Below are 72,089 nucleotides of genomic sequence, written 5' to 3'. Positions count from 1 at the left end.
ATCTACATGTGCATATATCAACTAATAAATAATTATTAAACTTTAATGATTAATTGATACATAATTTAATATAAACATTAGGAGAAATCTTGGAGTAAAATTAACATTATTTGATTTACATCATGCTCACTGGCTTACTTTTATCCATCTGAAATCTCTTGATCACATTACTGATATAATCCCTCTGAGTCAGCCATATCTTCTTGTGATGTCTGTCTCTGATAATTTCCATCCCAAGAATCTTCTTAGCATTCCCAAGATCTTTCATCTCAAACTCAGATTTCACTAGCTCCACATCTTCCTTATGCTTAGCAGAAATCAACATATCATCTACATACAATAATAGATATGCCACAGCAACTCCACCTCTTCTCTTGATGAATACACAGTGATCATACAAAGATTTCTCAAACCCAATTTTCTGCATGAATTCATTAAATCTGAGATACTACTGCCTTGAACTTTGTTTCAGCCCATACAAGCTTCTCTTCAATAGACATACTTTTGCCTCATCCCCTGGTTGAATGAAGCCAGGTGGTTGTTCCATGTAGATCTTTTCTTCAAGCTCTCCATGAAGAAAGGCTGTTTTAACATCAAGTTGCTCTAATTCCCAATCTCTTTGTGCAACAATTGCAAGCAAAATTCTGATGGAGCTGTGTTTAACCACTGGTGAAAAAATCTCATTGTAGTCCACCCCCTCTTTCTGTGTGAATCCCTTAGCCACCAATCTAGCTTTGAACTTGATTTGATTGTTGTTGAAAACCTCGATTTTCTTCTTGAAAATCCATTTACATCCAACTGTTTGCTGATCAGTTGGCCTTAACACCAAAATCCATGTGTGATTCTTGTACAAGCTATCAATTTCCTCTTGCATAGCTAATAGCCACTGATCCTTTTCTGGGCTTCTTATTGCTTCCTTGTAAGTTGAAGGCTCATGATAGTCCATCTCCTCAGCTATAGCCAATGCATAGTGCATCATATCAAACTCCTGAAATCTGGAGGGAAGCTTGATTCTTCTTCTGGGTCTGTTTGTGGCAATCAGTCTCTGTGGAGTCCTGCTGTTACTTTCATGTTCAGAGGATCCACCAACATTGGTTTCTGGTGAACATCCCATAGCATCTGATGTAGATTCCCTCTGACCCTCCACCTCAAACTCAACAGTCTGAACTTGCTTCTTGAGGAAAGGCATTTCAGATTCCCTGAAAATAACATCCCTACTAATCACCACTTTCTTATTTCCCTCCTCACAGCACCATAATCTGTAACCTTTAACTCCAACCTGATAGCCTATCATTACACATCTGAGAGCCATTGGCTCCAACTTTCCTTGTTTGATATGAGCATATGCTCTACACCCAAATGGCCTCAATCTGGAATAGTCTCCACAAGATCCATACCATCTACTATCCGGAGTCTTATTCTCAATAGCAGCAGAGGGACATTTGTTGATTAAAACAACAGCAGTGGAGGCTGCTTCTCCCCAAAATGGCTTTGACATTCCAGATGCTATCAACATGCATCTTACCCTTTCAAGAATGGTTCTATTTATCCTCTCAGCAACCCCATTCTGTTGTGGGTTGTGAGGGACCGTTCTATGCCTTTTAATCCCCTTTCTCTTACAAAATTCATCAAACTCATGGGACAAGAATTCCAGCCCATTGTCAGTCCTAAAACACCTCAAATGCTTTCCTTTCTCTAACTCAACTGCAATACACCATTCTTGAAATCTCTGGAATGTCTCTGATTTTTCTTTCATGATCATTATCCAAACCTTTCTTGAAAAATCATCAACAAAGGATAAGAAATACCTGTCTCCTCCAATGCTATTTACTGGTGCAGGACCCTAAATGTCACTGTGAACATATTGGAGAGGCTCTGTTGAATTATGTTTGCCTACTCCATATGGCAGCTTCTTGCTCTTTCCTAGAATGCACTCTTCACATGATCCAATGGCTCTTTGTATCTCTGACTCAGCCATCTGAATAATGCCTTGCTTTACCAGCTGCATCAGCCCAGTGTCTCCCACATGGCCCAGCCTAGCATGCCAATTGATGGTCTGTTGAGTGGAGTTAGCCGATCCAGCTACTGCCTCAGCTTGTAGATAATAGAGTACATTTTTTCTGACAGCCTTCATGATCACCTGGCCATCCTTTGTGACAATCATCTCTCCACCAAAAAGAGTCAATCTATAGCCATTCTTCTCAAGAAGACCCAAGGATATCAGATTCCTTTTAATGGATGGAATGTATCTTACATCAGTGAGAGTTCTCAAGGATCCATCATCCATCCTCAAGGATATCTTCCCCACACCCTTAACATCACAAACGTGATCATCTCCAAGCAACACCGAGCCATCTGACTCCTTCAAATCCATGAACCACTCAAGATTTGAGGACATGTGGAAACTGCAGCCAGAGTCCATGATCCATAACTTGGATATGGGACTGCTCTGGACCACATTCAGAGCTCTAGCTTCTTCAATTTCTTCAGTGATAGCTGCAGTTCCTTCTTCCTTATGATTTTCAGCTTGCTTTTTCTTCCAAGCAAAGCAATTTTGTTTGATGTGTCCTGGTTTCTTACACCAAAAACAGCTTCTAGTTTCCTTTTGGTCCCCATCTTTTGTGGATTTTGGCTTCCATTTATCAGATGATGGTTTCTTGAACTTGAACGGTTTCTTTGAGGCTGCTTTCACATTCAGACTCTCAGCTGCATGATCAATCGGTTTGCTGATGGATTTCTGCATTCCTTTCAATTTAAGTGCAGAATACACTTCCTCCAAAGTCACCTTGGAATCTCTCCCCAGAAGTATGGAGTCTCTGAATTGTTCAAAATTCTGAGGCAGAGCATTCGGCAACATCAATGCCTTATCTTCATCCTTCATAGGATCATCAACACCCTCAAGATCATCCATACACTTTCGAAAATCTTCGAGCTGATCGGCCAGATTCTTGGAGTCAGTAAATCTAAAGTTGAACAATCTTTGCTTGAGATGTAACCTATTGGAGATCGACTTCTCCATATAGATTTTCTCCAATTTCTCCCATACTCCTGCGGCATCATCATCTTTCTGGACTTTCCTCAAAACCCTATCACTGAGGCATAAGACGATCGAGCTATACGCCTTATATTCCAGCTCCTGCGCTTTCGTCGCATCCACCCCCTCAAGTTCCTTCTTGTCCGTCTTGGATTTCACATAATCCCAGACTCCTTGCTGCATCAAAACAACTCTCATTTTCAATCTCCACAGGCCGAAATCATTTTCGCCGGTGAACCGCTTAACATCAAATTTCGCGGTAGACATTGTCGAATGCGTCGTCTTCTCTCGTTCCCACAGACGGCGCCAATTTGCAATCGCTATCTTAATGCAATCAAAACCAGACCTCGAGCACAGCCAAGATCAAACTCGGAACGAACAAGAATACAATACACAATTGATTGAAATGATTAAGTCAAGAAAACACTCTGAACTCGGATGAAAAATGGTGGAGAACTTTTATTCAATGTATGGAAGAACTCTAACTAACACAAGATGAAAAACTCTTTCTCTCTTTTGCTAGTTACAGCTCGGCTCCAGAAGTGAAGAATCTAACTAACTCCCTCTCCTTTCATACTCAAATAATTGTGAGGAAAATACAAACGAAAAATACAAGAATTTGCATATTAGTCCCCGAACTACTGCATATCAGTCCTTGAACTTTCTAAGTTGTTCACAACCCATAGAATGATAGCTTGAAACTCATAGAATGATAGTTTCCAACTACAAGAATGATAGTTCGGTTTTGCCCCAAATTCCATAACAAAAATTGTTAAGTTAACAAAATTAACTGGTATTTCAAATTGTTTGTTAATCCTAATTAATAAGCGGAAAAGCCAAATATGCACGTACATACAAACAGGTCAGGCCATGTTCCAATTAAACAAGGAATCACTTTTGTGAAAAAATCCAAACTTCTTAACTTAATAATTTGCATACGAAAAAAGATTAACCAACCAATTCCAATGTAGCAATATTACACAAAATCGAAATTGAATTCAAATGAAGCAATATCAATAAAAATTAACCAATTCTATCACAAAAAGGGTTTGATAAATAATGATTCTCTCAATTACAAGTTGTTTAGTCCACTTCATGTCACCGCTGTACTCGTCGTCTTTCCTTCGTAATTCCATCGCCGCCACTTTCTTCCAATCATAAGCTGATTCTGACAGCTTTTGGGAATCGAAGTCCAACCTGCGAGCCATGTTGTGAATGCTCTTGATATATTCCATGCCACGCTAGGCGCCCATGATCATGTATTGTGTTATCTGTTTGAGTTTCTTGACTTCAGTCTCACCCCTCTTCAGAACTGATTCCCGCCGTTTCCCGAGTTCAGTAAAAAGAATGGAGAACGCCGCAGCTGCCCCCGCTATTCCTGCCCTTTCCCATGACCTATTGTGAAAGCCATTCACCGCTACAATTGGAGTCAGTGGTGAAGAAAACAGAGTACCTCTGCTTGGAGACAGCGACGGAAGAGAGCTTCTTGTCGAAGCTCTCTTCAGCATCTTCTCCATCGCGGAGTGGTCTTTATAAATACAGGATAACTCACGGTAGAAATTGTGAAGTATGAAAGGATCATTTACGGGTTGTTGATGAGTAAGACGTCGTTGAAGAGCTGAGCAGAACTCGGGGGCGTTGAGGCTGCTGTTCACGTAGTGGCTGTGGACACAATCCATCAATTTCCTATTATTTGCGGGATTCTTCAAACGCCAAAACAAATTCTTGAACCATTACGTCAGCATTGGCCGTCGTCCGAAATTTCAGCCGCATTGCTCATCACTGATCACAATGGCTTTGAGAAGAATAGAGGTGGAGGAAATCTGGATAGGTGGTTGCTTTGGATAGATACTCCATATATAAGAGGAGAGGTGGTAGCAATGCACGAATCACACTCTATAAATACTGCATACTCATTTTGGAGAAAGTGGGTATCTTGCTAGGCAGTTAAGAAATTTTGTCCACTTAGTCATTGACAGTTAAGTAAAATAAAACATATAAATATCCTTGAAAAATGCAATACTAATTAAAAGTCAAATTAAGTAACCCTTAATATGTGATCCAATTTTGGCCAAATGCGGGTTTTAAAAAATAATGAGTTGAAAAAATCAATAGAAATGATCTTACTTTTATATACTACTCCCTTTATCTCACAAAAGATATCACACGTGTGCAACGACACTAGATTTTAGGAGAGTTTATTTTGTGTGTTAAATGAAGAAAGAAAATATAATTTTTATATTAATGTGAGAATTTTTTTCTTAAAATAGAAATGTGACATCTTTTGTGGGACAAACTAAAAATGAAAGTGTGACATCTATTATAGGATGAGGGCGTATTAGTTTTGTAAAATGTGAGTAAGAATGAGTTAGGTAAGATCCACTACTAAAAGAGATAAAAATGAAGTGGGACAATTAACATGGGACACACTAAAATTAAAAATAAAAAACTATGACACATAATAGGGACGGTGGGAGTACTTTAAATATAAAAAACAGTACTACTTAGTATAAAAAAATATCAATAAATTAAATTAAAAACTGAATTTTTTTAAAAGAAGTTTTGGTGTGAAAATGAGTGTACAAGTTTTGGTGTGAAAATGGATATTTATAGATAAAAATGAGGTATTTAAAATAGTGTCGGATTCCAATTGGACTTGTTTTTCAAACTGAGCACAGACTCACTAAAAAATTGTTGCAACAAAGGGCAATTGCAACAGATGTAAATGATTAATGAAAGAAATTTTTTTTAGAAAATGCGTAATAAAAACTAGAAATATATGCCGGTTGTCAATAGAAAATAAGACGAAAGTAAATTAGAAAATAAGATTAAAAGTTGGATATATGTAAATAAAATACTAACTGACCCATTTCTGTCCCTATATGTTGTTTGTTTCGTCAGATTTCGTTTCTTTAAAGCCCGAGTTTTTGGCCCAGGCCCGGCGAAAAGTGCTCATTTCTTGAGTTGCCCAATCTTCCCTTCTTACCTCATTTAGCGTTCCCTTCCATTTGAGTAATGGCATATTGATTGGAAATTTCCCCATCTAACCCCAAGCTTGCCTATTTTCCCTTCAATTCACGACTATGACATTTTCGTTCTTCTCTTCCTTCTTCGCGTCGGAGAAGACATACACGGTGACCCAAGGAGAAAGCTCACTAAATCCGGCAAGGGCGGCCATTTTCAGTCGACGAGGTTAGGTTTTTCTGAATTTTGGGGGAAATGCACCCAAAATTGAATTATGAGATTCAGCAATGGATTGTTTCACATAATCCATACAACGCGCATCGAAAATTGGAATTAATTCCCTTGTTACATGAATTTGCTGAAATTATTGGCATCAATTATTTTGATCTGTTGAACTTTTTGTGAAATTTTGGTGAACTCTAGTTACATGAATTTGCACTGTGTTCTTTGTCCAACTCTGTGTGAATGTGTATTTTTCCAATTTTGTTTTTTCATAGTTTATGTGGGCAATATGATGAAGATGGATTCAATGTTAAACAAATTAAATTGATTGAAATTTTCATTCTTTTGTGCGAATTTTCGTGAATAAAGGAGTATCAGATTATTGAAATCTTGAATCATTCCAGGATAAAATTGTAAATACAAAAAAAATATGGGCAAAAATGTCTTTTTCATATTTCACTTTTGTTACGAGCCTTCGTCGCGCTCGACCTATCTTAGCTCAGCTTCGCCAAACTCCGCGATAAAACGCAAATCAACACGTGAATGATCAATGAATGGGATTGCATTAACAACGATAAGGTTCCACAAGCGAGAATAGAACAAAGAGGAGCTCACGATCCACGATCGAAAGCTTAACAACAATTCAACTAACAATATCAACGCTAACTAACTAAGGAAATGACCTCTCCTTTTATACTCTGCTCTTAGCTCGCACTTCCACGTAAGCACACTTTCCACGTGACTACCTTGTCATAATAGCCACGTGGCTTTATTTGATAGGCTACTTACATGCTAGCTCCAACGGTCAACGGTCCAATGCTAGCTCCAATGGCTGCATATGGTTGCATGCATGTATGTAGTACTCTCGAATAGCCATGCATGCAACAATACCCCCCTCTAAGGTTCCTTGTCCGCAAGGAACCAAGGAAACCTTGCCTTGATCACGTCCGCGAACTCCCACGAAGAGTCTGCTGGGGATCTTCCCTCCCAATGGATAAGCCACTTCGTTGCTGCCTGGTTTTGCCGTTTCACCATTTTCCTGTCCAACACAGCTTGAGGAATAGCATCATTTAGGTGAGATATACCTGGTAATTCAACAATAGGACCAGTTGGTGGCGAAGCCGGCTTCAACAAGGATACATGAAACACATCATGTATGGTTGCTGATAAAGGCAATTTCAACTTATAAGCAACTGCTCCAATCTTGTCCAGAATTTGATAAGGTCCAAAATATTTTGGCTCGAATTTATGGTGTTTTCCTCGGATTGAATTCTGTCGATATTCCCTCAACTTCAACCATACCCACTCACCTATTTCAAACTCCTTATCACTTCGATGCCTATCAGCTTGTTTCTTCATTTTATCCCCTGCTTTTTGGACATTCCTTTTGAGTATAGCTATCATTTCCTCCCTGTCTCGTAAGGCCATGTCGACTGCTTCTACATTAGAATCACCCGGTAAGTAAGGAATATGTAGAGGAGGTTCAAACCCGTACAAGGCTTCAAAAGGAGTCATTCGAATGCTTGAATGATAAGTTGTGTTGTACCAATATTCAGCTAATCCCAGCCAATGAAACCAAGTATGTGGCTTCTCACCCATTGCACACCGTAGGTAGCATTGCAAGCTTCTGTTAACCACCTCCGTTTGGCCATCAGTTTCTGGATGGTAAGCTGTAGAATACAACAATTCTACTCCCAGTAATGTCATGAACTCCTTCCAGAATTTCCCCACAAAGATAGCCCCCCTATCACTCACAATTTTGACTGGCATTCCATGGAGCTTGAAGACTGAATTCAAAAAGACTTCAGCTACTTTCTTGGCTGAAAAAGGATGTGAAAGCGCCATGAAATGAGCATATTTACTCAATCTATCCACCACTACGAATATTGTGTCATAACCTTGTGAGCTAGGTAAGGATTCAATAAAATCCATAGATAAATCTGTAAAGATTGCAGCAGGAGTAGGAAGCGGTTGTAACAATCCTGCTGGAGAGGTATTACTTGGTTTATATCTCTGACATGTCACACATAACCTCACAAACTCCTTAACATCCTTCCTCAGCTTTGGCCAATATAATAAAGCAGCTATTCTCTTGTAGGTTCCCAAAACCCCAGAATGACCTGCTAAGGCAGATTCATGAAATGTAGATAAAATCTGAGCTCTCAATAACAAATCATTTCCCACAACTAGCCTTCCTTTCCTCCTCAACTCCCCTTTACTCCAGCTGAATTTGGAATGGGAATCTGCATTTAATTGTTTCTCTTTCAGCAACTGTTGCAGCAGAGGGTCTTGTTTCCAAGATTCCTTAATTTTTGTAATTAACTCCAAGGGAATTACAAAGGAAGTTAATGCATAAATCATCATCTCCGGCACTCTAGATAAGGCATCAGCCACTGAGTTTTCAATGCCTTTCTTGTATCTTATTTCATAGTCAAAATGCATTAGCTTAGTCATCCAAGCTTGTTGAGTAGGAGTAGTCAACTTCTGTTCCAGTAAGTATTTTAAGCTCTGATGATCAGTTAAAATAATAAACTTCTTGCTTTGTAAGTAATGGTACCACTTCTTCACTGCCATCAAGATAGCTAGCAATTCTTTCTCATAAACTGACAGAGCTTGGTATCTAGGAGACAAGGACTTACTGATAAAGGCCAAGGGGTGCTTATCTTGCATCAACACAGCTCCAATACCCACTCCTGAAGCATCAGTTTCCACAACAAACTCCTTGGAGAAGTCTGGTAAAGCTAATACAGGAGCTGTGATCATAGCTTTTTTGAGTTTCTCAAAAGCTTCTTGTGCTTCCTCTGTCCATTTGAACACATTTCCTTTAATCACTTCTACTAAGGGTCTTGATATCACTCCATAATTGTGTACAAATCTTCTATAATAACCAGTTAAACCCAAGAAACTCCTTACATGTTTAACTGTTTTAGGCTGGGGCCAATTCTTAACTGCTTCTATTTTTCCTTCATCAGTAGAAACTCCTTCTTCAGATATGACATGGCCAAGGTATTCCACCTTTTTACACCCAAAAGTACACTTACTCCTTTTAGCTAACAAGCTGTGTTTCCCCATCAATTCCATCACTATCCTCAAATGTTGCTCATGTGCTGTCTGGCTGCTGCTATATATGAGGATATCATCAAAGAACACTAATATGAACTTCCTCAAATAGTCTCTGAATACTGTGTTCATCAGATTCTGGAATGTAGCAGGTGCATTTGTTAAGCCAAAGGGCATAACTAAAAATTCATAGTGTCCTGAATGAGTCTTAAAGGCAGTCTTGTAAATATCCTCAGGTCTCATCCTCACTTGCCAATATCCAGATCTCAGATCTATTTTTGAAAACCAGGCTGCCTTTCCCAATTCATCCAATAGCTCTTCTATCACAGGAATGGGGTATTTATCCTTAACAGTTACTGCATTCAAAGCTCTATAATCAACACACATTCTCCAAGTAGAATCTTTTTTCTTGACTAACACAATAGAGCTTGCAAAGGAGCTCTCACTGTGCCTTATAACTCCAGCCTTCAACATATCTCCAATCATGGTTTCAATTATGTCTTTTTGATGAGCAGCATACTTATAAGGCCTCATATTAACTGCATCAGCTCCTTCTTTCAATATTATTTTGTGATCCTGATCTCTCTGTGGAGGCAGTGCCTTAGGTTTCTCAAATATTGCAACATACTCTTCAAGAATCGAATTAATAGCTGGCCAGATATCCTCCATAACAAGTTCATAGCAATACTCTGTATCAAATTCGACTGAAGGCATCCACTGACTCCCCTTCCTATCATCCATATCTCTCTCTTCTGGATTGAGTATGTGCAAACAATTCAATTGCTCAGTTTTAGGTAACCATCTCTCACCTTGTAATCTCACCTCTTCACCATTCAGTTTAAAAACCATACTGAGGTTATTGAAATTCCATTTAATCTCACCCAAAGTAGACAGCCATTCACCACCAAGTATTAAATCATAAGTCTCAAGAGTGATAAGATAAACTTCCCCACAGAATTTAGATCCTTGCATCTCCCATTCCAATCTTTTACATTTGTGAATGCATTGTAGAATTTGACCATTAGCTACTTCCACAGCCTTTGAGTTAACAGGAAGTAGCTCACAATTGATTTTTTTAGCTACCTTAGCACTTAAAAAATTATGAGTGCTACCGGTATCTATCAAAATTCTTAAGAATTTTTTCTGACATTTTCCTCTAATCCTCATTACTTGAGGTCCATCCTTTCCCCACACAGCATGCAAAGAAAGCTGTAAATCAGATTCTTCCTCCTCTTCATCACCTTCATTCACCTCCTGTACCTCACTGCTATCCACTTCTCCTACCTCAAGCAACTGCACAACATAAGATCTTCTTTTGCTGCACTGATGATTGGGAGTAAATTTCTCAGTGCACCAAAAACATTCTTTCCTTGCTCTCCTTTCATCTAACTCTTTAGGAGTCAAATTTGTACTAGCTCTCACTCCACCAAACTTATTATTCTCCTTATTACCTCCATTCCAGCCACTCAAAGCTCCAGTCTTACTAGTAGCAGTTACAGTCATTGGCTTACTGTTTGAATAATAGCTATTGTTCGATTGCACATTATTTTGAGTAACTTTTGTTTTAACTCCTAAGGCTCTAACAGTGAGCTCCTGTAATTTGGCTAAGGAATAAGCCTCTGCTAGCGTTTTAGGTCGAAACATACGAACAGGCATTTGTAATTCATCAATCAATCCGGACAAAAAGAAACTTAAAGCTTGATCTTCTCTAATGCCGGCTCTAGGATATAATTCATCAAAAGTATCCATATAGTCTTGTAGCGTACCTTTTTGTTTGAGGTTCCGGAGATCAGCCAACGGATCTTCGTACGCATGAGCACCAAAACGAGCTGCTAGAGATGAGCTATAGCACGGCCAATCAGTATAGGTCATATCTCCATGTAGGCTCTCAAAGCCTCTATGCCACTGCAATGCTTTCCCTTCTAGATGAATTGCAGCTACTCTAACCTTCTCCTCATCCGGTACCTTAGCCACTTGGAAAAAATACTCAGCTCTCATCATCCATCCTTCAAAACCGTCACCATCAAACTTAGGAAATTCATACCGCGTTGATCTTCCGCAATCGAATCCATTTCTATACCAATTTCCTCTGTTACTGCCCTCACCGGTTTCCATTTCCTTATTCTTCTGATTTTGCAGGTTAATTCCCGCAATTGATTGCATCAACTCTCTAATATCACTTTTATGTTCCTCTCGCATCTCCTGCATTTTCTGCTCCATCATTTCTAACATTTTCTTTTCCATTTCCGCACCTCGAGTCACCGTTCCAACGTCCGGAGATCGATTGCTCTGATACCAATTGTTACGAGCCTTCGTCGCGCTCGACCTATCTTAGCTCAGCTTCGCCAAACTCCGCGATAAAACGCAAATCAACACGTGAATGATCAATGAATGGGATTGCATTAACAACGATAAGGTTCCACAAGCGAGAATAGAACAAAGAGGAGCTCACGATCCACGATCGAAAGCTTAACAACAATTCAACTAACAATATCAACGCTAACTAACTAAGGAAATGACCTCTCCTTTTATACTCTGCTCTTAGCTCGCACTTCCACGTAAGCACACTTTCCACGTGACTGCCTTGTCATAATAGCCACGTGGCTTTATTTGATAGGCTACTTACATGCTAGCTCCAACGGTCAACGGTCCAATGCTAGCTCCAATGGCTGCATATGGTTGCATGCATGTATGTAGTACTCTCGAATAGCCATGCATGCAACAACTTTCTGGTATATGGATACCAAACCTCATATACCAAATATCAAGAAATGATAAATGTGAAACCAAACAAGAGATGCAGTTTTTGTAACTTAAGAAAAAGTTTGTATATTCTTGCCAAACACCATTTCTTAAGAAATGAAAACATATGATCCAAACACACCCTTGAACATAATAATGTAAGAAAATAAAACATGGAAAACAATTAATTTGTTGGCTGAAAAATTTGAACTTGGGAACATAAAATTGATTATTGCAATTGTAAATAGTTGTAAAGAGAAATTTCAAATTATGAATCTCAATTCCCTAATATCTCAGATTTTGGTACTATATTCGCAGATCTTTCAAAATATGGGATTAAGCTACGCGATTTTTTCATAATAAAAGTGTTTTTATGAAAAGTCATCAAATTTAATTCCTATTCTGAAAGGTCGGCGAATTGAGACTCATTTTCTGAAATTTCTCATATAAATTAAATACCTTCACTCATATATCCATAGCACACACACTTCACACACATTACACACACTAGACACATTATACATACTACACACATTATACACAAAATACACATACTATGCACACATTAGACACAAAATACACACATGCAAACATTGCATGGGTGTGTATACAATGTGTGTTGAGTGTGTGTACACAAATACTTTGATTCAATTTCGGTTTACTATATACTAGCTATGTCTCATTAAAAATGAAACGGTTTCTTTTTTGAGTTTTCCATTAAAATAAAAAATTTCCTAAAATTAAAATATCACCATCTCTACTTTTTCATTCTCTTCGTTAACTCACAAAATAATAATACTATATAAAGTCTAGTTCCGAAATGCAAACTTTTCATATTTAATTGGACAAAAGAGTATATGATTTGGAATTACATTAGATTCAATTTCTTCCAATACAATTTTGTAGAATTTTAATTCAATTTTTATGTAGCAAAAGAATCATAAGTTGCAAAGTCGGATATCAAACTTTGATACGGAATTCTAAGTTTTTGTATGTTAATTTTCTATTAAAACTCTGGTTTAACATATTGACGTGTGCACGCGATATTAAAATCTATCTATGAGCAATGTGATATTATCTTTTATATCATGATTGTAACTGAAATAAATTTTGTATTAGTCAAAGATTAACTTTATTACATTAATCGTGTATCTAATAGGAGAATATATGGATTATGGAAGGTGCAAGAAATTTTCCATGTAATTTATAATATACTACTGTATATGTTTTTATAATGTACTACTAGTATAAATCTAGTTGGAAATGAGATTTTATACGTATATTTTTATTTGTCAAAACTACACTGATAGTCTGGTAGGATGTAGTAACCAAATAAAGTAGTAACATCTTAATCAGTGAATTTTTTCGCAACTAAAACTGCTTAAAAGGGCAATATCTACTTTTCCATCAACGGTCTCATCTAACTTTTTCACAAAATGGAGTACAGCAATTTTTATTTATCAAAACATGCAATCCCCAATAAAAATACGAGTAGTAATTTTTAATTTTCTCAGTAGCCGTAACACAGTCAACATAATAAAATGTTTTCCATTTCACAAATTATTATACATAGAAGAATTATATATAATGAATTTTAATACATTAAGAAAAATATTAAAGTATATAAATTTTAAATTTCACTTAAAATTATACTAATGGAAGTCATCAAATATTACTCCTATCATGGGTATAGAATGAAAGCACAAAACAAAAATTAAGACATTGGATTAAACACGCATTTAAACCAATTAAAAAATTAATAAATAGAAAGAAGAAAAAAGAATAACAAAGGAAAAGATACTAAAAACCATACAACAAAAACATAAAAATTTCAACTTACAAAACAAAATTTGTAAAACTGGAAAGTATATGACCAATAAATTGATGCCACGTACAAATGTTCCTTGAAAAAGATATGTCGTCTGCCCATAATTTATTTTCCATTTATTTTAATTCCTTCAAAAATTTCCTTCAAAACTAATACTCCCCCCTGAGCCATAACGGATAATCGATTAAATTTAATTGATATTAACAGTCATAACAGTAAAATTTGCTTAAAACCATCCAAATTAATACTACCACGTCATAATTGCCACCTCACTACCTACTAATTATTCTAAATGCCACCTAAGTTAGTAATTTATGAGATGGCACGTGCAGGGATAAGTGGATAGTGTTGAATGTCTATGAATAATAAGAGGAGGAGAGAAGAAAAATGATGATAACGAAAAGTCAATGGAGATTTACTTCTTCTTTCCTCCCTCCTCCAACCTTTCGTCTCCGCCGGAGACTGCCGACGACAGCCTACTACAAGCGCCGGCCACTTTTCCTACAATGAGTTGCCCTTCCTCTGCTACGGTTTCGAATTTTGGATTTGAACTGAAATACACCATTTCAGAAATTTATTTATATTAAAGGTAGGCATTTTCTCAATCCTGCTAGTTTTTATCTCTAAAGTCTATGTTGAGACTTTGGTTGAGTAAATTTCTGGTTGTGTTGGGTCCCGGTGGTGCACACCCGAACTACATATTAGTATGATATTATCCGCTTTGGGTTACTCTTGGGGTGCTCCCTAAAAGGCTTCATACTAATGAAGTTGGGGTAGCCCATCTATATACTTGCAACTCTTGTCCATTCTCTGATGTGGGATATAGTTTGCTTCACTACAATCCTTCCATCAAACCAAGACCATCAGACCAAGACCACATGTATGTGCCCCATGTTACAGGTTACCAGGTCACCCCAGGTCTTTGGTTGAGTTCACACAGAGGCATCGGAGAATGAGTTCACACAGAGACATCGGAGAACTTGCAAGCGCAACCCACCGAATCCCGAGCCACACAGACCCAGCCCATGAACCAGGGCTCTGATACCACTTTCGGGTCCCGGTGGTACACACCCGAACTCCACGTTAGTATGATATTGTCCGCTTTGGGCAAAACTCTCACGGTTTTGCTCTTGGGGTGCTCCCCAAAAGGCCTCATACTAATGGGGTTAGGGTAGCCCATTTATATGCTTGCAACTCTTGTTCATTCTCCGATGTGGGATATGGTTTGCTTCACCACAATAGGTTGAAACAATGGTATACAAACAAGAAAATAGAGTTTTGTCGACAAGAAACCCTAATCAATATCGCTGTCGACGAGAATCTCTCTCGCGGTCAGCACCCCTTTGCCGGAGGTTACCGCCGACCCAAACCTCTTGGGCGCCGGATAATCACGGTTGTGTTTCTTGTGCGTAGGAATTTCAACGTTAAAGGAAGTGTCGCCTTAACATATACTCCCTCCGTCCCGCTTTAGCAGTCCCGGTTGATCAATTTTGGGCGTCCCGCTTTAGGAGTACCGGTTGAACTCGGTGCATAAAAATTGATGTCCACTACATCAATTTATTTATTACGTCATTTAAAAGTAGGACCCAACCTCCATTACATCATTTATTTATTACACACTTAAAAGCAAAAAAAGTAAAAAAGTTGTTTAAAAGTGGGACTCAACCTCCACTACATCATTTATTTATTACACACTTAAATACCCCTTAAAACATGTGTCCGACTCAACCGGGACTGCTAAAACGGGACGGAGGGAGTAACAATTATTCCGTCTTTATTTGTTAATTAAAAACAAAAGCATGTGCTTTCCTTATGGCTTCCAAATCATAGACATGTGCTTTCTATTACACTATTTGTGAATTTCATATTTCAAGTCTTTATTAATCTAAGTTATCATATCTTACAAAAGTCAACATTTCATACTAGCGATTCATCTAGGGAAGATGAGGGAGGAATTCTGGGATTCCGATTCAGATCGGCGTATACTATATCTGGAGATGATGTATCAGCTCCCTATCAAGACCAAGAGATCAACCGGCCTCGGCATCTTTTCCGCTCTTGATCGAGTATCTCCTCCTCCCTAGTCTTTTGTAAACGTTCAAGTTTTTTTTAAGGAGAATGCTCAAATCAGTGTGTTCTAGAGCTGTTGATGATGTTTGTTGATACAGTGATTGATTTTATCATGTCTATTGTGTTCTTTACTCAATCCATTAGTTTTTTTAGATGATAAGGTTGTCGATGCATTGAAATAAGTAGGTGTTGACCCGATGAGAAATTGAGAAAGCAAAGCAAGCGGTTGTTGCTTTGGTTGCATTTCTATACAGGGACTAGGAGGAGTTGCCCAAAATCTGATGTTGAAATCTTAAAATTAGAGACTATAGAAGGGTAATTTTGTTAACGAATAAGATTTAGAAGACGAGGAAGGTATAAAATCACAGGCAGGCAGTTATATTGACACCAGTGCATTGTAAATCTTGAAGATAAACTGATTGTAAATTCAAGAATGTGTGTACAAGGAAATTGGGTTGTTTTAGCACATATCGCGCATCCAATCCCTTTGTGTTGTAAATTCAAGAATGTGTATAATATATAGTCAGCCACCCAATATTCGACTTAAAGAAGAAAGGTGTATCAGTCCCACATCCATTGTCCTGACTTCAGAAAAAGGATTAATTCAAGGTACATTTCAAACACAGATTACAAATTCAAATCTAAGGTACTTGTACAGTGTCTTTTTTGGACAAAACAATTTATTTTCTCTTCTATTTTACTTTTTCTTTTTCTCTCGGACTTTACTTTTTATCCATTTTCACTTTTAAACCTCGATTTCCTAGGTTATGTGCCCAAAAGAAAACGCGTCAACTAATTTGGGATGGAGGGAACACTACTATCAAATGAATTAGTGTTAGGGCTTGATAATAATATCAAGCACTCTTTGTTTAACCCACTTGATCTCATCATTGTAGTTTTTAACTTTTTGTAATAATTCATCCGATCTCCTTTTCACGGCCGCCACTTTCTTCCGGGATAAAGATTTGGTCTCAGACTCCAGCCTTTTCGCTACCATTTCGATGGATTTGAGATCTTTTATGCCGCAGTCGGCGGCCTGAATCATACGTGTTGTGATCTCCCTTTGTTTCTTTATTGTAGTCTCACTCTTGTTGAGTACTGAATGGCGCCATTTTCCGAGCGCTCCAAACACGATAGAGGCCGTGGGGGCAGCCGTCGCGACCCCAGCCACTGCCGCCCATGCCCACCCGGGATTGGCGTTTGCAGTAGCAATCGCACTCGCGACCGTGCAGATTATGACCGCTGCGACGAAGAAAAAGGCAGACACCTTCTGGGAGAAATCGATGCTATCGAGGTCCTTGACGAAGCCATCGTGCATCGGTTTAAGCGTAGTCTCTATCGTGGAGTGGTCTGTAACGATACGGGATAAATTATCACGGAAGGATTTGTGAAAGAGGGGAGGAGGAATAGTGTTGACACGGCGTTGGAGAGTTGAGCAGAACGAGAGGGAGATGAGGCTGTTCTCATAGTGGCTGCGGACAATATCCACCAGTTTCTCATTATTCGAATCGTCCTTCTGCAGATCGTCAAACGCGGAAACAATTTCTTCAGCCATGACAGGAATGGGCTGCGCCGATTGGTATCTTCTGAGATATTTGATCATCGTCGGAGGAGGAATTGACGGCTTCATGAGGCAGTTGGTACAGCTGGATAGCTGTGATGAGAGGCGACTGAGGACACAGCGATGGCGTGCGTGCGGCGATTGGTTGGGAGGACTTGGCGACGGCGTGCGGCGGGTGGTTAGGAGGAATTTGCGACGGCGTGCGGCGGGTGGTTGGGACGAATTGGCGACGGCGTGCGGCGGTTGGTTGGGGGGAATTGGCGACGGAGTGAGGCGATTTCTTGGGGGGAATTGGCGACGGCGTGCGGCGATTGGTTGGGGGTAATTGGCGGCGACGGCGTGCGGCGGTTGGTTGGGGGGAATTGGCTAGGGAGTGAGGCGAGTGGTTGGGAGGAGAGCTGTGAATGTGATGATCGGAAGAGGAGGACTCGACTGTGAGAGCTAGGAAGGGCTGAGGGGATGGGGAAATGTGCTCGATATGAGCAGGAGGAGGAGGACAACTAGGAAAGGAGTTGTTGGGTGTCCACTATAAGGCGGACACGCCCAATAGCCCCGCCCCAGTTTTTTGTCCATAGCCTCAGTTTTGTGTCCATAGCCCCAAAATTCTATTTCCGCCACTATGGTGGACACCTCCAATAGCCCCCAAATTTAAAAATCAATTTTCATTTTAAAATATTTTTATCAATTATTTGTATATTTTAAGTCAATTAGAATTAAAATTACCAGGCTGAAAATTACTAAAAAACACATAATTTAATTTAAAAAATTAAAACCAAAGACCAAACTTGTTTATTAGCTTTTTAAATAGTACTAAATGGGTTAGACCAAATCATTTTAATTGGAGTAACTTAATCAAATTAATCAAAACCCATTTAAAAAAGCCCAATGCAATTCATATAAGCCCAATGCAATTGACCAAATTAATCATAAATTGGAGTCATCTTCTTCCTCGGAGTATCTTCTTCCTCGCGGCTTCAGATCTGATCTGATCTTCAAAAAAAAAAATTCGCCGACCCCCGCCGCGCCGGACACCGCTGCGCTATGGGCGCCGCGCCTATAGGCGCGCCTATCCCACCCTCCGCCGCGTCCTCGCCCCGCACACGGCGAAGCCGCTTCCGCCCCCCTCCCCCGTCCTCCCTCGCGGCGGCCACCCCACCCACTATGACCGCCGCGCCTCCCGCCTCACCCCGCCCTCCTTCACGCCGTCCGCCGCGGCGTGTCCATAGTGGACACTCTTAAAGCTTCTCGGGTACCTATTTATAAGATGGGTACGGCGGTTGCCTGGGGAGGGGGGGAAATTTATTGATGCGTACGAACTTGTTCAGTTTCTAGAAATACTTTCTTAGATATACTGAGAATTTGAGTTGTTTCTAGCAATAAATGATGAACTTGTTCCTTGGTAGAATTTTCTAGCCAATAAATGATGCCCGAGTATATAATGAGCACTGTAGCAACATAAAATTGGCGAAATTAAGAATACTATACTACCCCTCCGAAAAGTTAATTACTCCCCCACAAATTCTGCGCTACCTTTCCATTAGAGGTGTTTTTGACAATCTATAAAAACTTTCAACTAGAGGGTGATTTTGACAACCTACAAAAACTTTCCACTGTCATTTAATAAAATAATAAATACAAATATTGTCAATCTCGATTTATTTCTTTTACCATGAACGACAGATTTGGGAAATAAATATGTTGGGATCATAGGCTTAAATCTGATCATAATTCATTTCTTTGATTCTCATATCAACAAACCTGAACACGTCTTAGTTGCATAATTTCTTCTTCCATTAACTAAGAAAAAGGATATTTCTTCATTCCATTTCCTCTAAATTTAAACTCCCCCATACAAACTAATTATCTTTTAAATTAACAGAAATCCCATGCAGATCCAAAAGTACGTGCTCAGATTCAAACATTAAAAAGGAAATATAAACCAGATCCAACAGATTCAACATCAATACAAGTAGATCCATGATTCCCAACTCTGAATCAACTCCGATTCAACCAAATATCCAACAAATCAACTCAGATCGCACCGATCTCAACGCCAAACATCCCACAATTACGAAAAGCATCCAGATCAGTAAAATCAACACAGAACATTTCAGATCAGAGTGAAAACAGAAAACAGAACTAGATTAACCCATAAACGTCAAAGTTAAACACAAAACAGTCGTCAATCTTCCGGCAAGAAAGTCGGCGAGAGAGAGTACGTGCAGAAAAGTAAATAATTGTTTCTTCGTCCTTGTCAGGACGCTGTTACACTTCCAGCTGAACAAAGACACCACGCTACACTACCCCAAACCTCTCATGAGACCAAATGCGTGAGCTAAGTGGGTGAAGATGGAGAGAGAGAGGCGAAACACCTAAGGAATTTTCTAACCAAGAGCTGATACTTCTTCAATAATTCTTCCTTGTATTTATAGGCGTGGCTCAAATCCCTAGGGCAACGGACTCCGTGATTTGACAATTGTGCCCTTGAGGATTTCACTTCTTTTTTTCACTTCTTCTATTCTTTTCCTTTGCCCCGGTGCTTGATCCTCGTTCTTGGGTCTGGCAGATTATTCACGCACCTGGACTTACAATTGCACGTTAGAGCATCCACAACCGTGCTCTTGCCAGCGGCACGGTTGTGGGCCCGGGCGGTACTATTCATGCCTGCTCTCTGGCAAGAGCACAACACCCACAACTGTGCTCTTCCGCAAGGACGAGCACAATTAATTTAAAATTCAATTAAACAATAACATTTCCATAATATTAAAATTCTTTTAAAAATCACAATAAATATTACAAATGACAAATAAAATTAAACATTACATAATTAAAATCCTAAAAATGAAAAATTACATAATTAAAATCATATGCTTCGTAAGCGGCACGATGTTGTTCGCCGCGACATATGCTTCGTAAGCGACACGATGTTGTTCGTAGTATTCTTGTTCTTCGCGCTCCGCTTCCGCCATGAGATGAGTGAAATCCATTTGATGTTTTGAGTGAAGGTTGAATGTGTTGATAGTTTGTATAAGAATTATGAATGAGAGATGAATGAGAGATGAATTGATGTGATAAATGGGTGATGAATGTGTGTATTTATAGATGATTTTGGGAAAAAAAATATAAAAAATCAAAAAAATTCAGAAAAACGGGAAAAAAACGGCCATATTTTTGGAATTTGGAAAATATTTTTTTTTTATTTTTTAGCATTATTTATAATTAAATACCGATTTTTTTTAAAAAAAAAGTTTGAATGCAACGGCTACGCCGTTGCCCAATCCCGTGCCGCCACGTGTGCGTCCGCTGGCACGGACGTGCTCGATACATCGAGCAGCGCCGTGCCAGCGGCGGATGGCGTCCGTGCCAGTGGCGCGGACGGCGGTGGCGACGGACGCAACCGCTGCGCATGCTCTTAGCACCATAGAAAAATGCAGATTTAGATCCAAAACAAATGCATGAAACGAGCCTTATCAAAGCTCTATCCCACTCCCACATCGCTGAATGATGAAAGAAGACATAACCACATTCTATATAAAAATCAGTAGCCAATTCTTTCCGCACGGCTACAGCAGGTGCGGCTGCGGGTTCGGATACCCGAATGCCTTGCCTGTCGGTTGTGGGTAGTAAAAATTTCACATTTTTGGGTTCAGGTAACTGCAAAATTGGGAGCAGATACCCGCGGGTACCATCGTCACCCCTACTTGCAACAAATTAAGGAACTTTATAAAAGTAACCGATTATCACACAAACATACCCATCTTTATAACTATCAAGAATTTATCCAACATTTACAACTTATCAAAATTGCGAATATCAAATAACATACCTGCAGTTTCAATAAATTGACATATCAAAATTTCTGAACATTAAAGAATATTATATTATACAAAAGTCCACATTCCCATACCAAAAATTCCACAATCGCATTCTGGGATTATGATTTCTGTTCAATTACATGTGTTATATAAGTAAATACTCCATATGCGCATTACGTTGCGTATAGTATGAGTACTCTTTTCGTTATAAAATAGTGACGTTAGTTTCGAATTGGGTTTGTTTTCAAACTTAACACAGACTTGCAATTATATTTAATCTTTTCGTTATAAGATAGATACGGTTACTTTTGAATTGGGTTTGTTTTCAAACTTAACACAGACTCGCAATTATATCTAGTCAACCATTTTATATGCTTGAACTCATTACCTCCAAATTTAGATGTAAACTTCTATCTACTGAGATACACATATCACTTTGTTTTATTTTACTTTTATAAATTTGTATAAAGACTTTAGTGTTTAGAATCAAACGAACCTGGTTCAGAATAATACAGTCCAACCTATTGTTGTTTAAAAAGGAGATACAAGTCTTGCAGGGCGAAAATTACACGGAAATAAAACAATGAAAAATACACGTTAAACAACTGAACAATTACACGGAAAAATTTCTGTGGAAAGCGGTAAGCCGAGTCGAGGAGTCCTCTTTCCGCAAGACGAGATACGTCCCGATAGTGCTCTCGGTTTGGCGTGTCGTCCCCAAAGATAAAACGGCTTCGTCTCTGGAGTAGCAGCACCGCTAGCAACAGAGCTCCGGCGAACGGGAGTGAGGCGGGGGCAGAGCTTCGACGGGAAGTTTATGCAGAGAGGGAGAGAGCGTGTATGCCAAATGCTTGAGTTGTGTTGTATTTTCTAATGCAATGGATGCATGCCTATTTATAGGCCAAGTCCACCTGCAGGGCATTGATGGAGTCAACAGCCATTATGTGTGTCATGATGGCTTGACTGTAACCGCCGGGGGTTATTGACTGGTGCACTAGCCATTGGGAGCTGAAAAGACACGACGCACCTGGATATGCTACACGACGGGATACACCATGGACCCGTCGGGGTCCATCGGGGACCTCTTGTCTCCCTTTATGCGTCGGGGTCCGTCGGGGACCTCTTGTCTCCCGTTATGCGTCGGAGTCCGTCGGGGACCTTTTGACTCCCGTTGTGAGTCGGGGTTCAGCGGGGACCTTTTGTCTCCCGTGGTGCGTCGGGGTCCAGCGGGGACCTTGACGTGGACCAGGACCCGTCGGGGATAGCGTGGAGTTTGGGGTGGTCTAAAAAGAACAAGCGGGGCCCGAACCACGCTCAACGACCAGCTCCAAAGAACAGCCCAAAGACCAATTGCCAAGATCCAATTTCCAAGGCACAAGGCACCCGGTGCACGGGGCACGGGTCACGGTGCACGGTGCGCGGTGCGCGGTTCGCGGGTCGCGGGCGGGCGGCGGCGGCGCGCGCGTGTGGGCTTTTCCACCCGTCTTATTCCACGATAATTATTACACATGATAATTCATCTGATTAAATACTTCATCAAAGAAGTTAATCATCCCCGATGTAGGATAATTAACACTAAGTTAATTAATCTCTTAGTCTCTTCACATAGCTCATTTCTAGCTTTATTGTGACCAACTTTAATATATTATTTCTCACTCACCGGGAATTGGATTTGAGAAAGTTAATATACTACGGTCATCTACTCGGAACGTAGATCGACGCTATTGCATTTAATTTGACAAAATTAAATGTCTTACACCATTTATTATTAGTCAAAAATCATTTGACCAAGCACGATTCCAACAATCCCCCACATGAGTGGAAATTGCCAAATGCATATGTATGCAGATACAAGCTCAACCCTCAAGAGGTATGTAAGCATAAGGATAGGTAGTTTTTGGCTTTGAACCATCCATAGTCAGCACCATCGGATACACATGCGGACTAGTAGCGCGATGCTTTGAACTATTCCTCCACGGCGTGCACCGAGACAATGATGTTAACACTTAAACACCTCAACCTCATCAGTTCTCACGTTTTGTGTCCATTTCAGACCTTGGACACCACTTTGGATTCATAAGTATATTGTTTGAAGCGGCCCCACTTCACACTTACATAGGTGATTCCTCGTTAAGTATCTTGCCATACTCGGTCTCTTTGAGAACTTCTTCTCGACGAGATCCTTTAGGGATCATTAAAAGTCATAGACTTAACCTCACCACTAGGCAAGTTTTTCAACACTCTATTGCTCTCTAGGGAATAGATATAGATGAGTGTTTCACACGAACTCTCATAGCTTAGTTTTCCCATTGAACCAAGTTCTTGGGATCTCCAGTCATCATGGTTGGGTTACCACTATGACAATTCTTTAGTTTGTGGATTTCAAACCCATTCCCTCTAGCAATTTATTCATTTGATCACGACTTAACCCTTTGGTTAGCGGATCCGCTAGATTATCCAATGACTTCACGTAGTCAATTGTAATCACTCATGTTGTGATCAAATGTCTCACGGTATTATGTCGTCGACGAATGTGCCGAGACTTACCATTGTACAAGCCACTGTTTGCCCTCCCAATAGCGGCTTGGCTATCACAGTGAATTAACACTGGAGGCACGGGCTTTGACCAACATGGAATATCTTCAAGGAAGTTTTTAAGCCATTCGGCTTCTTCCGCGGCTTTATCTAAAGCTATGAATTCAGATTCCATAGTGGATCGGGCTATACATGTCTGTTTCGTGGATTTCCACGAGACAGCACCACCCCCAATAGTAAAGACATATCCACTTGTTGAAAGTGAGTCTTTGTTATCGGATATCCAATTTGCATCGCACTACCCTTCAAGTACCGGGGGTATCTCGAAAAGTGTAGCCCATGATTTTGAGTATACTTGAGATATCTCAAAACTCTTACTAGAGCTTTTCAATGCTCTTTGCTTGGATTGCTCGTATAACGGCTCAACTTGTTCACGGCGCAAGCAATATCGGGTCGAGTGCAATTAGTAAGATACATGATGCATCCAATGACCCGTGCATAATCTTCTTGTGCAACGGGCTCACCCCTGTTCTTGCTCAAGTGAACATTGAGCTCTATAGGCGTCTTAGCCGGGATGCCATCATAGGCGTTGAACCTCTTTAATACTTTCTCAACATAATGAGATTGTGTTAAAGTGATTCCTTCGGATGTTCTTAGAATTTTCATTCCAAGAATTACATCGGCTATACCCATATCCTTCATGTCAAAGTTTCTTTTTAACATAGATTTCGTGTCGTTAATCACTTGGGTGTTACTACCCATGATTAACATATCATCAACATAGAGACACACTATAACGTATCCATTATCAGTGTTCTTAATGTAGACACATTTGTCACATTCGTTGATTTTAAATCCATTTGATAGCATCACGTTATCAAATTTCAAGTGTCACTGCAACGGTGCTTGTTTCAATCCATAGAGGGATTTAACCAGTTTGCATACCTTTTTCTCTTGTCCAGGTACTACAAAACCTTCAGGTTGTTCCATATAGATTTCATCTTCAAGGTCATCATTTAGAAACGCAGTCTTAACATCCATTTGATGAATCTCAAGATTGTGCACAGCAACAATCGCGAGAAGCACTCGAATTGATGTAACTCTCGTTACAGGTGAGTAGGTATCGAAGAAATCGTACCCTTCCTTTTGTTTAAATCCTTTGACTACCAGTCGAGCTTTATACTTATCCACTGTTCCATCGGCCTTAAACTTTCTTTTAAGGACCCATTTGCATCTTAAAGGTTTAGCACCTTCAGGTAGATCAACCAACACCCACGTGTGGTTTAGCAAAATTGAATCAATTTCGCTTTGAACAGCTTCTTTCCAATGCAACCCGTCTGGGCCAGCAAATGCTACTTTTATCGATGTTGGTTCTTCATCCAACATGAATGCAATATAGTCAGGACCAAATGTCTTTGGTGTTCTGACCCTGCTACCACGTCTTGGTACCGCATCATTTGGATCATGCTTGTTCGCTTGCGCGATTCTGGCTCTTCATCCGCTGATTTAGAACTAGTGGCTTCATCCTCAATTCTCGTCTCAGAATTGGGTACAATATTTTCCTTGTCTTTGCGAGGAAATATGTTTTCAAGAAATACAGCATTTCTTGACTCGATTGTTGTTCCCACGGTCACAGTCGGTATTTCAGACTTGTGGACAACAAATCGATATGCACTACTATTAAGTGCATACCCAATTACAATCAACCGTTTTAGGACCGATTGTAACTTCTTTGGGCGGAGGAACCATTACTTTAGCCAAACACCCCCACACTTTGAGGTATTTGTAGGATGGCTTCCTTCCCTTCCACAGCTCATAGGGAGTAACGTCCTTACCTTTGAGTGAGATTTTATTTAGGATGTAGTTGGCTGTCAAAACAGTTTCCCCCCATATGTTCTGGGGCATCCCCGAACTGATCAGTAACGCATTCATCAACTCTTTGAGAGTTCGATTCTTGCGTTCTGCAATACCATTAGATTGTGGTGAATATGGTGCAGTCATTTGGTGAATTATACCACTTGCGTTGCATAATTTCTCAAACGGGGCTACGTATTCACCTCCTTTATCACTTCGAATCATTTTGATTTTACATCCAAGTTGATTCTCGACTTCGTTCTTATAATTTTTGAACGCTTCTATTGCTTCGTCTTTACTTCTTAAAAGATAGACATAACAATATCTTGTGCAGTCATCTATGAATGTGATAAAGTATTTTTTACCACCTCTCGTTTGCACCAATTTTAAGTCACATACGTCCGTGTGAATTAATTCAAGGGGTTTCGTGTTCCGTTCAACCGAATGAAACGGTAACTTAGTCATTTTCGCCTCAAGACAAGTTTCACATTTGTTTTGAGTTTCTACTTCATTTGCCTTTAGTAAATCTAAACTTACTAATCTTTTAATGGCATTTTGATTTACATGTCCCAATCTTTTGTGCCACAAGTTAGAACACTCAGCCAAGTAAGAAGAAGTAGATGCATTTTTATTATTAGCCAACGGCTTAGGGACATGGCGTACAGCTACACTAAGTTTGAAAAGTCCATCGGTTACAAAGCCTTTTCCGAGTGACTTTCCAAACTTGTACAAAGAAAACATATCAGATTCAAATACAAGTTTAAACCCCTTATTTACTAGTATTGATCCTGACACTAGGTTCTTGCGGATGTCCGGGACGTGCAGCACATCCTTCAAACTGATGGTGACTCCGGACGTCATCATGAGAATCACGTCTCCAATGCGGAGGACTTGAGACGAGGCTTGATTCCCCATATTGATCTTCCTCCCTTCAACAGCGGTGTAGGAGGCAAACTTGCTCTTATCGGCACAGACGTGGGCAGTAGCTCCAGTGTCGATATACCAGCCACCTTTGTTATCAACAAGGTTGACTTCTTCCGTGACCACAGCAACAAGGTCACTTTCATCCCAGTCCTTGAACTCTTTTTCAACAACGTGGGCAGCCTGCTTCATCTTCGGCTTGCGGCAGTCCTTGGAAAAGTTGCCAGGTTTGCCACAATTGTAGCAGTTGCCTTCAACCTTCCTCGTAGGCTGCTTCTTCTTTCCCTTGTCCTTAGCAGTTGGACGGGAGCGTTTGTTGGAGGGACCGCCCCGCTCCAACAGATTGGCCTTTGCAACAGGTGGGCCATGGCCCTTAGCCAAACCATCGCGTTTGCGCACGTCTGACTCGATGCGCAGCTTCACGATCAAGTCTTCAAGATTCATCTCCTTTCGCTTGTGCTTAAGGTAGCTCTTGAAGTCCTTCCAGCCGGGTGGAAGTTTTTCAATGACCGTGCCCGCCGTGAAAGCTTCAGGCAGGGCCATTCCCTCGGCGGCGAGGTCGTGGATGATGAGCTGGAACTCTTGCACTTGGTCCATGATTGGTCGGGAGTCGACCATTTTGTAGTCCAAGTACTTAGCTATTACAAATTTTTTAGTACCCGCATCATCACTACGGTACTTCTTGTCTAGCATTTCCCACACTTGTTTTGATGTGGGAATAGTGCAATACACATTGTAGAGACTATCATCTAAAGCACTTAAAATAAAGTTTTTACAAAGATAGTCTCCTTTGCGCCAAGCGTCATAATCGACGTACATCTCGACTCGTGCCTCGTCTTCACTTGGCGGGGTTGGCTCGTTATCCTTGAGGAAGTTCACGACACCCAACGTTGTTAGGTAGAACAACATTTTCTGTTGCCATCTCTTGAAGTCCGTTCCAGTGAACTTTGACGGCTTCTCGGCGGGTGGCATCATCCTTGGTGCCATTGGTGCCGAGCTTGTCCCATGGAAGGGACCAAGTCCGTTGCCCCCGTAGGAGCTAACAATTGGTTGGGGCACAGTACCCCCCACAGTTGCGTGGAGCATGGAGGCCCTCGCATTTGTGCCGACCCCGAAGGATCCAGCACCCGTGCCGACCCCGATGGATCCAGCACCCGCGCCGACCCCGGAGGGTCCAGCACCCGCACCGACCCCGGAGGGTCCAGCACCCGTGCTGCCCCCGAAGGAGCTAGCACCCATGTTGACCCCGAAGGATCCAACACCTGTGTTGACCCCGAAGGATCCAACACCCGTGCCGTGCCCGAAGGCCCCGACACTCGACCCAATGAAGGATCCAATGGAACCACTGTAAGTGGAACCGACCGACCCACTCGAGGTGAATCCAGTAACCGTCCCGAAGGGGTTGTCAAACACCCACGAGGTTGTTGAGGAAGAGGTTGAGAACCCAGGAGTCGGGATCATCGTTATGTCCGATGACGTGTTGATGGGAGCAACGGGGGACACGGTGGATGGAACGGTGGCAGCGGCGGTAGACGGGTCAGTCGACATCTCCAAGCTAAGGTGTTGATTAAGTTCAGTTGGTGTGTGTAAACTCCGTTAGTGGCAAGAATATCTCGTCTTGCGATTGTTGTTTAAAAAGGAGATACAAGTCTTGCCGGACGAAAATTACACGGAAATAAAATAATGAAAAATACACGTTAAACAACTGAACAATTACACGGAAAAATTTCTGTGGAAAGCGGTAAGTCGAGTCGAGGAGTCCTCTTTCCGCAAGACGAGATACGCGTCGGTAGTGCTCTCGGTTTGGCGTGTCGTCCCCAAAGATAAAACGGCTTCGTCTCTGGAGTAGCAGCACCGCTAGCAACAGAGCTCCGGCGAACGGGAGTGAGGCGGGGGCAGAGCTTCGACGGGAAGTTTATGCAGAGAGGGAGAGAGCGTGTATGCAAAACCGAGAGCCCGGTGCCCGGTGCGCGGGTCGCGGGCGGGCGGCGGCGGCGCGCGCGTGTGGGCTTTTCCACCCGTCTTATTCCATGATAATTATTACACATGATAATTCATCTGATTAAATACTTCATCAAAGAAGTTAATCATCCCCGATGTGGGATAATTAACACTAAGTTAATTAATCCCTTAGTCTCTTCACATAGCTCATTTCTAGCTTTATTGTGACCAACTTTAATATATTATTTCTCACTCACCGGGAATCGGATTTGAGAAAGTGAATATACTACGGTCATCTACTCGGAACGTAGATCGACACTATTGCATTTAATTTGACAAAATTAAATGTCTTACACTATTTATTATTAGTCAAAAATCATTTGACCAAGCACGATTCCAACACATATTTATCAAGTGCGTCTAGGACTCTAGGCTGGGCTAGGCCTAGAGATATGTAAAAACCAGATCTTGTCCAATGCCACAATATATGTTGTCAAATGCCACAATATATGTTGTCAAATTACAAATCTCACCTGTTCAACGCGCTCTAAAAGCTTTGGGCCATGTGGAAAACGACCCGTATAACACATTAAGACATTAAGTAGACCAACCACGAAAGGGATTACCTCTACATTTGCTAATACACTATTAAGAAATTAACAAATGGATCCCATTTTATGAAAATAAAAGTTATTGCGTTTCATGTGGATATTCTTTATCAATAAAAAATAGGACTTCAATTCTAACTTTCCTATTACATCTACTACTACACTAAACTAAAATAAATTTCAATTTTTCCAAATTTTATTATTTTTTATACTAAAAATAAAGAACTAAAATAAGAATATTGAAATTTTAGCTCTTTTATATTTTTATAGAAACTGCTCATATGTCTATTTTGTACTCCTTCCGTCCGCGAATAGGAGTCTCTTTTTTCATTTTCGTCTGTCCGCGAATAAGCAATATACTTTCTTCAGTTTATCATAGATGCACAAAATTAAATATAATCATTTTATTTGTAATCTCAAAAATTTTATTTGTGATTTGGTTCAATGGAAATCGAGAGATTTGGATGCTTTGCTTCAGCTACCTAAGCATGAAACATTGCTACACACTTGAAGAGATTCACTGCTATCTGTATGTTCTTCATATGAAAGAAATTGATGACTTATCAAGCTTATAAGGTTAGTCAATATAACTCTTGAATTTCAAATTGGATAACCCTAAATTTTGATACAGTATGTCATGATCAATTTTCGATTTAAAATTTGGTAGTTTAACTTTACAAATATAACAAAAGATTAATTAAGTAATGGAATAATAGTTAACAAGAAAATTGGTTTAAATAAAAACCGATTTAAAATTAGGGTAGTGATTTAGAGACATAATGTCTCTATGCCATAATGCCCTTATGTTGTTTTTTTATATAAGTATAATTTGTAATGTGACTAATTTACCCTAATATCATATTAAATGGCTAAACATCTAATAAAAGAAAATTGAATCAAAATTGTATGAAACGTTAAAAGTATTAATATTAATTGTGTATCAAATAATATTAATCATTTTACAAAAATAATTTAATCAAGCTAGAAATCTAATATTTTAAAAAATAAAAATATTAACTACTATATAGCTTTAAAATATTAAACAAATGAGTTAAGAACATACGATTATTTTTTTATCAAGATTCAACAGTAACGTTCTAAAAAATCAAGAAATAATAAATTGAGTAAAAAATACTATTTATTAAAAAATATCATAGAAACATTAATATTGTAACTTTTAGTGAGAAATTTAATTTGGAAAAGAATGATAAAGAAGGAATTGATCTTATTGTATTGTAAATATTTGTAAGTAATAAAAATTTTGTAAGTGAGTTTTTCATTGTTGTAGAAAAATTAGAATTGAGTACTGACTAATTTTGTTAATGGAATATATAATTGAATAACAAGAAAACAAAAGATGCGTACTTTCATAGATGCGTACGGCGGTCCGTGGGGATATGATTTGAAAACTCTAGACTTTTTTGATCAATTTGCAAAGATCTTGAATGCTATTTTGACAAGAAAACTGATTATGTACATAAGAATTTGAATAGGTACACTTATTACTTAAAACAATATTAATTAAATAAAAAAAACTAGACTGTTCAAAGTAAATATTCAACCTATACTTTTATTTGAATAAGGAAAGAGTATTATAACTATTTTAAAAGGTTTGAGTTTATCTCTCTTTTACTTATTTAGTCAGTCGATGGTCTAATCCTTTGGCAAATAAAATTGCAGATTGTATTAAAATTAATCGATGATATTATAAACAACATTACAACAAATATTAATATTAATATTAATATTAATAAAACTATTGGTTGATCAAACGGGGGGCAAGGGAACCACAAGTATCCAGTTTCATATTATTAATCCAGGCCTCCCATTTTTTTTATTCTTAATTTTGGTTGTTTTGCTAAGTGTAACTAGTTATTTCAATGTTTATTAAAACAAAATAAAATTACAACTCAGCTGCCGACAGGTCCAGTCTTTTGCAGAGCTAATGTCTGCAAAAGTGCAGGTGTGTGCAGAGTAGGCCTGCAAGTTGCGGTAATATGACTGAAATGTCCTTCAAGGCATTTGGGTATTTTGTCCGAAAATTGGCTACAAATACAAGATATGTGATTATGTTTAAGGTCAGAGTTGTGGTGATATTTTTTTTTTGTTAGAGGGCTGCAGTGTCACAAATAGAAACGTCAGAGACTTCTTAGAGACTTTTTATGTAGTTTCACTCTATTAAAAAATATCATAGAAACATTAATATTGTAACTTTTAGTGAGAAATTTAATTTGGAAAAAAATGATAAAGAAGGAATTGATCTTATTGTATTGTAAATATTTGTAAGTAATAAAAATTTTGTAAGTGAGTTTTTCATTGTTATAGAAAAATTAGAATTGAGTACTGTACTAATTTTGTTAATGGAATATATAATTGAATATGAAGAAAAAAAAGAGGATTTGACAATGAACAAAAAAATAAAAAAAATTAATAAAATAGAGTTAAATGTTTGAGGTTCATTTAAGGAAATTCAACTAGCCATAATTGAAATGAGAGTAACTGTTACATAGAAGTAGGAATTTATATACACAAAATCCAAACTTAACATCAAATTAAATATTTAAAAAATTACTATTTAATTCTTATTATTGCATTGTCATTATGTCTAAAAATCATTTTCCTCTTAGTTCCATATCGAGTCAAAAATATTGACTTTTACAATGGTCTCGCCACTTGAGAAATAGACAGTTAACTGCATGTGGATAACTGAATTAGTATACGTGTATGCCTGAGGGCTGAGAACAAGTGAAAGGGAGAGAAGCTTAAGCTTTCGTCAAACCGTTTTTTTTCTTTTTTTATTGTCAAATTTTGGAAATTTGTCTATAAAATCAAATTATGTTGAGAATTAAGTGGGGCCAACATTGTAGCAAAGACAAAATTTATGTTCCAAATAAAAAGAAGATGTATTTAAAAGAATAAGGAGAGCAAAGTAAAACGAAGAAAATAGAAAGAGTAAAAAAATGTGAACATGTTTCGGTTATTAATGTAAGTTAATAATTTTGACTAGTTTTAATAACAAATATTTATGTCTTGTTATTGCTATTGTTGTTACGATATTTTGTGTAATGGTGCCCCTTAAAGTATTAACTAAGACCAAATTCACATCATTGGATTCTTTTTGGATCAACGAGATTTACCATAAATTTTGTAAACGAGAGAATTTGAAAACATACAATCAATGTATCTATAATTCCGATTTCTGTTAAAATTACCTGTGGTATATATAACTCAAAATATTTATATAGGAGTACACTTTTCAATATACTTAGTACAGTACTCCTATAAAATAGTGATGGATCCCAATTGGGCCTGTTTTCAAACTTAGTACAGACCCACTAAAAGCCCAGTCCACCAGAGTAATTATAACTAGTCAACCTTTTATCTGCTTGAACTAATTACCTCTAAGTTTATTTTAGATTTTAACTTTTTACCAATTGAGCTACATATATCACTTTATTTTGTTTTGCTTTTTTAAAATTTGTATAGTAATTGTAGAATCAAACCTAGTTCAATTTAATCCAGTCCAACCTACTTATCAAGTGGGTGTAGGTTGGACTAGGTCTAGAGATGTAATTATAAAGCCCAATCTTGCTCATTTCAGACATGGCCGTCAGTTGGGCCGGGCCTCAGGCCGAGCGGTTTGACCCAGATTATTTCCGAGTATTCCATCCGTCCCATAATAGATGGCACACTTGGGGATTGACACGTAATTTTAGGTGATATTGTTTTGAGTGTTAGATAGAGAGAAAAAAAAAAGTATATTTATACTAATGTGAGAAAGAACTTTTTCCATAAAAAATGTGACATCTTTTGTGGGACAAACTAAAAAAGAAAAGTGTGACATCTATTATGGGACGGATGAAGTACTATAAATAAATATTTTCAATGTTACGAGTTTTCCAAACGTTTTTTTAAAAAAAACTATAAACTTAGATTAGGAACAAACTCTGTTATATAGTCTCTATTTTTCATTGAATTAAAATAAATAAATAAACATAAAAATAAACTTATTGTAAAGTTTTTTAAAAACAACCATATATTAAAAAAATTATAAACTTAGATTAGGAACAAACTCTATTATATAGTCTCTATTTAATTAAGTTATCTCATTGAATTAAAATAAATAATAAACATAAAAAGAACTTATTGCAAATTTTATTAAAAACAACCAATATACTTATATACATAATACAAGAAAAAAATATGCGTAGTAATTAGAGCATCTCCAATGGCGGACGTCCGGTCGGACGTCGCGACGGGCGACCGGGACGTCCGCCATTGTGGCGTTTAGGGTCGGATACGGACGTCCCGTGAGGACGTCGGGTGTCCTCGGACGTCCCAGCGACGGGCGGGCGGACGTCCGCCCCTGTGGCAAGGGTCGGACGTCCGGAATTTTTTTTTTTTAAAAAAACTCTATATATACGGCTTGTTGAACTTCACGGGCGACGGGGGCGGCACGGGCGACGAGGACAGCGCGGAGTGAGCCGGGGATGTTGGATTATGTATTTTTCTTTTTTCGAATGACTATGTATTTTGCTTTTTTTCTAACTATGTTTTTTTAATGTTTTATGAATATGTATTTTTGCCCGTATTTTGCTTTCCCGTATTCCGTGTCAAAATTATATTTCCGTTTTTACGTAATTAAATTATTGTGATTTTTTTTTATTGCCGGATGTCCTAGTGGGAAGGGCGATGGGAAGGGCGGATTGTGCAGGGGATGTCTTAGTGACGTGGCAGTGGGATGAGAAGTCCTAGTGACGTGGTAGGAGGTGTTTTGTGGATGTGGATGTCCGCCCACTGGAGATGCTCAACTATCTTCCATCTATTCATTTTGTGCCCTATAAAAGTTTGTCTTAGTTGTGAGCCGCAATGAACACAATCATACACCAAATCCCTAACAATTGAGCATTCCCCATCTCCTACCTAAGGTGTATTCACCTCCTTTTTTCTTCACATTCAAATTCAATTTCACTCATGGAGGAAGATGTTCAGCAGAGCTTCTGTTTCTGCAAATCCGGTAATTTCTCTCAATTTTTGAGCTTCTACTGATATTTCCCACAATAGATTTCAGCTGTGCTAAATAATTAGATGATGCTATTAACTTGTTTTGCGCATTAGTAAACCTGTATTTTTATTGCACTTAATGTGTTCGAGGAAATGCATAAGATGGATGTTTGTTAAGGACTCAATTCCTTAACGGTGATCGGCGGCGGATTGCTCGGCGATCAATACTAACTTCCGGCGTCCTGAGATAGGATCGGCGGAGATTCTAGCTTCTGGCTGTGCGCGGAATTCCTCCGTCGGACAGCGATGAAACTAGGGATAGAGTAATTCTCGTTGGTTTGTGGGAGAAAGTAATATTTCTATTCATTCATTGTTTCATTGTTGGATGATTAAATATGATAACAAGCTCTCCTATTTATAATACTAGAATACTACCCTAACTTATTGAATAAAAAACTAAGATATGGAAAAGATTTGGTGAAATAAAAGATGACTAAATAATTGTGATTTCCTAAGATATGGGATCGTATCAATGTTCCTGTGAATACATTTCTGTTGATATCTTTTGCGTTGTGTAGACTTTGATTTTGCTATTCCGGGCATCTTCTTCAAGAGTGGTAGCGAACCAGATATCCCAACGAAAGGAATCCTTTTTTGGTAGATAAGGGTGATGATGTTGTTAAATTGTTCGAAAAGCTTGTGGATCTGAAACTGTGTGAACCTAATGAAGTTACAATGGAATAATGACCGATGACTCCTGATAAGGTTGGCATCTCGATTTTTCTATGACACTTCTTTTGAAGGAGATTCGAAAGAAGTAGTAAGAAACTGATGCCAAGTCTAATAATGTGTTGATTGACGTGTTATGCTGAGAAATTATTCGAAAAGTTTTTTGGATTTCTGATGGGAGTCTAACTATGTTATTATTATGGACTCATGGTGATGTGTGGACTTTGCAAAGCTGGACAAATAGTTATAGCTCACGATCTGCATCATATATATTTGCACTGCGTAGCTACACAAATAAAGTTTGTGTTGATCAACAAAGTCCAACAATTTGTGGGGATTCCTTCTTCATTAAAGGATTGTTTTTAGATGATAAGGTTTGATCCTTTCTTCATTAAAGGATTGTTTTTAGAGGATAAGTTTGATTGTTGTTTAGAGGATAAGGTTGGCGATTAGAGACTGTATGAGCCTAATGATGTTATGATATGATAGTGATATATGCGCATTGCAAATGTTGCACAAATATTTGTAGCCCACAAGTATTTGATGCTTTGGTTGCAATTCTAAGTTTGGAGACACTCAAATGTAGTATCACAAATCATGTGGTTAAGTATAATTATGTTGTTATTGCATCTCCTGCTTTGATGTTGCCTTATGGACTGGAAAACATACTTTTGAGTGGCATGGACTTTTTCTAAGAATACTTGGATGTCATTGGCTCTTTGCTTGTGATATCATCCCTATGCGTTCGGTGGTTCAAAGTGGGAGGTTTTTCGAGACTTTAGCTTCTTCCAATGGAGATAGTGATTTGGTGCAATGGAAACCGAGATTTGGATGCCTTGCTTTAGCTACCTAAGCAAGCATAAACACTGTTGTACACCCGAAGAGATCCATTGGCTGTGTGTATGCTGTTCTTATGTTGAGAAATCGATGAGCATCAAGCTTAAAAGGTTAGCCAAAATAACTGTGGAATTTCAAATTATAACAACGCCCATTATAGAATTTAACTTCAATTTTGATATAGAATATATCATGTTATTGTATATGCTCACATCGAATGTTGTTCATCAATTTTTAGGTGTGGAACCTAAATAGCAGATCCAGAAAGGTTACATAGATGAGGAGTAAGAGTGGTTTACCATTTACTTTCATGAACTGCTGTTGTGGTGATTCAAACTCTCGTCTTGAGGAGATATCTTACCAATTAAGTTGTACTTCATGGTTTAATCTTAAACTATGTTCTCATAAGATATTGTTCTGATAGCTTATAAAAAGTTAAGGTGTTTAAATAGCAACTATTGATATTTATATATTTATCGTCATTGAAAATGTCTGAACTCTTAAATTTTAATAAAAATTGAAATATTGTCCTTTTTGCTATTGTTCTAAATCTGAGACATTTTTGTTGAAATAAGATGATATCGAACTCTTGAGCCTTTTTCTAGATAGACTACATAATTTAGGCACAACGTTGGTACTATTTGAGTGAATATATAAATGGTTACATGAATAGTAAGGTTTGCATATAAATAGCCCACGAAGGGTGTGTTCGGTTTGTGATATTGTATTCCGGGATTAAATATGTATTGTGTTTAGTTTATAAGATTCAATCTCACAACTCAATCTTAAATGAATAATTATGAGATAATTAGTCATAGTTAACTTCTCATAACTAAAATAATCTTACAGCTCAACCATAGATTATATCTTTTTATCTAGAAAACCAAACATCATCAAATAATATGGATAGTCCATGGACTTAAATAAAGGTAATCTCCCTCATTGTATTTTCGCTAGTTGGCCAATTATTAACCGAAAATGTCTTCAATGGAGGACATTTTTGAACTTTCATAAAACTGAGATACATGAGTATTAGGTATAATATTTTCTCTAATGTTCTATTCCCACAATATTCGAATGTAGTTAAATAATCCCTTCATCTTTAAAAAAATAGATAACTTTTGAAACTAACATAAGTTTTAATACACATTTGATTAAATAAAAAAAAGAAAAAAATGAAATATTATTAATAAATAAAATAGGGTTCAGGGTTTAGAGAAAACATTTCTGGAAATAGACTTGGTCTATTTTTTAATAATATCTAAAAATATCAATTTTGCAAAGCAAATCATATTCTTCGCTCAAAATCAAAATTCTACAGCCCAACTCGTACGTATCTGTTTTCTCTGTTGAAAAGAAATCTATTCCAAAAAATACTCACTCTCATACTTGCAGATTTGCCGCGGAAACCTAAAAAATTCAACAATGGAAGATGAAGAACTCTGGGATTTCGATTCAGAATCGCTGAGCTTCGAGAAGGATCGGCATATATACTATCTGGAGATGATGTATCGGGGGCTGCCTGCTCCCTATCAAGGCCAAGAGATCAACCGCCTCACTCTCGCCTACTTCGTCATCTCCGGCCTCGACATCTTCGCCGCTCTCGATCGAGTATCTCCTCTTTCCATAATTCTATTTCTTTGTGAAATTTTAAGCTTTTTTTATTGAAAATTATGCTCGAATCTGAACTTGTTTGTAGATGCAGGGATTGATTTTATCATAAAGTTTACCTTTTTTATTGAACTTGATTTCGGATTTTTGGGTTGAGTAACTGCGCCATATTGTGATGTTATAAAAATTTGCTAATTGCAATAATATAAAGGGTGAAACTAGAAGTTTATAACTAAGTAGTTAGTGTGAATTGTGAAATACTCCCTTACTATTTTGGGAAATAGCATTAGATATTTATGATGTCAGTTATATAACTTCACCGCTGTACTCAAGATGTGATTTATTATTAGTAAGTGTGATGAACAGACATTCCTCAAGTAAATATTGAAATATAGATATAACTAGGCACCATGTTCTTAGTAATATGGTGTATTTGTATTGATTTGAACTACGAATAAAGTATATAATTTTTTTTAACCGTCAGCCGTGCATTGCCACTAGGTTTTGTTCGGAGAAACTAATAGTGAAGGTTGCCTTCAACTCGACAGTGTTATGTGAAATAATTTTTTAATCAGCAGCCTTGTTTAGGTACCTTTTATTGTTGCATTCGAGGCTGTTGAGGTTTTATAAATGGATAGACGGGTCTAGAAAGGGTTTTGAGCAGGTTTACGGTCAGCCAAACTGAGGTTTTGGATACATGTTTCGGCTGGAGGCTCAAATCTGGATTGTAATCTTCATTTAGTTTTGCTGTTAGTTATAGTTCGAGAAGGATTCTTGGGGTTTAAATTGCATAATTAGAGCTTCAGCCTTCAACATTGCTGCCATGAGTGGCAGTGTGCATCAGTTTCTGCTTGTAGTTGTAGCTGACGGTTTAACATTTAGCTCAGAAGATATATTTTTTGACAATCTGTTCTATCTTTTTGTTAGATTGACAAAGAAGCAGTCATTAATTGGGTTTTATCACTTCAAGCTTATCCAAAGAATGACAGAACATTTGAAAATGGTGAGGTAATTAACTGAGATCTTCCTTTTAGGACAGAAGTAATGCTACAGCATTGCTATATTTTTATGAACATGTGTACTATCTGCACAGGCCAGTTCTACGGATTCCATGGTTCCAGAAGCTCCCAATTCCAATCAGATAATAGCGGGGTACGAAATTGTTTATAGCATATTTAGGCATCAAATGCATAGGCCGTGTTCTTTTTTTTCTTGCTGCGGTATTTGATTTATTTGTTTAAATACGTCTGTGCAGGCTGCAAAACTCAATGCCAGTCACCTAGCAAGCACGTATTGTGCACTGGCAATATTAAAGACTGTTGGCTATGATTTATCTCAAATAGACTCTGAATTATTATTGAAATCAATGAGAACTCTGCAACAGCCTAATGGATGGTACTATTTTAGTTCATCATTCGCCCTTGGTATTAATCTATTTCGACGGCTATCTCGTCTACTTGTAGGGCTTTTAGTGCCTGATCCTGCTATTCATTTTATCTTCCTTTTGCTTGGCGTGATAACTGATGCTACATGTGTCCTAGTTTTATGCCCGTTCACACTGGAGGAGAAACAGATCTCCGCTTTGTGTTTTGTGCAGGTAAGAAAATTCTTTCAATGGATAGTTAAGTTTCATTTTCTTCTAAATGATGATTCAACTATGTAGTTTTTTATTCTTCAGCGGCCATTTGTTCAATGTTGAAGAATTGGACTGGCATGGATCGTGAGAAGGCTAAGGAATTTATTAGAAATTGCCAGGTAGTTCCCCTAACTTCTTAACTTAGCTCATCCGATATTCACCAATAGTATATTCAAGAACTTGCCAATTGACTTTGCCTGCAGTCGTATGACGGTGGATTTGGACTGATTCCAGTTGCAGAATCTCATGGTGAGTGGATTTGAAAATCATCAAATCTCTTAGTTTGTTTGCTATGGGGTGGTTTCTTTCAGAAATTATGAACTCAATGAACCTGCCAATTCATCCCCATTTTTCTTCGTTGTGTTTTGTGATAAGCAATCAACACTGGTATTTAAGATGGAGATTTTTCAGTTCGTGGTTGGTCACTCCTTGCAGATATTTTTAACACTTATTTGAATTGATTTCGTGTCACAGGTGGTGCCACTTATTGTGCTGTTGCATCTCTTAAACTGATGGGGTTCTTGGGAGAAGATTCACTATCTGAAAAAGCATCCTCTGATGTCATCAATGTGCCATTGCTTCTGGATTGGAGTTTGCAGGTTTATGCTCTATTAAGTTATAGAAAACATTAGACAAGTCTATTTCAATGTTGCGGAAGCTGAACTAAGAATAAGTGAAGTAAAATTATACCTGGAATATCGTTTTATTCTGAGTTCAGATTAAGTCATAAATAATTAGGTCTCCTGTCCAAAAAGAAGCATAGAATACACTGAACTTGAGAGAATGGTTTTTAACTTTTTCCTTAACGAGACCTCGTGTGTTATGTTGCAGAAGCAGGCATTCGAAGATGGTGGCTTCCGAGGTAGAGCGAACAAGCCAACTGATACGTGTTACGCTTTTTGGTGTGTTTTAATGATCCTTGTGTTGGTGTTTTTTTAATCTTTGTCATTTCTTGTTGTAACCGAAATAGTATAAAATTTTTTAGGGTGGGAGGAACTCTAAGGATTCTACAAGCCGATAAATTCATAAACGAGGAAGCATTGCGTGGATTTTTGCTGACTTGTCAATATAAGGTGCTTTTCTCCTCTCCTTTGGTGTCTAATAACTGGACTATTATGTTAGAACCTTGAAATTTTGAAATGCATTACCTCTATTTCCATTGTTTCCCATAACGCTAATTTTTTTTGTCAAAACCATGAAACTCCAAACAATAACTGCATGCTACAAGAGTATATTGATATGTCATGTTTTTTCTCGACTATTTAGACTGCATATATCATAGATATATATGGTTGCATCAATTTGACACTTTTATTGGTAATGAATCTGTGTAATATGATACTACTTTTCATTATCTCCTCTCGGGTCCTCTGGTTTTCTTCATGTAGTTTTCATTGTCTGAAAGTTGTGTTTCCAGCTTGACCCTGGATCTCCTCTCTTGTGCCAGTATGGTGGTTTCAGTAAATTCCCACGGGTGTTGCCAGATATTTACCACTCCTATTATGGATTTTGCGCATTTAGCATGTTGAGAGAACCCGGTCTCAACCCTTTATGCGTTGAACTGGGTATATCGGCTATTGCTGCAATTGGACTTTGAGTGCTGCACTGGCACAAGATCAGACCCGAGTAAAGAAGTATACCACGATCAGCTACACTAACAGCACCATAACTACAATTTTCTGCAAGAAATTTATCCAGGTTTCTGTGTTTCTTTTTCCATTGTCTTGTTTATAGCCACACATTGCTGTAGTAAGTAACTTAAGCTTAGTCGAACATATTTCTTGAATCTTGATTGCAAAAAACACTGTTATGAACTTCGACTCATTTTGCAATTTAGGGTACGATCTTTGGAATGTCGAAATATGGTCGACATGTTATATTTGTTTCACGCTTAACACACGATTAACTTTCGTTATCAGAGAGTTGACATGGCACCCCTTACCGAGTTTTACATTCGACATGTCAAGCTTTTTAGTGTTAATTTGATAATAAATCAAAAGGTTGTGATACTATGATGTGGAATTGAAACAAAAGTTTGTCTAATCTATAATAAACCGAACAAAACCAATAAAGACACATTTCTTGATTTTATATAGTTATCTTTGTTTGCAATATTGACCTTTTATTGAGTGTAGACAGGGTATATTTCATCACAGCTAGTTGATTATTTTCTACCTGTAAAAGAATTGACATATTCTCTCAGATAAATTATTCTTTCAAAAGGGCATGTCTCATTTATAAAATTGTACTATATCAATCATTACATTTTACATTTTTATTTTTATTTTTATTTTGATCCATGCAGTAGATGTCCTCTCGCCAATTCCGGTTGTTAACCATCAGTCACGGTTATGGTTCCGGTTCCAAAATTGATAGCATCGGTTCAAATCTGATTGAATCCTCGATTCTGATTGGTTAGAATCCAATTGTTGAATTGGCAATTCCGATCTAACCATACAGCCTTAGATTCATTACAGAGCATGTATAGAAGGGTAAATACTTTTACTGGTTGAAACAAAACTTTTAACATAAAAAATTAATGATGGGACATAATATTTGAAATTAAAAATGGGAGGAAATGTCCAAGAAATGTGAGGAAGGAATGATTATTGTTGTTAGGCACATTACTTTATGTTAGCACGCACGAGAATGTTTTTCACGGGTTAAACTTTGCATTTTGTTCTTTTTGAAAAGGCCAAACCTTACACTACACTTTCCCACCATTACTTTAATTATTTACGCCACAAAACTTTAGATTCTTTTGAAATTCTTTTTCACTGTATTACTAATATTGTAACCGATGTAACTCAAATTAATAAGTTAGGAATTTGAGTTACCATGATCAATTATTTTAATGCGAGAAATAATTATATACTACTCCCTCCGTCCCGTACTACTCGCACTTATTTCCTTTTTGGGCGTCCCAAGTTACTTGCACTCTTTCCATTTCTAGTAAAAAATTTCACCTACAGCCGTCATTTTTGACTTTCCTATACACTCATTCCTTAATCTCCGAGCCGAAAAGGAAATGAGCGAGTAGCCCGGGACGGAGGGAGTAATATATTTGGGTTATATAGTTGTCAAGAGGCCCACACCTACTTTCTTTTCTAATTTCAACTCATCACTGTCACACTCATTCTACTTCCATTTTTGGATATTAGAAAATTAGACTATAAGTTGTGGAATAATAGGCCATGGTGTATGAATTGGATAATGGGATTCGAATGATAGAGTTTTTGAATTCAAATTATGGACGTAGAATTTAATTTCAAATAAAAAGCTACTTATATCACTAAAAAAGTTAGGTGCAAGATTCGGATGATAGATTTTGAATCAAAATTATGGGCGTAGAATTTAATTCACAATAAATAGTTCATAATTATATAAACTAGTACTAAAAAAATAGGAATATACTTATTCTACCTTTCACTTAAATAATTTATCAATATTGGCCATGTCTCATTCTATAAACGAATGAAGTTCTCCTATAACAAGATAATTACGTTAATACGCACTAAATAAACAAATAATAAAATCAAATACGATGAGAGTAAAATCACTAATGTATGCAAACATTCATACAAAACACAAGAGATAATTAATTTCAGGAGCATTTCTTCACAAATTTACATCATAATCTACAAAAATCTCTCCCTTCAATATGCACAACAAAATTTTCAAAGTATACAACAATTAAACTAATACAAATTCCACTCCCACATAAAAAAATATGGAAAAAACGATCATTTCCTATTCATAACAAAAACAAGAAATCAAATTAAAAAACTCATCTAAAAAATTCACCTAGAACATCTTGATGAAGAAAAACACTCTCCATCAACATCTCTCTCATCAATAACCAACTCAATAAACTCCCCATTTTCTCTCTCCTCGCCGCCCTCCTCCCTCCTCCGCCGCTTCTCCTCCGCCTCCCTCAGGAACCTAAACACCGGCGGCGGACTCGCCCGCCGCCGGTTAAACTCCGCATCTCCCTCCCACTCCCCGCCAAACGACGGCGTCAGAGGCGGCGTGAAGTACGGCGGCGAAGCCGCCGGCGTCAGAAACGGCGTCTCCAAAATATGCAGCAAATCGCCCAAATTGAAGCCCCCATCTTCCGATTCCAAATCCTCCCTAGTCTCCTCCGCGATCGTGAACAGAAATCGCGGGAAGCTCCCCATGTTCTCCTCCGCAAACGGCTTCTTCAGCCAGAGGTCTTTGGACTGCGGTTCGTGGACGGCGGAGGAGGAGGTGGGCCCCCTGCAAAATTGGAGAATGTGTGAAAAATTGGATCTTTTTTGATGGGTTTGGGTTTGTTGGTGATTCTTCTTTCGCCATAGGAGGTAGTAGAGCTCGGCGGCGAGGGCGAGGAGGAGGCTGCCGAAGATGATGCATAATCCCAGGCCTAATTTGGTTATGGATTTCATTTTTGTGTTTTGGAGATGAATTGCTATGTGGGAATGGGATTGGGTTTTTTCATTGATTTGAGAGTGTTTGAGGAATTTGGTTTGTGGTTTGTTTTTGGTGTGAGAGGGAGTGGGGTTTGGTTATGGGGGTTGATGAGGTTTTGTGGGGACAAAAGGGGGAGAGGGAATGTGTGTTTGTGTGTGTGTTTTATGGATGGTGATAGGCTGTAAAATGATGGAAAGGAGAGGGAGATTCATAGATAATGGATCATGCAAGCTGTTTTGGTTTGTTTTTGTAAGGGTCTAATCATAAATCCGATATTAGAAGGTGGTGTATGATAATTGAACCGTTAGGGTGTCCACTATAAGATGGACACGCCCAATAGCCCCGCCCCAGTTTTTTGTCCATAGCCCCAATTTTTTATCCATAGCCCCAAAATTCTATTTCCGCCACTATAGTGGACAACTCCAATAGCCCCAAAATTTTATAATCAACTTTCATTTTATAATATATCAAGTAATTATTAACAAATTTATCGGGCTCTAATTAGTGGATTAAGAAAGACCGACTATACGAATTAAAAATAAACGTTGGTGAGCACCGACGTGGTCTCGTGGGATTGTCCTCCGATGAGTAATGGTGCGAGGGATCGGATCCTCCGCATCCTCCGCCTCCTCCGCCAAACGGGCCGCTACATCCTGTTGCACCTGTTGAATCAGAGCATTCCAATTGTCTCTCCACAAATTGTTCATTTCCGACCCCAAATTGTAGTGAGAGAAATTTGTATAGATGTTGTGTTTGAATGGTGTGAAAATAATGAATGAAGTGGGGTGTATTTATAGGTGAATAGAAATGTAAAAAAAAAAAAATAAAAAATTCGCGCCGAATAGCCGCGGCTTCTTCCTCGTTACACTATAGGCGCCGCGCCTATAGGCGCGGCTATAGCTCCATCGCCGCGTCCTCGCCCCGCACGCGGCTATCCCGCGTCCGCCGCCTCCCTCCCCCCTTGCCGCACCTCCAAATCAAAATGGCATAGATACGCCTTGAAGATTTTATAATCATTGATTGATGGGATGAAATGGCATTTTATTAAAGCGCAAATTTGTGTAACAGTACAAAATTGGACACTAAAAGAAAAGTGAAAAAGGGTAAGAACGAAAAATGAGTTGAAAAATAATTATTACTATTGCTTACACAATTTATCACATGTGAGCGTATCTCGAAATCTGATATCTTTTCAACCATACTAGATGCACCAAATGCACTTGTGTTTTTCAGCATTTCACTATTTATTTCATAACTTTTGTCATAGTTTGTTTGTTTTGTATGTTCATACAAAAAAGTATATCATTAGAATAAATGTGACAGTATTAGAATAAATGTGCTATATCTCGAGAATGTAAAAAGTGGGTCGTGTGCATATAAAAGCAAGAAAGAAATCCTTATCATATAGTTATTTTTATGTCCTATGGAATGTGATTTTTCTTTTTAGTTTAATGATAAATTGTAATGTTATAAAATCTCCAAACGACAATTGTTGAGGTCTCATTTTTGAAAAAATAATTCGCATATCAGAATGACAACCATAGCATTTTCTACCAACCCTTAGGTCTTCCTTGCGATTTAAAGTGAATATGTCATTATCTAATAAATATTGAATTCAAATGTAGAATTTGTATGATATTTTCTACTATGTAACAAGAAAATGTGACCACTGTTGGAATAACCAAAAATGAGAAAAGAACATGACATAAATGTGGAATTTGACTTTCAAGTTAAAATTACCAACTATATGACAAAATTATCCAATCCTACTATTCAATTCAAGTCTAGCTAGATTTTCCTACAGAGTGACAATTATTGGCATTCAAACATAGAGAGGTTTATTTGTAAACATTTGTTAATGGATATAGAATCCTAATCTACCACTCCTAAGTAAGTTGATACAGTCCAAATAAAAATTGATTTATATTATTGTTGAATTCAATGTTTTATTGGAATTCTAAGATAGAGAGGTTTATTTGCTCATGACTTGTCACAGTCCAAATAAAAATCAATTTATTTTGTATTTAATTAACATTCAAAAGTGTGAAAATCCAGAATAATATATGAAGAGGAATATAGAAATATCACTTTATTATATCATACAAAAAACTGAAGTCCAGAACATACAAGCAGGAATATAGAAATACTAGTACTACCAAGTTTCAATATTAGACAACAACAAAAACAACCAAGCCCAAAAACAATTATCAAAAGCTTAATCAACTTCCTCAATCTTGGGGCCAGCACCACCAGTACCGCCGCCGCTGCTACCGCCAGCTCCACCGCCAACAGACGGCCCATCTTCATCCATGCCATCGACACCGCCACCGCCCTGATACATCTTGGCGATAATCGGGTTGCAGAGACCCTCCAGCTCCTTCATCTTATCCTCGAACTCATCCGCCTCCGCGAGCTGGTTCCCCTCCAGCCACTGGATCGCACCATCGATGGCGTCCTCGATCTTCTTCTTGTCCGCAGCATCGAGCTTCGACGCGATCTTCTCATCCTTGATCGTGTTCCTCATGTTGTACGCGTAGTTCTCCAGCGCGTTCTTCGCCTCCACCTTCTTCTTCACCTCCTCGTCCTCGGCCTTGTACCTCTCGGCCTCCTCCACCATCTTCTCAATCTCCTCCTTCGACAGCCTCCCCTTGTCGTTCGTGATCGTGATCTTGTTCTTCTGCCCTGTCGTCTTGTCCTCAGCCGAGACGTTCAAGATGCCGTTGGCGTCAATGTCGAAGCAGACGCTGATCTGAGGTACGCCTCTGGGCGCTGGAGGGATGCCCGAGAGCTCGAATTTCCCGAGCAGGTTGTTGTCTCGTGTTCTCGTTCTTTCGCCTTCGTAGACTTGGATCAGAACGCCTGGCTGGTTATCTGAATATGTAGAGAAAATCTGCTCCTTCTTGGTGGGAATGGTGGTGTTCCTCGGGATGAGCACTGTCATGACGCCTCCGGCCGTCTCGAGCCCCAACGAGAGCGGGGTCACGTCGAGGAGGAGAAGATCCTGCACCTTCTGATTCCCTTCTCCGCTCAGGATGGCCGCCTGAACCGCAGCACCATACGCCACGGCCTCATCGGGGTTGATGCTCTTGCAGAGCTCCTTCCCGTTGAAGAAATCCTGCAGCAGCTGCTGCACCTTCGGAATCCTCGTCGAGCCACCAACGAGCACGACGTCGTGGACGCTGCTCTTATCCATCTTGGCATCCCTCAAACACTTCTCCACCGGCTCCATACACTTCCTGAACAAATCCATGTTCATCTCCTCGAACCTAGCACGAGTGATGGATGAGTAGAAATCAACTCCCTCATACAACGAATCGATCTCGATCGTCGTCTGGGCCGTCGAGGAGAGTGTCCTCTTCGCCCTCTCACACGCAGTTCTCAACCTCCTCAAAGCCCTCGGATTGTTGCCAATATCCTTCTTATGCTTCCTCTTAAACTCCTGCACAAAGTGGTTCACCATCCGGTTGTCGAAATCCTCACCACCGAGATGTGTGTCTCCAGCCGTGGCCTTGACCTCGAAGATGCCTTCCTCGATCGTGAGGAGGGAGACATCAAAAGTGCCACCACCAAGGTCAAAGATGAGCACGTTCTTCTCGCCCGCGCTGCTCGCCTTCTTATCGAGTCCATAGGCGATGGCAGCAGCTGTCGGCTCGTTGATGATACGCATGACGTTGAGGCCAGCAATGACACCGGCGTCCTTGGTAGCCTGGCGCTGAGAGTCATTGAAGTAGGCAGGCACTGTGACGACAGCGTTCTTGATGGTTGAGCCGAGATACGCCTCTGCGATCTCCCTCATCTTGATGAGGACCATGGAGGAAATCTCCTCGGCGGCGAACTGCTTCTCTTCGCCCTTGTAGTTGACGATGATCATAGGCTTGTCGGCTGGCCCCGCGATGACCTTGAACGGCCAAAGCTTCATGTCGCTCTGTACAGAAGGATCGCTGAATCTTCTACCGATTAACCGTTTTGCATCTGATTCACAGAGCGGAATTCGTGTGAGCAAAAATTCTTAAACACATCATACTATAAGTCAGTGAAAAATCGAAGGATTTTTTTCAAATTCGTGTGAGCGAAAAATCTCAAACAATTTTTTCTATTATCACCAAATTGAGATTTCAATTCCAAATTAGGTAGCTATTAAGCAAAATTAATGAACTACGAAACACCAACAAACAACACATATATAGCAAAATCATCAGAAAAAAAGAGGTAGAACAAATTTAACCAAAATAATAGCAGTTTATGAAAACGCAAACAGCTACGATTCACCAAATTGAGATTTCAAATTCGAAATTAGGCAGCTATTAAGCTTAAATATCGAATCAAAACAGCAGACAACACCAATCAACAACACATCCAAGCAGAATCATCAGAGAAAAAAGGTAGAACGAAAAAACACTCACCGAAAACAGTGTTGGTAGGGTTCATAGCGACCTGATTTTTGGCGGCATCACCGATGAGGCGCTCGGTGTCAGTGAAAGCAACATACGACGGCGTGGTGCGGTTACCCTGATCATTGGCGATGATCTCGACGCGGTCGTGCTGCCACACTCCAACGCACGAGTAGGTCGTGCCTAAATCGATTCCGATCGCAGGTCCCTCGCCTTTTCCAGCCATTCTAGCTACTCAATCGAACTGAAAATCTCACAGAAGAAGAAATCGAAGTTTGAATGCGCTGAATCAGCAGCTTTTGAAGTTTTTTGATTTAATTTGATTTTCTGTAAGCGGTGAAGGAAAACAGGGTATAAATAGTAGGGGAGAGTAATCTAGAGAATTCTGGTGTGTTGGCGCGTGTTTTTGTTCTGGTTAGTTCCAGAGAACTCTTTCTCGGCTCATTTTCGGCTCATATACCCCTCCTTCCCCTAGAAAATATGAATATTTAATTCGATATTTATTTTAATAGTCCTTTCATTTCATAATAAGTGTCATTTTTATTGTGATGACAAATTTTATGAAACTTAAAAAAATTAGTAGAATATGGGATCAGCTTTTTATATTAATTTTATAATAAAATATGAATGAAGTGAGTTATTGAACGGACCGAAATTTTATAATAAAATGTGAATGAAGTGAGTTATTGAACGGACCGAAATAGAAAGGAGTGATAATTATTATAGGAGCTACATAATAAATAAAATAAACATTAAAAAAATAATTAAAATATTATTATTAAAAAATTGATCTCAAGGAAAAAAAGTTTTTAATATTAAAAAATTTATACTTTTTCAAGATAGAAGGACTAGAAAATATAAATAAATTATTAATATTATAATAATCTCCATCATTTTGTGGTCCTGCTATTCAATTTATGAAATTAATTAGATTAAAAAATTAAACTAATTAGCATGTACTCCCTCCGTCGACTATTAAGAATCTCATTTCTTGGCGGCACGAGTTTTAAGAAATTGTAAAAAAATGAGTGGAAAAAAGTTATTGAAATAGGGGTCTCACTTGGATGAACTCCCTCCGTCCCCAAAGAGTATGAACTTTGGGTTCGGCACGAGTTTTAATGCATTATTGGTAAAGTAAGAGAGAGCGAGATAGAGAAGGTTTTTTTAAGTATGGTTAGTGGATGATGTGTCTCACCTCATTAGACAGAAGAGGGTTTCAAAAATTGGAATGTTCATACTCTTTGGGGACGGACGAAAAAGGAAATAGTGCATACTCTTCAGGGACGGTGGGAGTATTAGTTTTAAATGAAATGTGAGTAGAATGAGTTAGTAGAAGGTTGAACCTTATTACCATTTATGGTAAAAGTGAACCGGGACTCTTATTCACGGAAGGACTGAAATGAAAAACAAGACTCATATTCGCGGACGAAGGGAGTACATATCTTCATCGATTAAGTTTGTAAGAGTATTTTTTTTCAACTTTTCATGTTGTTTTGATTCGAATTGAACAAAATTGAATAAAATAATGTATATATTATATATAAATTTCCAAATTTATAATGTAATACTGATATATTATATTATTTAAAATAGGGATATAATGTAATAGAATATTTATGTGCCTTAGTTTGGATTATAAAACTGCTTGCATTTTTATTAGTGATATATTTTGTGAAGATCCAATTTACAAATTTATTTTGTGAAGATCCAATTTACAAATTCATTTTGTTACGATCTACTTAAATCGGATTCTCCCAATCTAATGGATGCTTGCATTTTTATTGGTGATATATTTTGTGAAGATCCAATTTACAAATTACCCTAAAGTCCTAAACTATGGATGCAGTGGCATACGCAGGCGGAGGAGGTAAGGGGCTTAAGCCCCTCCCAAACCATTTTTTTATAATAAATTTCTACGGCAAATATTTTTTAAAATTTTCGAACTTGTAGTCAGCCCTCGCCAAGTTAATAGCTTTGATGTCTAAATTATTAGAGGTTTAATGGAAATGAGGGGCTGAAAATTAAAATTATAGATAAAAACTTTACATCAATGGAGCTGAGTTGAGAAGAGGAAGAAGACGATGAATGAGTAAGAGCAATTAAACTTAAGTGAATAAAATAATAAAAATAGAAAAAGTCTATATTGCTGCCATATTCCCTATTTAAACGGCTACTGCCCCTATTACCTATTCCCTATTCACTAACATACAAATAACTTAAATGAATAAAATAATAAAAGTAGAAAAAGTCTACCTACTGCCCTATTCCCTAATTTAAACGGCGGGTGTTAGGTTTACCAAAAGAGAACCAAAAAGAGAATTCCGATGGATCACATTACTATGTATTGCTTTGTTTATGCTCTATGTGGCCTGAAGTTGAGAAAGTGTTGGAAATTGTTAGAGATGATGTCACTATCCTTGATAATAGAAGTAGAGGATGGATAATTATGAGTTTGTTTTTACTTTGCACTAGATGAAACACTTACTAGGAACTACAAATGAATTGTCTCATGCCCTACAACGGAAAGATCAAAACATTGTACAAGCTATATCATTGATCCAAAGTGTGAAACATCAATTGCAAAGTTTTAGGGAGGATGGATGGGAAGCCATGTTAGACCAAACAAATAGATTTTGCGAGTTGCACAATATTTCACAAGTTAATATGGAGGACATCATACCACGCCCTGGTCGAAAAAAACATGGAACAGAGTTGATCACAAACTTACATCATTATCGGGTAGAGATTTTTTATCAGGTAGTCTAATATTGTTATTCATATTTTTATCGATATATTTACTTGTCATTAACTTATTGGGGCTGCAATGTTAAGGTTGTTGATTTAATTATACAAGAGATGAATAATCGGTTTTCTGAAGCTAGCACCGACTTGCTAAAATGCATAGCGTGCCTTGATCCAAGAAATTCTTTCTCTGAATTCAATGAGCATCAAGTCATTCATATTGCTACTTTATATCCCGATGACTTCTCTGCGGGCGAATGTTTACATCTTCCACGACAAGTTAATAATTTTATTGCTAATGTGCGGTGTGATCCTCAATTTGTTGCGCTTAGTGATTTGGGAAGTTTAGTTATGAAAATGGTCAAAACAAAGAAGCATCTAGTTTTTCCATTAGTCTATCAGATTATTGAGTTGGCCTTGGTTTTACCTGCTGCTACTGCTTCTGTTGAGATAGCATTTTCTGCAATGAAGACTATCAAGACTGATTTACGAAATCGAATGGGAGATGAATGGATGAATGGCAGTCTAGTTGTGTACATTGAGAAGGATATTTTTTCAACAATTTATAACGAGCCGATCCTGCAGCGTTTTTAATCGATGAAAACACGTAGAATTCAGTTGCCGCCGCTTTAGCAAACTGTATTATTCTTTTTGTCAAACTTGTTTTGGATTAATTTTATGTATTAGATATTTATTTATTTTTAGAATTTTTATTATTGTTTTTTATATATATAGGGTAGTGATCAAGATATAACTAATCTTAAGTGTATAACTAGAGAACAAATCTCAGCCACACATCTTAATACTTCAAATTAATCTTATGGCTTAAATAATCTTGTAGATTTTGATAAAAAATAATAGCCAAAGGGCATTTTTGGAATTCAATATCTCAAATGTATCAACGTGAATTGTGTTCTGCGCATTTGTAGAATCTGAATCTGAATTGTCTCCGGCCACCGCCATGGCCGGCCTCTCCGCCGCCGCCGCCGCACATGCGCCGGTTCTTCCCCTGAAGGCGTCCTCCGCCGGGCAGTTCGCGGCAATGACGGCTGCGGTGAACACCATTTTAGATGACGGCAATAACTTGATAATTACTTAGTTATTGCATTTGGATTGGGTGACTTCATTATTCCAGATAAAGAAATGAAAATAAAAGTTGAGATTAAGATTCTAAGTGATGACATGCCATCGCAATTTTTTAAATTCTCTTGACCCGAAAGTCGGGAATTCCATTTTGCATTATATATTTTCTAAGTGGAGATAACATTTTTTTCTTTTCGCTTTCGCTCGGCTTTAGCTCGAAAATGATTTAAGTAAAAAAAATTAATTAGTGATTTCTACCGAAATGGATTGGGATTGAAAATTATTCAAGGGTTCTAATATCAGTTTTAGGATTTACTTCCTATGTACTAGTTGAATTAGGTATATGGCTGGTGTAATTCTCCAAAAATAATTATAACTTGATCAGAAATTGGATGCTTAGATGTATGTCTGAGTTGATGAATCCATAACCTTGATAAGAGAAGTGCATGCTAAAAGAGCCGTGGTGTTTCTCAATGGAGAAATTGTCAAATTGAAATGGATTTTGAATACTTCACTCTTGTTTACAAAACAAATCACTCTTGTTTACAAAACACATCACTCTTACTCAGATTTTACTTCACTCTTGTTCACAAAACACATCACTCTTACTCAGATTTTACTTCACTCTTGTTCACAAAACACATCACTCTTACTCAGATTTTACTTCACTCTTGTTCACAAAACACATCACTCTTACTCAGATTTTACTTCACTCTTGTTCACAAAACACATGACACTTACTCAGATTTTACTTCACTCTTGTTCACAAAACACATCACTCTTACTCAGGTTTTACTTCACTCTTGTTCATAAAACACATCACTCTTACTCAGGTTTTACTTCACTCTTGTTCACAAAGCACATCACTCTTACTCAGATTTTACTTCACTCCTTTTCACAAAACACATCACTCTTACTCAGATTTTACTTCACTCTTGTTTACAAAACACATCACTCTTACTCAGATTTTACTTCACTCTTATTCACAAAACACATCACTCTTACTCAGATTTTACTTCACTCTTGTTTACAATACACATCACTCTTACTCAGATTTTACTTCACTCTTATTCACAAAACACATCACTCTTACTCAGATTTTACTTCACTCTTGTTCAGAAAACACATCACTCTTATTACGATTTTACTTCACTCTTGTTTACAAAATACATCACTCTTAGCATGATTTTACTTCACTCTTGTTTACAAAATACATCACTTTTATTACGATTTTACTTCACTCTTGTTTACAAAACACATCACTCCTAATAAAAATTACACTTTAAGAATTGTTTTATATTTATAATTACTCACTAACTACTCCATATTAATTCACCATCGCCATTTTTTGTTAATAACAAATTCAGCGACGCTATTTAGATTATTCCAATAGCTCCAAGCCTTCTACGTCTCCATCTCCGGCAAATTCGCCGCCGCATTTCTCGCCGCACAATGCTACATCTCCGATCACCCCAGCCCAACAGCTCCAAGCCTTCTTCCAGCTCAAATACCAGTGGATTCACGATCCCAGCCAGTCCCCATTCGCCACGCATCCAATCGCAAATCGCGTTGCCGTCGCCACCTCCGCCCTGCACTACCTCGGATGCGCCGCTGCGCTCAGTTTCCCCCATCTCCACCGCCTCGCGCACCATCTGATCGTCTCCTCCGGCTACGCTGCGGTCGCGGCTCTGTTGTCGGTTATCCTCCCGGATTCCGCCGCCCAATGCGTCTACGTTGTTTTCGGATTGCTCTAGGCCGCTGAATTTGCAGAAGAGATCGAGAGATAAGAATTTAGGGAACCTATTTTTTTCTATGCAATGACCATAATACCCCCGCCTTGTTATTATGGACTAAATTTGTGATTGAGGGAACTAATTTCTCCTTAAATTCAAAAATTAATATCATCCCTTGATTTTTTTGATCTTGTGGCTATTATTTGTTCTCTAGTTATTTGGTTAAGAGGTGTTTGCCATAGATCACTACCATATATATATATATATATATATATATATATAGAGAGAGAGAGAGAGATGTGATCAAATGCAAACTCCTATCTTTGGTACAAACTACAAACTTTAATCCTAAACAATCTTTAATCACAATCAACGGCTGACATGATCTATCAAATGTTAATGTCAACGTGCAATACAATTTGTGTCACCAGGGACTTATGTGGGATTTGTAGTATGAAGCGGTTATTACTCCCCCTCAATTTACTCCAACTTAACAATATTTGACGTGATTCCTCAAATTGTAACCGACGACAATGTCTTCCTAATTTATCTCTATTATACCAAACTACAATGAGTTTCATATTTGGAATGAGAATTAACATCGGCCACCATCTCTTTCTCATTCAACCATAAAGTTATCCCATGTGCATAGTTAATCTCATAAATCTACATTCAAGGTACCATCTTGGCCAATCCTGACACTAATCATCGACATTCAAGGCACCATATTGGCAACGTTTGTGTTGAAGTGCATCGCATAAATCTTCTTAGGCGTTAGTTTACGAAGTATATTGGGCCGACGTAAGCTCCACGTCGACGTTTGTGTTGAAATGGAGATGTTTGACCAAGCTCAAGGTATTTTTCATGACAATTTGAACTATAGGTGTTGCAAATTGTTGAAAACAATGACGTTTATATTTGATGTTTCTGCGTTAGTTGATGAATGAGGTTGAGTAGTAGGCTATGTATCGAATTGGTCGTTGTTGGTAGCATAATTTTGGTGACGTTTTTTTTGTGAATAAATGGTCGTTTAAATCTTCAATACATGAAAAAATATTCTGCCAATGGTTCTGATATAGTCACTGTGCCTTTCAACTAGTCATTGTTCACATTTATTAAAAAATATCAACTTGTGATATGTAAAAAAAAATATCAATGTAGCATGTTTTTTGAACCACTGCAAGTTTCAAAAGATCAATGAGAGCAGACGCAACAGTATTCCATTCTGTGGTGACAACATATTTCAACGACAAGATATTATTAGAGAATGTATACAACATGTTTCGACCTGAAATGTCAGCACACCATTGCCAAAATCATAAATTTTCAACCAATATCAACAACGACGTCTTCAACAAACTCTTACATAATAATTACCAATGTCAACAACAACTGAAAGTTTCAAAAGATCAATGAGAGCAGACGCAACAATATCAACAACAACTGAAAGTCAACACAAGGCGCGTTCTATTCTCCCTGATGATCGACTCTAGACAGCTCGTGGAGTCCCTTTTAATTGATATAAAAATCAAGAAAATCTCTCTGCAAAAAAGGTTCAGGGGTAATGCAAGCTCTACTATTCCAGCCTTAGAACAATGGCAAGCCGGAATGTCAATGTAAACAAATCAGCTCGTGGAGTCCCTTTTCATCCCTATGTTTGATGAAAAGAAAAAAATCTAATGGCAAGCCGGAATGTCAATGTAAACAAAATTGCAACAAATCAGAGGCTTAGAACAATGTCAACAGAAACTTTCAACACACATTATCAACGTCACAGCCAAGATGTTGCTGTACTTTCCAGATTTAATTCCAGGCAAGCGGGAATTTCAACAAAATTGTTGACATTGATGACATTTATAAAAAAATGTCAACACCAACTACTTCAGGATACAAAGATGATATGATAAGAGTTAAAGAAAGGAAGGACAGAAAATAAGGTATGGGAAAGCTAAACAATATCTTCAAATCCTTTAAAATTACAAGTTACAAATTTCATTAACCCCTTCAACTAATAGATCTTTCCAAACGAAGATAGAAGGAATTCCTCACGTGATTGTGAAAAGAGGCCTATATTTAACAACCCCGGGGTCCAGTTTTATTTGAGATTCCAAGTTAGAGACATCTTGTTAGTTGCTCAAAAGTAAGGATCTTAATTTTCATTCACTAGTTTTCACCATAGAATACATGTTGACAATGATGACATTTATAAAAAAATGTCAACACCTTTCCCAGAATCATACATTTTCCACCAAACTCAACAACGAGGTATTCAGCCCACTCTTAGACAATAATTCCCAATGTCAACAACAATGTCAACAAAAGCTATAAACCACCATCACCAATCCTGAAATCATACAATTTCCACTAATGTCACCACAAAATGTCAACATATTGCAACAATGTATACAACAACTCCAAATTACCCAAATAGCTGAAAAACAGATTAAACTAGGGTCTTGCTGGAAAAACAGATAAAAAACTGGGTACAACAGAGTGTGCAAAATCAGTGGTGGGCGTGTGATTTTGAATCGAGCATTAGTTTTTCGGCTAATAATACGAACAATTACCAAAATTAAATGTTACCACGTTTGACAACTAGGTTTTTTGCTGGAAAATCTCACCATCGATCGAATCAGCGGAAGCTTGGCCACGTCGTCTTACAGAGCTCATGAGGCCGGCGAGAAAGGTAGACTTCAACACTAAATCCAATTTGATGTTTCCGCCGAACGCAACCACGGACGATTTCGGAGGGAAGAGGAAAAGGTAGAATGTGGTGGGAAGTAGGAGGGACGCAATTAAGGGGATTTGGTAACGTGAATAGTGTAGTGAAGCCGAACGACGCAATATACGGGATTTGATAATCTCAACAAAATCAGCGTCCAATTGTGAGACCCGATTCTACCCCTTGGTGACACATTTTATAGGGAATGTTGACATTATTTAATCACCTATTTTAAACCTTTGATGAATTATATTGGGCCTATAGGATTAGAGTTTGTAGTTTGTAGTTTGTAGTTTATCATGACCCTATATATATATATATATATATATATATATATATATATATAGGGTTTTGATCCATGCAAAATCATTCTTAATACAAAAATGCAGAACCAAGCATACAAAAGTCATTTTTAGGTCATTGTAAGCTTATTTTTACGTCATTATAGTAAGGATGACATGAAATGATCTTAACATGACCTCAAACCCAAAGTTTATAATATGACCTAAAACTGCTTTACAATGACCCTCCGTGTTTTTGTTTAATTATTGACCATTGGATTGTCAAATCTCATGGTCAGGATTTGGTATTGAGATCAAGTTTTGTATTGATCATTTTCATATATATATATATATATATATATATATATATATATATATATAGTTGTGACCATATGATAACCCTCAATTTGTGTGATAGGGTATAACCAAATCTGGACCACACATATTTTCTAATCTTGTGCTGAGATTCAAACTTAGATTTATTTCATAAAAAAGGCGCAGAGGGTAAATATGTCATTTCCCTCATTTAATTTCTGAATTTCGCTCAATTTCCGGATAGAATGATACTATGAGTTGATAAAATGATAGTTTTGCCGGATAGAATGATACTCTGAGTTGATAAAATGATAGTTTTGCCGGATAGAATGATACTCTGAGTTGATAAAATGATAGTTTTGTCGCGGATAGAATGATACGCTGAGTTGATAAAATGATAGTTTTGCCGGATAGAATGATACTCTGAGTTGATAAAATGATAATTATTTCTCCCATACATGACATACATATGCTGATATGCATTATAGTTTCGATTCACTTTGGAGTTGAGATTTATGCAACTTGTAATAGGGACTAGTAATATTCTAAAAAGGAAATGATGAAATGAAAGCGGTTAAGAGAGCAACCCATCATACATAAGAGCGCAGGTCACGTTCCTTCTTGGTGAACCCGCATGTCATGGCGCTTGGTAGACTTACTTCCATAGCCACTGTCATAAAGGTAGTTTAGAAACTTTTTTTAATCTTATTATATTGATGAGTAAACTTGTTGGTGTGTTTGGTGCTGTAGGAACAAATGAAGTCTGAGTTTTCATATTATGTGTTTGAGAAGCTGTTGGAGACTTGCAACTCTTATCACGTTTGTATGATGTTGGAGAAAATTAAGTATGTGCTGCGATGTGAGGATGCAGATCCAAAGGCTTATACTAATGCGCACAGGCTTTTGCAACGTGGAGGTAATTTATCTAGGTTGAGACACTTTATGCTGCTCAGCTTATTCCGTCTGTTTAGCTTATTTACTTCGTTTTTTTGTAGAAAGCCGCAGCATAGCATTGGGTTGGATATAACGGCAATGTGTTGTGGAGATTTAGTTATAGGGTTATCACACAAATTGGGGTTATCATTATAATGCACCCCTATATATATATATATAAATATAAATAATATGTGTGTCCCCTGGCAAGAATTTTTAGTGAAGCCCCTGCCAAATTTATTCTTGCGTCCGCAACGGTACGAATGAATCCAATCTATTGAATATTTTTCCACCTTGGATGGAATACATTATTTTTTATATTTTTTTATTTTTGTTTGCTATATGTATTTGAAAGAAATATTTAAGAAATAGAATAGTGCATTATATGAATAAATTTAAGAGATGCTGTTATACGAGTAAACTTATAAACATTTTAGATCTCAAGTTGCCAACTGATCTAAATGTTCACAACACACATTTATATGTTCCCAACATAAACATTTATAAGTCTCGTTTCCTTTTATCGAATTTTCCATTCTAATATTTTACTACATATCTAGATTTTTCTATCAAATTTTAGATAATTTTATCATAAATATCCAGATATTTTTATTATATCAAATTTATATTTTATTTTACAAAGTCAATATATATAAGCGTGAACTACAAAAATGGTCCATGAACTATGACTTTATCTCGTCCATAGTCCCGGGACTTTAAAAAATATCGCCAGTAGTCCCTGTGATGGGGTGCGTACTAAACAAGCCCAACAGCAATGACGGCCCATCAGCCCAAAGCCCAAGGAAGAGTATGAGTTCGACCGAACAAAGAGTTCGGCCTCAGCCTACAGCTCGGTAAAAGCCAACTAATCAAGCTCTGCTCTCAGGTCGGCATCAAGCTCTACTCTCAGATCGGCAACCAAAGCAGTTCGGTCTCAGTATTCGACCGAACAAGGAGTTAGTGGACCCATACAGGATTTCCACAACTTCCAACACACCCACTACCACGTGGTGTCAACTCAGGCCACGATCGTAGGCCATGACCTACGCTACATCCACGATCTTAGGCCATGACCTCCACGACATCCACAACCATCATTAGTGGTGATGCAAGCCACGATCTTAGTTCAATGTATAAATAGAACTTAGATCAGATAGAAAAAGGTTAAGCTCTCTAGAGATAAAATATCATATAGCAAGTCTGTGTTGTAAGCTGTAATTCCAGATCAAGCAATACAATCTTGCCCTCCCTTCTTCCCGTGGACGTAGATTTACTTCAGTAAATCGAACCACGTAAATTCATTGTGTCGACGAGATGCTATCCTCGACCCAACACCTCTTCCGCGAGCCCCAGAAGCTCTAACCCCTCGGCGATGAAGAGTCTCTGCAATAAGCATCCGCTGATCTTGCTCGCTCATAGTCACAACTCCTCGGCGAATTTCAGTCCGTCCCTGTCTTGACGATTCCGGTTGCTCCTGAGCCCGTTCTCGTCTTGACGTTTCCGGCTGTTCCGGAGTTCGTTGTTGACTTGGAGTAGGATTTTGAACAAGGGAACCAGAGGCTTGATCTGGAGTGCGAGCATCTGTTGGCGGGAAATGCCTAAGGAATCTCTCGATTGAGGGACGCCGGGAAAGAATGATGTCGTACCGAGAAGCCCAGCGCCGTAATGATTTCACAACTTGTTGGCAAGCCGAGCTCTCCAGCGCATTGTTCCTCCGGAGTACATGATATTCCTCCCACAGTTCGTCAACTCGACTCTGAACATCTGATATGGTCACTCCCCCGCGCACACGGATGTAATCCTCGTACGCAGTCCTCTCAGCAATGGTCGTATTCAGCTCGGCCTCCAGATCCTTCTTATCGGACTCTAAGTCCTTATTATCGGCCTCCAGCTTCACTAAACGAGCCAGAAGCTCGTCATTCTTCGTCTGATCGGCTATAGCTCTTTTCTCAGCTTCGTCTAAAGCCGAAGAGTACAGCCGTTTCCAGTGAAGTATCTCCATCTCCTTGAGTACAAAGCAGCTATATTAGTTCGGCAGCTGTACCGAGCAGATAGTAAAATACAACAGGAATAAAGGCGAGTACGAAAAGCTATACGAAGACAAGTGTAGAGAATTTTTCATTCACAAGGAAAATTTTTTACACTAGGAGGGCTTCAAGGCCATTTTACAAGGAAGAAACTAGACTAAGAGAAGGGAGACGAAATCATACTCCGCCAGCTTCGTCTCCGGCTCCTCGGTCTGGTTCAGCTTCTTTCTCCTGAGCTACCTCAGCCTCGGCCTCGCATCCTGCCGGCCTCGCCTCCGCCTCCTGATCGGCTTCCTTCTCCGGATGCCCGGCCCGCTCGACTTCGGCCTCCTGCTCCAGCGGCTCGGCCTCACCCTCTCCGTTGTAAGTCGAAGCGGGTGAAACGGGTCCCACGGAGGCAAAGATAGCCTCCAGGTTCTCGTCCCGATCAGCTCGACAACTCCGGACTCGGTCTGCAGAAAGCAGGACCGAGGATGAAGCGAGCTCCTCAAGGAGCGGCAGATTCTGAAGCCGAGCTGCTATCTCTCGGCTGTACAGAGGCAGCACGACGTCGGCCCCCTGCTCGCCCTTATCGGTAATTAGCCTTACCAGACTACCGACAAAGGCCGAGAACTGGCTGCTCAAAAAGAGTTTCTCCGTGTAAACACGGAGAGCCTCCCCCTGGGCAGCCACGGCGGCAGCCTCCTTCTGAGCCTCCCGGTGCTTCGTCTGCTCTTGCAGGATGATGAGCTGGTTTTTGGCTGACCGGGCTTCATCCTGAGCCGAGATCCTAGCAGCTCGGGCCCTCTCAAATTTGGCCTCAGCCTGTTCGGCCAGACTACGAGCAAGATGCAACTTCTTCTGCATCTCCTCGTAGTCGTGGGATGCTTTGGAGAGCTCCACGGAGACGAGCTTGGCTCTCTGAAGATGAACAAGGAAAAAACTCAACAGAATGGCCATCAAAAAATGTGGAAAAGAAGCCAAGTCAGAAAGCTTACCTCCACAAAATTCGTCGGCCATTGAAAAGGCTCAGGGACGTGTTCCGGGATGTCTGCAACCACCTCGGAGATGACCAGGTCTTTCCCCGGCACTCTTGGGGACTCATGAAATTTCCCCTTCCCTTTAGCCGAACACGGCTCCGGCTCTTTCGGATCCGAAGAAGAGGTTCTTTGCCTCTTCGGATTCTTCTCGGCTTCAGACGCCGAGCGAGGGGCTCTCTGCCTCTCCGGCTCCACAAGCTCGGAGGACTTTCGGATAGCCTTATTCAGCAAGTTCACTGTCAAAAAAAAAAAAAAAAAAAAAAAACAACAAAGTCAGATTTTCTTCGTTAAAGCAGTAGAGCATAAAGATAAAGAGAAATCCTCACCCTCGGCCTCTTCGTCCGAAGACGAGATGTCGAACACGACGTCGCCCTTGACGAGCTCAGACTCCGTGTATTGTTTCCTAACTATGGGAATCTTGTTGAGCTCGCCATCGAGCTCGTCCAACGGTTCAGGCCGAGGATGACGGATAACGGACTTCGGCCCTCTCCAGGGAAAACTAGGAGCCGCGGTCCTATCATAGTAGAAGAAGCGGTTTTGCCACTTCGGCCACTTCGTTTTACAAAAGGCCCTAAAGGGCTGTACAGGGATCAAGTAAAACCAAGACCCCTTCCTCTTAAATTGAAAGAATTTAAGGATCGCCTTCAAAGACAAATCCCTTCCTAACTTACGGAGTTCGGCAGCGAAGGCCGACAAGTGCCTCCAAGAGTTCGGAGTCACCTGGCCTAAAGGAAGCTGAAAAAAATCTAGTAAATCTATAAAGGCAGAAGGGAAGGGGAAACGAAGCCCGCATTCTAAGCAGGCCTCGTACACGGTGGCGTAACCCTCCGGCGGGGAGTCAGCCCTATGATCACCGTCAGGTACCACCGCCTTCCCCCCAGGAAAAAAGTATTTTTCGGGTAGGGATATCACAGTATCCTTACTCAAAATACTATGGAAATACTCTACGGTCTTCTCCCCGGACTCTTTCCGGCCAGAAGACCCCTTACCGCCTCTCCTACCGCTACCCGACTCCGAAGAAGAAGAAGAAGACATTTTTCTTACTTTTTGAAGGTGAAGAAAGTCTGAAGAAATTCTTGAAAGCGGAGAGAGAATTTTCGCAAAAAAGAGAGAGTGCAGAAGAAGCAGTCGCAAAAGTGCTTCAATGATGAAGAAAGGAGGTATTTATCAGATTCGGCGAAGATTTCAAAATCGTCGCACCGTTTCGAATCCCACCTTTTCAGGATTCAACGGCCGGATTTTACTGTCGCATTTAATGCAAGGCACGTCCCCTGACATCAGCCTCCCCCTTGCCTTTATCCAGAATGCCGAAGTGACTCACTTCGCCGAAGTGATTCACTTCGCCCTTCGGGGGGGGTAGTGATGGGGTGCGTACTAAACAAGCCCAACAGCAATGACGGCCCATCAGCCCAAAGCCCAAGGAAGAGTATGAGTTCGACCGAACAAAGAGTTCGGCCTCAGCCTACAGCTCGGTAAAAGCCAACTAATCAAGCTCTGCTCTCAGGTCGGCATCAAGCTCTACTCTCAGATCGGCAACCAAAGCAGTTCGGTCTCAGTATTCGACCGAACAAGGAGTTAGTGGACCCATACAGGATTTCCACAACTTCCAACACACCCACTACCACGTGGTGTCAACTCAGGCCACGATCGTAGGCCATGACCTACGCTACATCCACGATCTTAGGCCATGACCTCCACGACATCCACAACCATCATTAGTGGTGATGCAAGCCACGATCTTAGTTCAATGTATAAATAGAACTTAGATCAGATAGAAAAAGGTTAAGCTCTCTAGAGATAAAATATCATATAGCAAGTCTGTGTTGTAAGCTGTAATTCCAGATCAAGCAATACAATCTTGCCCTCCCTTCTTCCCGTGGACGTAGATTTACTTCAGTAAATCGAACCACGTAAATTCATTGTGTCGTAGTCTTTATTCTCTACCAGCATTTACTAACATCAGAAATTCGCGGATCCATCACCCTGGAATAAGAGTTTATTTCGAAATTGGTCCTTTTAACTATTTTTTATCCGAAAATGCCCTTTTGAGCATTTGGACAATTTCGTCTTTTCACATTTTAACTGTTTCAATATGGTATTATTTCAATGGTGTACTAAATCTGATATTATTTCAAAATTATCTTCTTCTTCCCTTTGTCATCCTTCACTTTATTTTTTTATTTCTATATTAGATTTAATTTTATAAAATTAAATTTAAATTTTAGATTTTTAAATATCAATAAAACTATATATTCTTAATTAAAACTATATGTATCAACAAAACTATAAAACTATATATATCAATAAAACTATAAAATTTATATTTTATTAAAATTATTAATTTATGTATTCTTTCTCGTCTCATAGCTATATATATATAGAAATAAAACTATGTAGTCAACTCACACAAAACTCTTTTATAATAAATACATAAATTAATAAACTTAATTAAAAATAATTTATTGGTATTTTAAAATCCAAATTTTAAATTTAATTTTTCAAAATTAAATCTAATACTGAAATAAAAAATAAAGTGAAGGATGGCAAAGGGAAGAAGACAATAATTTTGAAATAATATCAGATTTAGTACATCATTGAAATAATATCATATTGAAACAGTTAAAATGTGAAAGACGAAATTGCTCAAAAGGACATTTTCGGATAAAAAATAGCCAAAAATACCAATTTCAAAATAAACCCTTAGTCCAGGGACTACTGGCGATATTTTTAAAGTCCACGAACTATGGGCAAGATAAACTCATAGTTCAAGGATCATTTTTGTAGTTCGCTCTATAAATACAATAGTGCTTTATTTTGTAATGAAATTGAAGGTTAATCGATCATTATACTCATAACTTATTAATTTGTCAATAAATCAACATCTATTTAAATATAATATTTATACTCCTAATTACTATAAATTATAAACAATCATATTATAGAAGAAGTGACACAGTAGATATGCTCATTTAATACTATTATTATTCAAATAAAAACATTGAAAAATTTTTATTCTTTTTCTTGGACAAAACACTGAATACTGCTTTAAAATTGACGCTTAAGATAAGTTGGAGAAGAAACCTTGCTTTTCTCAAAATATAAATATGCATACATTAAGAATGATAAACTCCAAACTGAAACAATGACTTAAGAATAAGAATGTGTTTTGCCTTTATTGTTTATCTTTCTTTTTCATCAATCCAAAATGGCTGAACTTCGAAAATCTCCATTTCTACTCTATCATCTATGTATGCTCCATCTCTTCTCCGCCTGACCCCACCTTGCTCCAGCACCGGCCAAGCCTCCACTGGAGCGGTGGCTGGCTCCAGCGCTGCTCAGACGAGACCCCTCTGCTTGAAGACCTCAAGCATTGCAGTGCCTATCTTTGCAGGTGACTCAACCACAGTAACACCAGCTTCGCGTAGAGTCTTGATTTTGTCCTGTGCAGTACCCTTGCCTCCAGATACGATAGCTGCAAATTGAACAACTCTGTCAATCGCTTCCACCTATTTAGTTATTCTAATGACACAAGGTGAAAGACCAGCTGATACAAACTTACAAACTGGATGGTTTGAAGACTAACTAAAATGATTGGAGAAAATGGAAGAAATATTATGAGAAAGTTTTATTGACCAGAAAGATATGAGCTGAAACAGTCAAGGTCTAGCTTTTAGTGTCGAGGATCAGTACTAAAAGCCGTTCTCTATGCTCATCTTGTAGGGATAATCAAGAAGATTCTATTGATGTGTGCTATTTCTCTGAATCGATTTGGATCAGCATGAGATAACTATTGGAATTTACAGAAGAAAAAAGTACCTCCCGCATGGCCCATTCTTCGCCCAGGTGGAGCAGTGAGTCCAGCAATAAAAGCAACAATCGGCTTTTGAGTCCCACTTGCCTGTCACGTTGAAACAGAAAAGATTGAATATGTCAAGTCATGCAAACAGAAACAGAAACTATCGGAAGCAACCAGAATTGCAGAATCTTCTAAGAAAGACGGACTAAGCGCCGCGTACAAAGATAGTATGCAAGTGTAACCAAATAGTCATCCAAAAGCTGAGGTTTTCAATTTGCTGAAAATAACCGTCTTAACAAAGATTGATGAACATCAGATAGACATTCAAAGTTTGGGTAAATGATCAACATTGCAAGTTGCAGGTGTGGATAATCTGAAAGGAATTTACTCAGTCAAGAGTTTCCTAGGTTAAAACAACAGGTTGATGGGCCCAGCAAGATGCCCACAACAGTCATTTCAAGTACAATCATAAAACATGCTAGTAAAGCACTACAGAACTATATTCATCGAAGGCGAATCAACAGAGGCGGATCCCAGATTTTGATCAAGCCACTTGTCATATTGCATAAGAAATTGATCCATTGTTTACAGAAAATACCCATCCAAAATTCATTAATCCTGAGACTCTAAGGATGTTAGTATTAACCTTTATGAGAGCTGCTGCATCCTCCTCAGCTGTGCCACCTATCTCGCCAATAAGAACAATCCCTAAAATGCGAAAATGAAAATGTATCAAGCAACCTCCTTTAAGCATGTAAAGAAAAAATAATTTGGAACTCAACATAATTACGAATATTTAAATATCATCCATGCAAATTAATCTACGCCTGCAAACAGATGGAGTTCGCTGCCCCACTCATTTGGTTATTGGTCTTTGCAGTTTGTAATAATTGTTTTGGTTATCATACAATAATTACTGCCAACTAGATTCAACTAATGAAGTCCCAAACACCCATAGTTTAAAGCTCCCACATTGATTAGGCTCTATCCCAAGTTCTGAGCATGTATCACAATTAAAAGGCTAAGTGAGAGCGAAAGTTATTCAATATTACAGCAATGTATTTGATAAATAACATCATCTATGCATCTTCATTCACCGCTCCATCAACTTACTAACATTATCAAAGATTCAGTAAAATAAATTTTAAAAAAAGTACACGTTTCCATCCTAACTCCTAAGAGACCAAGGGGTAAGAAAAGAAAATGACAGTCTGACAAATTATACCTTCTGTTTGTGGATCCACAAGAAACTTTTCCATGCAATCAACAAAATTTGTTCCATTGAAAGGATCTCCACCAATTCCCACACATGTTGACTGCCCAAGGCCAACTGCAGTTGTTTGGAAGACCTAAAATAGACAGGTGAATAAGTTATGCACAGAGATTAAAGATATTTTATTAACCGGACAAAATATAACTATCAAACAAATTCTCAAGTTTGAGGGGTAGAAGTGTTTGTTGCCGCAAATAAAATAAAGGTAAACTACTAGTTCACTGTCATTGGTCATTCAGTATTACCAGTAATTACTTAAAAAGAATTATTTTTTTCATTCATCTTATATAGAGGAGAAACTTATCGGCTAGCTCTAGAGCTAAGTTTTTAGGATGTGATGCTTCTAATGTAACCAGGACGTAATCTAATCAAAAATGAATCTTACCGCTTCATAAGTCAATGTACCAGATCGAGAAACAATTCCAATGCGTCCTGGTTTGTGGATATATCCAGGCATAATTCCAATTTTGCACTCACCAGGCTTAATAATGCCGGGACAGTTTGGACCAATAAGCCGAGTCCGTGACTGCTGATTAAGAGCAGCTTTCACACGAACCTGCAATTTGGAACAGAAATCTTGAAGAACAAGAATACTACTAAAATTGTAAGCATATGTAGAGATCTATGATCATCATATACTAAAACTTAATTATGAATTACATGGGAATATGTGAGTAACCAATGCTTTCAGACACACAGAAATTGCTATGACTTTGCTAGTGTAAGCAACAGTCAGATAATTTTCACACTTAAATATACAACATTTACAAATTGAGAATGACAATAGCATAGAACTGAGCAGATTGAGAATGACCAAGAAAAGTTCAAAAGATACATATCACCACAAGCTTATATAGTATTTACTATAATTACTAAGGGGGGAATTTAGTCTGAGTGATGGATGGATCGACAAAAATAATCTGAGCTAATCTGCCATTTAATTTGATTAACTTTAAACTTGTTCAATCATCTTATCCTTCAAATACCAACCATATGGTATCAATATATCCTATCAATAAAAGTTAACGCCCCCTAAGAGGATTATGGAATTCTGCAGTTACGGCGCCAAACTGAACTACTGGTAAAGGTCTGGATAGATGAGTATCCTCCACATAGTATGCTGCAGTCAACAGGTAAGTTAGAAAACATAATATTCTCCTCATGGTTTATACAATTTGATACATGGTGTTACTCTCCTTTACCAACTAATAGTCAGCAATCATAATTCTATAGGTGTTAGGAGGAAATACAAAGTCATCTGATAACCTAAGCAAGACCATGGATAACGCCAGGCAGTTGTCTCTGGTATTTCAATGATTAAATCAAGAAGTTTGGGAAGAACTCATGCGCTATACAAAAGGATAGAAGTAATTAACAAGTATAAGAAATCCAAAAAAAATATTTAGCTTGTGCAATGTTGTAAACAAGAAAACTGGATCAGTCAGAAGAGGTTGATTGTTCAATCTATCTCTGTGATCAAATCAAAGACACACATGGAGCTAAATAAACATCTTACCATGTCATGTTGGGGTATTCCCTCTGTGATGCATACAACCAAATCTAGCTCAGCCTCCAATGCCTCCATGATAGCTTTTGCAGCAAATGGAGGAGGAACATATATCACAGATGCATTAGCCTTTGTTTCAGCTTTTGCTTCTGCTACAGTGTTAAAGACGGGGAGTCCCAAGTGCTCAGTTCCACCTTTTTTAGGGGTAACTCCTCCAACCTATCCATACAGACATAATTGATGAATAATGATAGGTGTTAAAAAAACATATTTTTTTACAAATTACACCATGCACATCACATCAGCAAGCAAAGCAATAACCTGTCACACTCAGACAAAGTTTTTGTCAAACATTTGCATTCTAAACACTAATACTTGGATGACAGAACTACAAAAGTCAAGCAGTAAAGCAAGGTAATAACCTTGTAATTTAAATACTACAAGTACTAACATGTAAACTAATGTTTTTCAGCTCAAATCATCTTCAGAAACTCATATGCACAACTTTAATAATGATCATGATCAATATGCGTCTCTAAATAAATACTGTATATTTTCCACACAAATCAAAGCAAACACCGTTTCACAAATTTCATCGCAATAATCATATACCGCACCTTAGGCTTCACAACATTTTTCTTCTGGAATGCTTAGCACTTAACAGAATTCAACAATACTCAGTTTCACCTTGAGTAACCTAATTCCCCAACGCATCACGAATATTTCAAAGCCAAACATTATGCATTTCTCACAAAACCTAATCCACCGTATCACATTCCCCAGTGATCCACCAATCGGAAAGCATTAACGAAAAGCGATCTCGCTACATAATCTATTCAGTCAATAACAAATAAGCAGATCATAAACTGAAGCAAATATCAAAGGCGAATGGGGAGTGAGATCATACCATCTTGGTGCCGTACTCAATGGCCTGCTCGGTGTGGAAAGTGCCATTCTTTCCGGTGATGCCCTGGCAAAGGATGCGCGTGTTCTTATCGACGAACACGGCAGGCGGCGGCGACGGCGATCCGAAATTGCGGAGCTGATTAAGCTGATTAGGGCGGAGCAGCCGCGATGACAAGCTGGCAATCAGCCTCGTGGCTTGACGCGCCATGGATTCTGTTGACTGCGTTTTGGGAAGATGCGTGCGATTTAGGTTTTTGCAGAAATGGGAGAAATATTAATATAATCTCTTCCTTCCACAAATGAAATAACTTTTCTTTTTTGGTTCCTTTATTTTTTTTTGTTGAGGATTATTTTGATATTTTAGAGTGGCATATATTTGGACAATATTCGTACTATTTAAACATTGTGATTTATAGATAACTTAAAACTTACAAAGTAGAAGTATCATTTTTAAAGAGTATGTTATATTGTTAGTATATGTTTAAACGTTAAAGCTTATAGAGTTACATAGTCATAACTTATATTTTGAGGGCAATCAATTGAATTGGTTTGCAAACCGAATTAGAAGAGAGTACGGTTTTTGACTTTAGCATAGGATAAATTTATAATTTCGCAAAGTAAGTCTAATAAAAAATCTTAAAACAACATTGTTTGAAGTCTTTTTTTAGAAAAATATTTGTCAAATTAGGTGTGTTTTATGGCATTTTCGGCTACTCATATGCTAAATTTAGACTCTCGCTCTGCAACTCGAAGGTGGTCATTCCCTCCCTTGAAATTCATCGTTGAGTTCAATCACTTTTACGTATTGGTGATGGTAGGAGGAGATTTTTTTTAACTTAAATGAGGAATAAATTTGCAATTTCGTGAATAAAGTTTAAAAAAATCTTAACATGGTGCTATTTGAAGTCTTACTTTTCAAATTGGGGGTGTCTAGAGCATTTTTGGCAGCCCGTAAGAAAATATTAGGCTCTCTTTACTGTCTTAACTACGGTCGTTCATTCTCTCTAAACTCATCGTTAAGTTCAATTACTTTTACATATTGGTCGCCGAGTGAGGAAATTTTTTTAACCTTAAAGATAAATAAAGTTTGAAGTTTTAAAAAATCTTATAGTATTATGGAGTTGTTTGAAAAAAATCTAGTATTATGAAGTTATTTGAAGTCTTCTCTCTTTTTCTTAAATATCCTTCAAATTGGGCATAGTTATAACATTTTGGACTTCTCTTAAGAAATAATTAAGGTCTCTCTACGGCCTTGAAAGGTGGTTGTTCCTTCCCTATAATATTATGAAGTTGTACGTGTTGGCCGAGTGGTAAAATGTTTGATACTCAGATCAAAAGTCACGGATTTGAGTCCAACCTTTAAAATTGATGTTTATTTTTTAATAAAAAAAAAAGGTGTACTTGTACATAATTACTGTACATATTTGAGATACAATTTGAATTTTAAACTATGTATATTGTTACAATAATTGGTTATATGTTTAATAAAGACTCGATCATTACATAGTGGCCATTAATAATAAATGATAGTACTCCGTAACTAATAAAAAATTTAACAAATGTAGATATTCAGAAATATTAGTACATATTAATATGAACTGGATTAATTATTATACTTTTATATGCTCCATAAACACAGACAACCCATCTTAAAATACTTAATATTTTTATTTTTGTTTCAATAGACCTCCATAATTTATGTTTTAATAGATCCTTTTACTTTTATATACTGTATCTAACATAAAGAGTTCATTTTTAATGGATTTATTTTATTGGGTTGTTAGAGAATGAGAAAGCCAATATATAAAAGTTGTAAACATTAATTTATTTTTCATGTTGGATATATCTAATTCTGTAAATATGGGAAATTCAATTTATTATCTGTCACTATTTTTATGTCAACACCCATATGCTTATTTTGTCAAACCTCCGTACCAAAATTATATTAAATGATATAAGTCAAATTTGAACTATATAATAAATAGAAAAAATAACAACTTTCAGAGCTATAGTCAAATTAATAATACGACTCTATGTTTTATGTGTGTGTAAATCCTTTCTGGATATACTAAATTACCATTTTTATTTTGAAGATGAACGTTAATAATAACAATAACAATAATCTATATGATAGTAATTATTGCTATAATAACAGCTTGATTAATTAGTAGATCATGCTTATATAAATAGATCCGAAAAGACAATCAATACTTGAAAAAATCAATATTCCTATTTAAAAAGAAATGAAACAACATATACAAAAAATACCAAAAAAATGTAAATTAAGAACTAATTATATTTGTGAAGAATCAACAAAAAAATAATGGTTCTCTAACGGAGTCAAATTGAGATCGAGAGAGAAAATCCTCCTGCTGTTGGCTTTCTTCACCACCGGAAAAAGCGCGAACGGCGGCGGCGCCGCCGCCGCCGCCTCATGGTGGTTCTGATCAACCAAGGCCGCTCTGTGCTTCCTCATATGGCCTCCAAGGGCTTGACCTAACGGGAATTCCTGCCCGCAAATGCCGCACTCGTGCGTTTTCGGCTTCGGCGGCGACGGCGGCTCTCCACCGCCCAGCCGCGGCTTCTTGTGGCTGGCGCGGTGGCCGCCGAGCGCCTGGAACGATGGGAACTGCCTGTCGCAAGTCTTGCATGTGAAGATTCGCGATGAATCTTCACCTGCAAGGACTCTGTTGCCGCTGCTGTGTGCGGCAGCGGCGGCGGATAATAGCATTAGGAAGTTGGCCACGGCGGAGGCGTCGTCGCCATCGCCGGCGACGTCTCTACTCCTCTTCGACATAATTTGGGAATGATTAATTGAAAAATGGAAGGATGAATTAATTGGATTGGTTTTTTTTATTTTTGAGTAATGTTGAGAATGAGAGTTGAATGATGAAATTAATATGATGAGTTTGTGGATGTATATATAGTCTAATAATTTCATTGTTAGTTGTGGAGTAAGACTATTGACATTTCGCATGGAAAAATAAACGAAATTTCGTTGATGAAAAGTAAGTCAAATTTAATTTTCAATTTGATTGGTTCAGATTAGAAAAAATGAAACGAGATATATGGGGGTCCAAATTGGATACCGTATTAATTTAATGCATAGTACTAAAAATATGTTGTCATTTGCTTTGAATAAAAAATGTACTATTGATTGCTTAATTGAGCACACACACCGACACACGTACACTACTCGCTATAAATTAAGGTCGAAAAATATAAATAAAGGTATCAAATAAAAAAATAGTATCTTGTAATATTTTTAAAACATTAACAACCAGCAATTCATAGTTTTTATGGAGTGATATGCATTAGGATTTGATTATTGGATACACATTCTCATAAGTATTAATTGAAAATCATATTTTTTTAAAATTTATGTACTATATTAACGCTTTTCTATGCATAAATTAATGATTTTTAATATGATATCCTCATATGACAAGTGCGGGTCGATCGACCCTATTGTCGGTCCAAGGGGCATCAAGGCATTGAACTTTACGACAACTTCGCATCCTCAGGCCTAATCCTTCCATTTTATTACGTGATTTTATGATTTAGATAGCTACGAAAAGAATAAAAAAAACACTACATCAACTAAATGGTAGATAATGTCGGCAAGCCAGTGATGAACTTCTTCTGCCAACGAGTTCTAACCCAACGAATTTCATTTTCTTAAATCCGCGATCGATTATATAAAAGTCCCATATCGGTAAAATATGGAGTAGTTTTAAAAACAAATTATGTAGTGTAAATTCGTACGGATGAAACGTCATTGAGCACGCAAGCTAATATTTCTAGAATTTTCCTAATTGATTATTAAAAGTGTGAGCTACCGATTGTGTTACATGATAGTTGAATAGTATTGTTTTTTAAGCTAAATACTACTATTAATTTTATATAGAGGATAACAATAAAATTGGATTTTCTCAACGGA

The 72,089-nt window shown here is 38.2% G+C and overlaps 6 protein-coding genes and 1 long non-coding RNA gene across 9 annotated transcripts; 2 read left to right on the top strand and 5 right to left on the bottom strand.

The window, feature by feature from the left end:
• Nucleotides 1–16,755: 16,755 nt before the first annotated feature.
• On the bottom strand, nt 16,756–17,550 carry LOC121760913 (putative UPF0496 protein 5). Its single transcript, XM_042156504.1, has one exon. It carries the CDS (start codon nt 17,548–17,550, stop codon nt 16,756–16,758), a length of 795 nt encoding a protein of 264 aa, XP_042012438.1.
• Nucleotides 17,551–34,002: 16,452 nt separating this feature from the next.
• Nucleotides 34,003–36,265, top strand: LOC121762069. The gene is made up of 2 exons (XR_006042158.1): nt 34,003–35,835; nt 35,964–36,265. It is a non-coding gene; the product is annotated as an uncharacterized LOC121762069 (long non-coding RNA).
• A 698-nt stretch (nt 36,266–36,963) lies between these two features.
• On the top strand, nt 36,964–40,849 carry LOC121762067 (geranylgeranyl transferase type-1 subunit beta-like). 3 transcript variants are annotated; one of them, XM_042157827.1, is made up of 12 exons: nt 36,964–37,054; nt 37,121–37,336; nt 38,264–38,339; nt 38,430–38,488; nt 38,592–38,731; nt 38,878–38,933; nt 39,015–39,091; nt 39,176–39,221; nt 39,447–39,571; nt 39,804–39,874; nt 39,958–40,045; nt 40,420–40,849. In XM_042157827.1, the coding sequence occupies exons 2-12, from the start codon at nt 37,151–37,153 to the stop codon at nt 40,567–40,569; spliced, it is 1,074 nt and encodes a 357-aa protein (XP_042013761.1). In that variant the 5' UTR covers nt 36,964–37,054; nt 37,121–37,150; the 3' UTR covers nt 40,570–40,849. The 3 variants fall into 3 exon arrangements, with proteins under 3 accessions (XP_042013761.1, XP_042013759.1, XP_042013760.1); XM_042157825.1 differs by having other exon boundaries at nt 40,390–40,849; XM_042157826.1 differs by lacking the exon at nt 36,964–37,054 and having other exon boundaries at nt 37,064–37,336; nt 40,390–40,849.
• A 1,702-nt stretch (nt 40,850–42,551) lies between these two features.
• On the bottom strand, nt 42,552–43,646 carry LOC121761091. Its single transcript, XM_042156682.1, has one exon. It carries the CDS (start codon nt 43,394–43,396, stop codon nt 42,773–42,775), a length of 624 nt encoding a protein of 207 aa, XP_042012616.1. The 5' UTR covers nt 43,397–43,646; the 3' UTR covers nt 42,552–42,772.
• A 1,849-nt stretch (nt 43,647–45,495) lies between these two features.
• On the bottom strand, nt 45,496–48,230 carry LOC121761843 (heat shock cognate 70 kDa protein). The gene is made up of 2 exons (XM_042157530.1): nt 47,825–48,230; nt 45,496–47,393 (listed from the first exon to the last, which is right to left on the bottom strand). Exons 1-2 carry the CDS (start codon nt 48,036–48,038, stop codon nt 45,637–45,639), a joined length of 1,971 nt encoding a protein of 656 aa, XP_042013464.1. The 5' UTR covers nt 48,039–48,230; the 3' UTR covers nt 45,496–45,636.
• Nucleotides 48,231–63,731: 15,501 nt separating this feature from the next.
• LOC121761332 (succinate--CoA ligase [ADP-forming] subunit alpha-2, mitochondrial-like) lies at nt 63,732–68,442 on the bottom strand. The gene is made up of 7 exons (XM_042156985.1): nt 68,151–68,442; nt 67,253–67,462; nt 66,122–66,292; nt 65,689–65,812; nt 65,110–65,171; nt 64,484–64,565; nt 63,732–64,139 (listed from the first exon to the last, which is right to left on the bottom strand). The coding sequence occupies exons 1-7, from the start codon at nt 68,355–68,357 to the stop codon at nt 64,003–64,005; spliced, it is 993 nt and encodes a 330-aa protein (XP_042012919.1). The 5' UTR covers nt 68,358–68,442; the 3' UTR covers nt 63,732–64,002.
• Nucleotides 68,443–70,357: 1,915 nt separating this feature from the next.
• Nucleotides 70,358–71,024, bottom strand: LOC121761465 (zinc finger protein ZAT12-like). Its single transcript, XM_042157110.1, has one exon. The coding sequence runs from the start codon at nt 70,944–70,946 to the stop codon at nt 70,443–70,445; it is 504 nt and encodes a 167-aa protein (XP_042013044.1). The 5' UTR covers nt 70,947–71,024; the 3' UTR covers nt 70,358–70,442.
• Nucleotides 71,025–72,089: the final 1,065 nt, after the last annotated feature.

The sequence above is a fragment of the Salvia splendens genome, chromosome 13 (genome assembly GCF_004379255.2).
Source record: "Salvia splendens isolate huo1 chromosome 13, SspV2, whole genome shotgun sequence".
NCBI lineage: Eukaryota > Viridiplantae > Streptophyta > Magnoliopsida > Lamiales > Lamiaceae > Salvia > Salvia splendens.
This window is presented reverse-complemented; position numbering and strand designations above follow the sequence as displayed.

Bases quoted from the DNA above. Each gene is read 5' to 3' on its own strand.
- LOC121761843 (XM_042157530.1), bottom strand. From the start codon at position 48,038: ATGGCTGGAAAAGGCGAGGGACCTGCGATCGGAATCGATTTAGGCACG. The intron at 47,394-47,824 runs GTGAGTGTTTTT...TCTGTGAATCAG, and splicing joins CCCTACCAACACTGTTTTCG to ATGCAAAACGGTTAATCGGT.
- LOC121761332 (XM_042156985.1), bottom strand. From the start codon at position 68,357: ATGGCGCGTCAAGCCACGAGGCTGATTGCCAGCTTGTCATCGCGGCTG. The intron at 66,293-67,252 runs GTAAGATGTTTA...TCCAAATTGCAG, and splicing joins GAATACCCCAACATGACATG to GTTCGTGTGAAAGCTGCTCT. The intron at 65,172-65,688 runs GTATAATTTGTC...TTCGCATTTTAG, and splicing joins TGTGGATCCACAAACAGAAG to GGATTGTTCTTATTGGCGAG.
- LOC121762067 (XM_042157825.1), top strand. From the start codon at position 37,151: ATGGAAGATGAAGAACTCTGGGATTTCGATTCAGAATCGCTGAGCTTC. The intron at 39,092-39,175 runs GTAGTTCCCCTA...CTTTGCCTGCAG, and splicing joins AATTTATTAGAAATTGCCAG to TCGTATGACGGTGGATTTGG. The intron at 39,572-39,803 runs GTTTATGCTCTA...GTTATGTTGCAG, and splicing joins TTCTGGATTGGAGTTTGCAG to AAGCAGGCATTCGAAGATGG.
- LOC121760913 (XM_042156504.1), bottom strand. From the start codon at position 17,550: ATGAAGCCGTCAATTCCTCCTCCGACGATGATCAAATATCTCAGAAGA.
- LOC121761091 (XM_042156682.1), bottom strand. From the start codon at position 43,396: ATGAAATCCATAACCAAATTAGGCCTGGGATTATGCATCATCTTCGGC.
- LOC121761465 (XM_042157110.1), bottom strand. From the start codon at position 70,946: ATGTCGAAGAGGAGTAGAGACGTCGCCGGCGATGGCGACGACGCCTCC.